This window comes from Pituophis catenifer, unplaced genomic scaffold (assembly GCF_029215685.1).
Source record: "Pituophis catenifer annectens isolate HBS135680 unplaced genomic scaffold, rPitCat1.0.hap2 SCAF_10, whole genome shotgun sequence".
NCBI lineage: Eukaryota > Metazoa > Chordata > Lepidosauria > Squamata > Colubridae > Pituophis > Pituophis catenifer.
The window spans coordinates 9,396,722-9,468,093 of record NW_027256890.1 but is presented as its reverse complement, the minus strand read 5'-3'; the positions used below and the strand labels follow the sequence as shown (position 1 = coordinate 9,468,093).

General features: G+C 44.8%; 2 protein-coding genes across 2 annotated transcripts; both read left to right on the top strand.

Moving 5' to 3' along the window:
* The first annotated feature begins 11,315 nt into the window (after nucleotides 1–11,315).
* Nucleotides 11,316–43,341, top strand: TOP3B (DNA topoisomerase III beta). The gene is made up of 18 exons (XM_070950934.1): nucleotides 11,316–11,415; nucleotides 14,913–15,032; nucleotides 17,056–17,187; nucleotides 17,557–17,663; nucleotides 18,420–18,494; nucleotides 20,164–20,360; nucleotides 21,547–21,703; nucleotides 22,623–22,736; nucleotides 24,065–24,155; nucleotides 25,925–26,079; nucleotides 28,531–28,636; nucleotides 29,286–29,432; nucleotides 30,166–30,339; nucleotides 30,845–30,973; nucleotides 32,456–32,605; nucleotides 38,004–38,104; nucleotides 39,474–39,675; nucleotides 42,822–43,341. The coding sequence occupies exons 2-18, from the start codon at nucleotides 14,963–14,965 to the stop codon at nucleotides 43,304–43,306; spliced, it is 2,592 nt and encodes an 863-aa protein (XP_070807035.1). The 5' UTR covers nucleotides 11,316–11,415; nucleotides 14,913–14,962; the 3' UTR covers nucleotides 43,307–43,341.
* Nucleotides 43,342–45,859: 2,518 nt separating this feature from the next.
* Nucleotides 45,860–69,594, top strand: PPM1F (protein phosphatase, Mg2+/Mn2+ dependent 1F). The gene is made up of 7 exons (XM_070951074.1): nucleotides 45,860–46,173; nucleotides 53,057–53,175; nucleotides 55,504–55,703; nucleotides 57,359–57,547; nucleotides 62,743–62,886; nucleotides 64,531–64,624; nucleotides 67,459–69,594. The coding sequence occupies exons 1-7, from the start codon at nucleotides 46,007–46,009 to the stop codon at nucleotides 67,824–67,826; spliced, it is 1,281 nt and encodes a 426-aa protein (XP_070807175.1). The 5' UTR covers nucleotides 45,860–46,006; the 3' UTR covers nucleotides 67,827–69,594.
* The last annotated feature ends 1,778 nt before the right edge of the window (nucleotides 69,595–71,372 follow it).

The window sequence follows — 71,372 nt, the reverse complement described above, 5'->3', positions numbered from 1 at the left end:
TAGATAATAGATAGATGAAGATAGATAGATAGATAGATAGATAGATAGATAGATAGATAGATAGATAATAGATAGATGAAGATAGATAGATAGATAGATAGATAGATAGATAGATAGATGATAGATAGATAGATAAATAGATAATAGATAGATGAAGATAGATAGATAGATAGATAGATAGATAGATAGATAGATAGATGATAGATAGATAGATAGATAAATAGATAATAGATAGATAATAGATAGATGAATATAGATAGATAGATAGATAGATAGATAAATAGATAATAGATAGATGAAGATAGATAGATAGATAGATAGATAGATAGATAGATGATAGATAGATAGATAGATAAATAGATAATAGATAGATAGATAGATAGATAGATAGATAGATAGGTGATAGATAGATAGATAGATAGATAGCTAGATAGATAGATAGATAGATAGATGATAGATAGCTAGATAGATAGATAGATAGATAGATGATAGATAGATAGATAGATAGATAGATAGATAGATAGATAGATGATAGATAGATAGATGATAGATAGATAGATAGATAGATAGATAGATAGATAGATAGGTGATAGATAGATAGATGATAGATAGATAGATAGATAGATAGATAGATAGATAGATAGATGAAGATAGATAGATAGATAGATAGATAGATAGATAGATAGATAGATAGATGAAGATAGATAGATAGATAGATAGATAGATAGATAGATAGATGATAGATAGATAGATAAATAGATAATAGATAGATGAAGATAGATAGATAGATAGATAGATAGATAGATAGATAGATAATAGATAGATGAAGATAGATAGATAGATAGATAGATAGATAGATAGATGATAGATAGATAGATAGATAGATAGATAGATAGATAGATGAAGATAGATAGATAGATAGATAGATAGATAGATAGATGATAGATAGATAGATAAATAGATAATAGATAGATGAAGATAGATAGATAGATAGATAGATAGATAGATAGATAGATAAATAGATAATAGATAGATGAAGATAGATAGATAGATAGATAGATAGATAGATAGATAGATAGATAGATGAATAGATAATAGATAGATAATAGATAGAGGAAGATAGATAGATAGATAGCTAGATAGATAGCTAGATAGATAGATAGATGATAGATAGATAGATAGATAGATAGATAGATAGATAGATGATAGATAGATAGATAGATAGATGATAGATAGATAGATAGATAGATAGATAGATAGATAGATGATAGATAGATAGATAGATAGATAGATAGATGATAGATAGATAGATAGATGATAGATAGATAGATAGATAGATAGATAGATAGATGATAGATAGATAGATAGATAGATAGATGATAGATAGATAGATAGATGATAGATAGATAGATAGATGATAGATAGATAGATAGATAGATGATAGATAGATAGATAGATAGATAGATAGATAGATAGATGATAGATAGATAGATAGATGATAGATAGATAGATAGATAGATAGATAGATAGATAGATGATAGATAGATAGATAGATAGATAGATAGATAGATAGATAGGTGATAGATAGATAGATGATAGATAGATAGATAGATAGATAGATAGATAGATAGATAGATGATAGATAGATAGATGATAGATAGATAGATAGATAGATAGATAGATAGATGATAGATAGATAGATAGATAGATGATAGATAGATAGATAGATAGATAGATGATAGATAGATAGATGATAGATAGATAGATAGATAGATAGGTGATAGATAGATAGATGATAGATAGATAGATAGATAGATAGATAGATAGATAGATAGATAGATGTGGTGAACAGAGGGTTGGACTAGAAGACCTCCAAGGTCCTTCCAACTCTGTTGTTCTGTTTTGCTCCCTCCGTGAACTCAACTTTTAAAAATGTGAGATCCTTCAGAGGATCATTAGAACTGCAGAAAAAACAATTGCTACCAACCTTCCACGGAGGACCTGTATACTGCATGAGTCAAAAAGAGGGCTGTGAAAATATTTACAGATCTCTCCCATCCTGGACATAAACTGTTTCAACTCCTACCCTCAAAACGACGCTATAGGGCACTGCACACCAAGACAACTAGGCACAAGGACAGTTTTTCCCCGAACGCCATCCCTCTGCTCAACAAATAATTCCCTCAACACTGTCAAACTATTTACTAAGTCTGCATTACTATTAATCTTCTCATCATTCCCACCACCCATCTCCTGCCACTTATGACTGTATGACTGTAATTTTGTTGCTTGTATCCTTACGATTTATATTGATATTGTTTCCTGATTGCTTATTTGTACCCTGTGACTATCATTAAGTGTTGTACCTTATGATTCTTGACGAACGTATCTTTTCTTTTATGTACACTGAAAGCATATGCACCAAGACAAATTCCTTGTGTGTCCAATCACACTTGGCCAATAAATAATGTGATTTTTTGGGGGCAAAACATTGATTGCTTTTTTCAGACTAGGGGTGTGCGAATGATTTTTCACAGGGCTTTGATTGGAAGTAACCCCCTCTCCTCCCCATGCAGCTGGGAAAGGTAAGCAAATAAATAAAGGGTAATCTCTCTTTCTCTCCTCCCCCCCCACCCCAATTTACTTGTGGGTGGGACTGCCCAAAAAAGAATCCATCAAACCATTGGGGGTGGGGGTGGGAGGGAATTCAGGGGGTGGGAGGGAAAGGAGCAGAGAGGCTGGCTTGTAAACAAACAGAGCTAAACTGAGCTGGCCTTGGTCAAAGGTGAGCTTTTGAAGATGGACTCCAGATGGATTCCAACAGATGTGCCCAGGAAAGGAATCTCAGAAGATAAGATCCCGAGGGTCGGGAACACCCAGCCTTTCGCCCCCCCAATTCAGGGGGTCGCAGAGGACAGGGAGCAAGCAATGCCTGTCAGTTCCAATTAGGGAATCGAAGCTACATTTCCTATTGACACGAAGGCAGCTGGGATGAATAGGGGGGAAAAGAGAGGAGGGGGAGAAAAAGAGAGAGAGAGAGAGATGCACAGAGAGAGAGAGAGAGACCCACCACCCTGCCTTCTTTTCCTTGGTGCAAAGGTTAGCCTGAAATGGCCAGCAGACCACACTGGTGTTAATCAGGGAAAACCCAAGGAGCTGCTGATCCAGTTCTACAGGGGAATTATTGAGTCTGTCATCTGCACCTCTATAACTGTCTGGTTTGGTTCTGCAACCCAACAAGAGAGACACAGACTTCAGAGGATCATTAGAATGGCAGAAAAAATCATGGCTACCAACCTGCCTTCCATTGAGGACCGATATACTGCCCGAGTCAAAAAGAGGGCTGTGAAAATATTTACAGACCCCTCGCATCCTGGACATAAACTTTCAACTCCTACTCTCAAAACGACACTATAGAGCACTGCACACCAGAACAACTAGACACAAGGACAGTTTTTCCCCGAATGCCATCACTCTGCTCAACAACTAATTCCCACAACACTGTCAAACTAGTTACTAAGTCTGCATTACTATTAATCTTCTTATCCTTCCTATCACCCATCTCCTTCCACTTATGACTGTACGACTGTAATCTTGTTGCTGGTATCCTTACGATTTATATTAGTTTCCTAATATGATTTGATTGCTTATTTGTTCCCTATGACTATCATTAAGTGTTGTACCTTATGATTTTTAAAGAAAGTATCTTGTCTTTTTATGTACACTGAGAGCATATGCACCAAAGACAAATTCCTTGTGTGTGTCCAATCACACTTGGCCAATAAAGAATTCTATTCTATTCTATTCTATTCTATTCTATTCTATTCTATTCTATTCTATTCTATTCTATTCTACTCTACTCTACTCTATTCTATTCTAGTATATTCTTTGTGTGGCCAAGTGTGATTGGACACACAAGGAATTTGTCTATATGCTCTCAGTGTACATAAGGAGGATAAAATACATTCATCAAGAATAAAAAGATACAACATTTAGTGATAGTCAAGGTTACTAATAAGCTATCAAATTGTACTAGGAAACAAATAAAACAATATAAATTGAAAGATACAAACAACCTGGTTATAGTAATAAGATAGATACTAGTAAGGAAGAGAAGAATAATAGTAATGCAGACAGTGAATAGTTTGACAGTGTTGAGGGAATTATTTGTTTAGCAGAGTGATGGCGTTCGGGGAAAAACTGTCCTTGTGTCTAGTTGTTCTGGTGTGCAGTGCTCTACAGCGTTGTTTTGAGGGTAGGAGTTGAAAGAGTTTATGTCCAGGATGCGAGGGGTCTGTAGATATTTTCACAGCCCTCTTTTTGACTCCTGCAGTATACAGGTCCTAAGTGGAAGGCAGGTTGGTAGCCATTGTTTTTTCTGCAGTTCTACTTATCCTCTGAAGTCTGGGTCTCTCTTGTTGGGTTGCAGAGCCAAACTCCATCAACGTTTGCAGCTAGTGCTCCATTGTGGGGACCCCCAGACCACACCTTTGATGGTTATGCTGCAGCTCACCAAAACAGATTTTGCAAAATATGCTTCTTTGCAAAAAGATCACCCAATTCTTTCCGATTTCAGATCCGCGATGTAATTTGAGAAGTCAGTAAGGCTGAAGTTATGTCAGACCTCCATGGAAATAATTGTACCAGGAAGGCATACATTTATCTTATGAATCCCTTGGCTAGCCTGGAGAATGTAATATTCTTCTTTGGAGAAAGGGGCAGAAAAAAATACAATAGAATAGAATAGAATAGAATTCTTTATCGGCCAAGTGTGATTGGACACACAAGGAATTTGTCTTTGGTGTATATGCTCTCAGTGTACATAAGGCAAATAAAATACATTCATCGAGAATAAAAAATACCACAGTGATAGTTTCTATTCTATTCTAAATCATACTAGGAAACAAATAAAAACAATATAAATTGAAAGATACAAGCAACATGGTTATAGTAATAGGTGGGAAGAGATAGATACTAGTAAGGAAGAGAAGAAGAATATAGAATAGAATAGAATAGAATAGAATAGAATAGAACAGAACAGAACAGAACAGAACAGAACAGAACAGAACAGAACAGAACAGAACAGAACAGAACAAGGAATAGGAATAGGAATAGGAATAGGAATAGGAATAGGAATAGGAATAGGAATAGGAGTGGAGTGGAGTGGAGTGGAGTGGAGTAGAATAGTAATAGGGTAGAATAGATTAGAATAGAATAGAATAGATTTTTATTGGCCAAGTGTGATTGGACACACAAGGAATTTGTCTTTCATGTATATGCTCAGTGTACATCAGGAGAATAAAATGCATTCATCGAGAATAAAAAGATACAACACTTAGTGATAGTCAAGGTTACTAATAAACTATCAAATCGTACTAGGAAACAAATAAAAATAATATAAATTGAAAGATACAAGCAACATGGTTATGGTAATAAGTGGGAAGAGAATAGATACTAGTAAGGAAGCGAAGAATAATAGTAATGCAGTCTTAGTAAATTATTTGACAGTGTTGTGGGAATTAGTTATTAAGCAGAGCGTAGACAATTTCTCTCCACCTTCCAAGTAATTTCTTTATCATCAAATTGTAGAATGCAAAATAAATAAAAGAGAAAACTTTCAGCACCGCTGGAAAGGCCAAATCGGTTTCTTAAAGGAGACGTTTTTCTACCCAGAAAGAATGTGGCTTAAAATAATTCCCTCTTGTTAACTTTACAACAATCCCCCCCACCCTGAATCAGCCCCCTCCCCGCAGGATTTTGAGGGGGGGGGAAATGTTGGCAAAGATAGAAGCAGCATCTGGGCTCCCAACGCCTGGGAGAAGGCTCTCCATCTGCAAAAAGAATTCCAACCCTTCTTGTGAACTCGGTCCCATCCGACAGGCCAACACCGCTCGGCTCGCACCCGTAAACTATTTGAGGCCATAAACCAGTTACAGCCAATTTTTTTTTTTTTTGGACCTAATTGGCATGTGGAGAATGTCGTTTGCGTGAGTGCAGCAGACGAAGCTTGGTGCATTCTCCACATGCCACGATCCGGAGCAGAGATTGCCTCCCCCCCCCCCCCGCCTTTCTCCCTACCCCCAGGCTTTGTCTTTTGGGATTTTACATAGCGGGAATTATTTTTAAGTTTCAGCAAAAGCTGACCGGCTTCCTTGGGAGAAAGGAGATTCAGGAAGCAAACGGTTTGCATTTAAATCGCCAGACTGAAGGAGAACTGGAATTCCTGTTCCATTGCCCTGGTTCAGAGGGGACAATAATCTACTCAATGGATGGAAGGACATTATAGGCCATTGACTGACTTGAAGGGTCCTTTTGGTGCTCTCTGAGCTTGGTTGTTTCCTTGTAGACATTTCATGACCCAATTAGGTAACATCATCAGTGCTAGAAGGGAGTGGGGTTTGTGGAGTGGAAGAGGAGGAGGACGACTGTGGGGTCCTTGGTGATTTCTGAGTTTGGTTATTTTCTTGCAGACGTTTCATGACTCAACTAGGGAGTATCATCAGTGCTAGAAGGGTTTGGAGGTAGAGAGATAGAAAGATAGATAAATAAATAGAGACAGACAAAGAGACAGAGAGAGAGAAAGAGAGAGATAGAGAGAAGGAGGACAACTGTGGGGTCCTTGGTGCTCTCTGAGCTTGGTTGTTTCTTTGCAGATATTTAATTACCCAACTAGGTACCATCATCAGTTCTTAAAGGGAGTGGGGGTTGTGCAGTGGAGGAGGAGGAGGGCAGTGGAGTTTTTGGTGCTCTCTGAACTGATTGTTTTCTCGCAGCCGTTTCATTACCCAACTAGGTAACATTATCAGAGTTAGAAACCTGCACCAAACCCTACTCCTTACCATCACTGATGATATATATATATATATATATATATTAAATTTTGATTTATATGCCGCCCTTCTCCGGAGACTCAGGGCGGCTTACAATGCGTTAAGCAATAGCCTTCATTCTTTTGTATATTTTATACAAAGTCAGCTTATTGCCCCCACAAACTGGGTCCTCATTTCACCTACCTTAGAAAGGATGGAAGGCTGAGTCAACCTTGAGCCTTGGAGAGATTCGAACCAGCAGTAAATTGCAGGCAGCTGTGTTAATAACAGGGTGCGTAGACCACTGTACTATCAAGGCTCTCTTACCTAATTTGGGGTCATGAATCATCTGCATCAATATAACCAATAATAATAATAATAACTTCTGGACTGGCCTCCAGAAGTTTTGGATATTCCAACACTGGAATTTTTTTTAAAGAAAAGAGATTGGACAACTGCTTGTCTGAAATGGTATAGGGTTTCCTGCAACGGGTTGGACTAAGAAGACCTCCAGGGTCCCTCCAACTCTGTTATTCTTCTTTTTATTAACGTTCATTTTTGTTAAAGCTTGTTTACTTGGGGAAGTTTTTAAGGTTCAGTATTTGGGAACAAGGGGGGAGGTTCATTGTCCCGATTTGCTGTTTTTCCAATAACTTTCCAATAAAAGGTTACAAGGAAATCTTCTGGGTTTAAACTAATTTCTTCTACATTCCAAAGCAACGGTACAATTACACAAGCATGGGTACATGTGGGTTAGGAAAGGGAAATTCCAGTACCTAACTTAATCGTGCCTAAAACTTCCCATATGTACGCTATTTTGCTGCCCTCTTGTGGACTACGAAAACAATGTGTAAATCCGTTTTTGTGTTTGACTACAAGTTATAAACCAGCGATGAACCTTTTGGATGGCAAGTGCCCAAAGCGTGTGTTAAGGAATTCGCAGAGTAACCCTTGAGTAGCAAGGATGTGCGCATGAAAGCGACTGAGAGTAGTTACGAATAAACACAGTCAACACACAGATACACTGAGTTGTGTTTACTTTCAGGAAATAATAAGGCACAGTCCAATAAACAGTCCGAGTCATACACATCTAATGCAGGAGATAGCCAAAACGACAGTCCAGGGATAATCCAATAACGAAGTCTTCTTACCAGTCGTCGTAGTCATTCACAATAAACAGTTCTTCTGGATTTGCAAACATTAGCTTATACAGATATCAGAGAGCAAGATCAGCAAAGAGAAACAAACTATGTTTCTAGCTCCCTCTTAAGGACATTGGCTACAGAGCTAACCAATCAGGACACAGTATGATGCAATACAGCAGTCTTAAAGCTACATTGATGGTTTATATATTGCCAACCCAATAAGTTAGGTAATAGTCATTTCCTAACAGCGTGCACCCCCAAAATGCAATGCGAGCGTCCCCCGTGCATGCGCCCCAGCCCCCGCACATTCACATGCATCCCCCACGCATGTGCCCTGGCCCCCTTGCCCATTCTTGGCTTCCAGGTTAGTGCAGGTGGCGTTCCAGACCCAAAATGGGGCGTGGGGAGGGCCACGCGCGGCACCCCCGTGCCCCATTTTGGCTTCTAGGTTGGTGCAGGAGGCCTTCCAGGCCCAAAATGGGGCACAGGAGGGCGCATGCATGCACGCACCCCCCAAAATGCAATGCGAGCACCCCCTGCAGTTGCACCCTGCCCCCACAGATGCACACGGGCATCCCCCACATGCGCCCCACCCAGGGGTAGGTTCTACTTATCTTTACTACTGGTTCACAATGGGAACGCGCGCACGCCCTTGCTTTGCTCGCGCACGCTTGTGCACGCTTGCTTCTGTGCATGCGCAGATCATCCATCATGATGTCTGGGCGGGTGGGCGGAGCCTCCTGCCGCTTTTACTACCGGTTCGTAAGAACCGGACAGAACCGGGAACAACCCACCACTGGCCCCGCCCCTTCCCACGCATGCGCAGCAGAGACCTGAAAACCAGCTGGCTGGCAGGAAGTAGGCGAGCATGTGTGGTGGAGCTGGCCTGGGGCGACGGCTGGCATGCCCCACATGTGCCATAGGTTCGCCATCACGGTTATAAACTCCTGGCGTGCGTGGCTAAAAATAACAGAACTTAATCCTTTTTCTTTTTTCTACTATTTTCCTTCATGACCAGGTTACAAAGAAAGGGACAAGCTTCTTAGCTAGTTGATGCATTAAAATGACTCTTAAATGCATGGTTGGTATCAAAAGATTTAAGTCCCAACAAATTTATTCAACTACCTCTGTGTGAGAGGGGGGGGTATAGTTCTGAAATAGCTTTTCAAAACAATAATTTCTGGATTTTGAAAAAAAAATATCTTAATTTGTCTGCTATATTATTGCGATTTCTCTAGCATCAGCACAAGTGTAAGGACTCCCTAAATTTATTCAGCAGAATGTCAGATTAAAAATAAGATCTTCACCTTCTCATTTTCTGTAATTTTTTTAAGTTATAAAAAGTTTAAAGCAGCAACCTGTATCAACCATCAGTTTCAGTTAATAATATTTGTGATACATTTTTAAATGTTCAGTTGATCGAGTTTCATGTTTAATGAATAAAGTATATAATAATAATTTATTTATTTATTTATTAGTTCAATTTATATGCCACCCTTCTCCGAAGACTCAGGGCGGCTTACAATGCACTTATAGCAATAGCCTTCATTCTTTTGTATATACCTGCTTATTAGGGCTTTTGGCCCCCCCATAAGCGGTGTTTCTACAAAGTCAGCTTATTGCCCCCACAATCCGGGTCCTCAATTTACCTATCTCAGAAGGACGGAAGGCTGAGTCAACCTTGAGCCTGGTGAGATTTGAACTCGCACTAATTGCAGGCAGCTGGCAGCTAAGTGCTACATAACAGCACTTAGTCCGCTGCACCACCAAGGCTCTTCTATGGAACTGTTTCTATTATTGGTTGGAAAAGAGATATAAAAGATAAAAGCTTTACGATTATATTTAAACGTTTGATAGGTGGAATTTTGTTTTAGTAAGGAGATATTAAAATGGTTTGTATAAAGATCAAGATAGAAGAAAGTTCCTTTTTTGGAAGAAGAAGAAGGACTGAAGATAACACCGAGATGTCACAAGGAGGGGGCGACAGATGTACTAAATGTTTGTTTGTTTGTTTGTTTGTTTGTTTGTTTGTTTGTTTATATATATATATATATATATATATATATATATATATATATATATATATATATAAATTTAAATTTATATACCGCCCTTCTCCCGAAGGACTCAGGGCAGTGAACAGCCAAAGGTAAAAAAACATAGAATACAAAAATTTAAAAGCAATTTAAAAGCCTTGATAGTACAGTGGTCTAAGCACCCTGTTATTAACACAGCTGCCTGCAATTAACTGCTGGTTCGAATCTCTCCAAGGCTCAAGGTTGACTCAGCCTTCCATCCTTTCTAAGGTAGGTGAAATGAGGACCCAGTTTGTGGGGGCAATAAGCTGACTTTGTATAAATATACAAAAGTATGAAGGCTATTGCTTAATGCATTGTAAGCCACCCTGAGTCTCCGGAGAAGGGCGGCATATAAATCAAATTAATATATATATTATATTATATATTGCTCCTGGAAGCACGAAGCCGAGAACACCAGCCTGAAGATGACGAATGAGACTTCGTCGAAACGTCGCCAAGACACTTCCAATTTTATGTGGGAGAAGACCCGAATAACCAAAGACCTACATACAAACGCCCAACAATTAAAATACCCCATTTAAAATTCAAATCAAAATTAAACAAGTGGAGAAATTAGGCCAATATAATGTTATAAAAAATAATAAAAAGTTATATACAAAAAAAAGTATAGAATAATAATAATAATAACAACAACAACAACAACATTTGTTTGTCGCCCATCTCACACATACAACCCTTTAATTGCATGCGCCCTTGCCAGGTGAGAAATAAAAGAAATAAAATAAAACAATTTGGCCCAACAATTAAAATACCCCATTTAAAATTCAAATCAAAATTAAACAATTGGAGAAGTTAGGCCAATATAATGTTATAAAAAATAATAAAAAGTTATATACAAAAAAAAAGTATAGAATAATAATAATAACAACAACAACAACAACATTTGTTTGCCGCCCATCTCACACACACACCCCTTTAATTGCACGCGCCCTTGCCAGGTGAGAAATAAAAGAAGCCAGAATCGGAGACCCGCCACTCGCCGGGCGAAAGGATGCTGCGTCTCCATGGCAACGCGCGCGGAGGACCAGCCGCCAGGAGGGATACAGGAGCCGGAGAGCATCACCGGCCGGCTCGTGGGGGAGATGGAGAAGAAGGCGGCGGACGGAGGCGGCGCTGGCTTCGGCTGACCCGGCAGTAGAAGCGGCGGGGAAGGCGGTGTCGGAGGCCACCTCCTCTTCCTTCTCCTCCTCCTCCTCCTCCTCCTAAACCCGCTTCTCAGCTCCGCCTCGCCGGCGTGCATTGAACCTGCGGGGCAAAGCAGGCGGGGATGCCCCTCGTGGGCTGGGGAGGGGGGCTCCGAATCCAGCGGGGAGCCGCCTTCCATTGCACGCACGCCCACCTGTCCTTGCACGTTGCAGGGAGGTGAGCGAGCAAGCCTTTTGCACCTTTTCCCACGACTGGTGGGTTGGTTTCCCACGAGAGACACGCGTCCCCGCGAGTGGGGCAAGTCAGGTTAGGGGGGGGTTAGGGTCGTGGGATGGAACTCCTAAGGGGGAGTGGTGGGCTATGCGCGCGCGCGAGAGAGAGCTGTTCTTGCAGGATTTAAATCTCTTCTCTCTGAATTGTTGTTCAGGTTTGATCTCTGGCTTCTATAAATCGATCAATAAAAACCTTATCGATTAGGATTTTGCAGTCTATTAAAATGTAAAAGATCAAGCGGGAGAAAAGGGCATTAGAGAAGAAGGAAGGATTAAAAAACTAAAAAGAAGAAGAAAATGTAGAAATGTCCCCCCCCCCCTTTTTGTTTTTTCCTATGGAATGATTGGCATCTTATTTTTTTTTCTCTCTTTTTAACCGGTTTTTTTTCTATATATTTTTTTCTATATCATATATATAGATATGTATATAGATATGTATATAGATATGATATAGCTGATGAGATATGTATATATCTCATCAGCTATATCATATATATATATATATGATATAGCTGTTGAGAGCTAAATAGCTTGAAATAGATCTATACTAGTCTCCCTTTATTTCTTTATCAGCGAAATATAAATTATATATATATATATATGTATATGTATATGTATATGTATATGTATATGTATATATATGCAAGTCTGGCATATTTGGGTCTTTTCCCGTGTAAGATTGATTATATATATTTCGGCTTCGTGCGAAAAAAAAAGACTGATGGCCGAAGACACCAGCCTAAAGATGACGAGTGGGACCTCGTCGAAACGTCGCCAAGATACTCTCAATCTTACACAGGAAAAGACCCGAATACACCAAAACTTACTTACATACATACATACATACATACATATGTATATGTATATGTATATGTATATGTATATATATGTTTTTCCTCTAGCCAGGTTTTTCCTACGTAACCAAGGTTTTTCTGCAGCCCTAGCTCAGTAGAATCACATCCACTCGATTCTGAGCTTTTTTCTTTCTGGCAGCCAGCAAGTTCTTGCTGCCAGGTGAGAGACTTATATAGATCTATTTCTGGCTCGTTAGCCATCATCAGTAAGCCACACCCACATCTCATGTATCCTCCCTGTAAAGGTACAATATCTATTTTCTTACTTCTTCGTAGGATTTATGTGTGTTTTTCCTCTAGCCAGGTTTTTCCTACGTAACCAAGGTTTTTCTTCAGCCCTAGCTCTGTAGAATCACATCCACTCGATATATATATATATATTTAATCATTTTATTCATAAACATTTTTGAATATAGTGTCTTGTCAGGGTATACCATTTACAAGAAAAAACAGGGGGGGGAAAGGCCAAATAGAAAATAGTAATCAATATTAACACAGGAACTAATAACAGTAATAATAATAATATAATAAAATAACACATGTACTGAGAATAATAGTAATAAAATAACCAAATAATTTTAACTAAGTTTCTTTTTATATTGGCTTACTTACATTTTTGTTAATTATGATGAAAAGTGTAGTTATAAACCTCCTGTATTTTTGACGCTGGTAAAATTGATCATAGGCTGTTCTTTTGCTCATTGGGCATTTTTATCAAAAATTTTATCAAAACAATTCTTAACAAATAACTAACATTTCTAACTAACTAACTAACATAAGAATTCAACAGACATTATTTGGGTAAGGGAAGATCCTAAAATAACTTTTGCCGTGGCTGTGTTTCTAATTGCAGCCTGAGGAATTCATGCTTTATTAATAGCAAAGCTATTAATTTTTTATCGTATGTGGTTATGCTTTGGGGTTGTTGTTTTTTTGTCTGAACTGGATCTATATAACCCAGTTAATCCTTATTCCAGTACAAAAATGGTCACAATACAGGGTAGTTTGTTCAAAATCTAGGTTAAACTAACTAATAAGCTGACTTTGTATAAAATATACAAAAGTATGAAGGCTATTGCTTAACGCACTGTAAGCCGCCCTGAGTCTCCGGAGAAGGGCGGCATATAAATCAAATTTAAAAAAACAACAACTGTGTGAGACTTGGTGTGTTTGTGAGAATGCAGATATAATGTGAATGCTTAGTAGCTTAATCCTAAAACAGAAGTAGCCATCCATCAATCATGGCAAGTCATTGAGAATTGGGCTGCATGCACATTTAATAATTAATATATTATTACGATGATGACGGTTGGTTGCACAGTCATCCAGATGTTCAGCCTGGATTGGCATTTTTATTCACCTATTGAGTTCTTTTCAAGGACCTGGATTAGACAGATGTTATTTGATGTTGTCCAAGGTCTCATCGCAGGTTGTAAGCTGTTCTTTCGTAATTGACCGTGGGGATTTTTATCAATGCTGGTTTTCAAAGGGTGTTCCAGATGTTTGAGATTACATCCAAGGCACCTTTATTATTATTGTGGTTGGTTGCAGAGTCTTTTTCGGAGGGGGGGGGATAGGTGGCAATTTTATCCCCCTATCAAGTCCTTCCCAAGGACCTGGAATTGGTATATGTGGATGTTTGATGGTGTTAAAGAAATCACAGGATGTAAACTGTTCGAAATCAAGCTGCCTTTTGCAATTGACTGATGGGGATTTTGTCAATGCCGATGGTGTTCAAGGGGTGCTCCAGATGTTTTCGGATTGCACCCAAGGCGCCTGTGACTATTAGTACTATCTTCGAACCGGTCATAAGCTATTTTATTGAATGCTTTTATAACTTTGAATGGTGGTTAAATGGTTGTAAGCCAAGGTCTTCCTTGAACAATATAGAATTATGTCTTGGAAAGTGTTTATACCTAATAAACATTTTCACACTAAATCTGGCAAATTATACTGGAAGAGAGTTTTCAAAAAGAGTACATTAGGCACCAGGTGGGCAGATGTTCTGGGCAAGCAAACAGAGAGGCAGTTTGGTCTAGTGGTGAAGGCACCAGGCTAGAAAATAGGGGACTGTGAGTTCTAGTGCTGCCTTAGCTAAGATAGCCAGCCAGGTGACTTTGGGCCAATCGCCAGGAGACAGTGAGTTCTAGTCCTGCCTTAGCCATGAAATTGAGCTGGGTGATTTTGGGCCAAACTTCAGGAGACTGTGAATTCTAGTGCTGCCTTAACCATGAAAGCCGGCTGGGTGATTTTGGGCCAACCACTAGGAGACTGTGAATTCTAGTGCTGTCTTAGCCATGAAAGCCGGCTGGGTGACTTTGGGCCAACCACCAGGAGACCGTGAATTCTAGTGCTGTCTTAGCCATGAAAGCTGGCTGGGTGACTTTGGGCCAATCCCTCTCTCTCAGCCCAACTCACCTCACAGGGGGTGGGGAAAATAGGAGGAGGAAGACATTGTATATCACTACCTTCTGTTTGTAAAAATAATAAAGATGGAATACAAATAAATAAACTGAGAAAAGAAACTGAATTTTTCAGCCCTCCTTTCAAAAGGATTCAATAATGTTTTTTTTTTCCCCTTGTTTAGGCTGAAATATTTTCTTTCAGTTTGAAGGTCTTCATCACCATTACCTGAAGATGAAGATAGTCCTTATGGTAGCTGAGAAGCCTTCTCTGGCTCAGTCCATCGCCAAAATCCTTTCAAGAGGTTTGGGGAAAAAAGGATATTCTGTTAATATTAGTTACAATTTTAAATGTCAATATTCCAAGCATTATTCACTCACTCACTCACTCATTCATTCATTCAAATTAAATATAATGTCTAAGTATATTGATAATGTATAAGGTCTATTTACCCATGTAGCATGGCTGTATTATCCTTCTCATCTTTTCTACTACCTTCTCTTGTTGGCATTATTATTATGATTACAGTATTATTATTCTGGAATAGAATAGAGTAGAGTAGAGTAGAGTAGAGTAGAGTAGAGTAGAGTAGAGTAGAGTAGAGTAGAGTAGAGTAGAGTAGAGTAGAGTAGAATAGAATTAAAATAGAATAGAGTAGAGTAGAGTAGAGTAGAGTAGAGTAGAATAGAATAGAATAGAATAGAATAGAATAGAATAGAATAGAATAGAATAGAATAGAATAGAATAGAATAGAATAGAATAGAATAGAATTCTTTATTGGCCAAGTGTGATTGGACACACAAGGAATTTGTCTTTGGCGCATACATAAAAAGACAAGATACATTCGTCAAGAATCATAAGATACAACACTTAATGATACATAAAGTACAAATAAGCAATCAAATCATACTAGGAAATAATCAATATAAATCATTAGGATACAGCAATTAGTTACAGTCATACAGTCATAAGTGGGAAGAGATGGGTGAGAGGAACGATGAGAAGACTAATAGTAATAGTAATGCAGAGAGAGGTTTTACACTGGAGACAAATTCCTTGTGTGTCTAATCACACCAAATAAAAGTATTCCGTTTTTATTTCTACAGCGGCCCATCTTGGTCAAGGACTCTGGGAAGCTTCCAATTTTAAAAATAGATGATTGTTAAAATACTAAAAACATTTTAAAATGGTAAAAGCCCAAATTAAATATCAATATATAAATATAATAAGGGCCGAGGTGGCTCAGTGGGTAGAGTGCAGCACTGCAGGCTACTTCAGCTGACTGCTAGCTGCAGTTCGGCAGTTCAAATCTCACCGGCTCAAGGTTGACTCAGCCTTTCCATCCTTCCGAAGTCAATAAAATGAGGACCCAGATTGTTGGGGGCAAGAGGTTGACTCTGTAAACCGCTTAGAGAGGGCTGTAAAGCACTGTGAAGCAGTATATAAATCCAAGTGTTACTGCAATTCCTTCCTTCCTTCCTTCCTTCCTTCCTTCCTTCCTTCCTTCCTTCCTTCCTTCCATCCATCCATCCATCCATCCATCCATCCATCCATGGTGCACAGTGGTTAGAATGCAGTATTGCAGGCTGATTCTGCCCACAGCCAGGAATTCGATCCTGACCGGCTCAAGGTTGACTCAGCCTTCCATCCTTCCGAGGTGGGTAAAATGAGGACCCGGATTGTTGGGGGCAATAGGCTGACTCTGTAAACCGCTTAGAGAGGGCTGTAAAAGCACTGTGAAGCGGTATATAAGTCTAAGTCCTATTGCTGTTGCTATAATTATTGGGCTTTTCTTCAAAATTAAATACGTTGAATGTACAAAAAAATAAAACATTAATAAAATGTTAACAGCAAGGCATTTATTTACCTTAAAATCAAAACCATTATCTATTTTGATTTTAAGGTAACTCGATGTATGCTTGATGTCTGTGGTGAAATCCAATTTTTTTTACTACCGGTTCTGTGGGCGTGGTGTGGCTTGGTGGGCGTGGCTTGGTGGGCGTGTCAGGAGAAGGATATTGCAAAATCTCCATTCCCACCCCACTCTGGGGGCCAGCCAGAGGTGATATTTGCTGGTTCTCCAAACTGCTCAAAATTTCCGCTACCTGTTCTCCAGAACCTGTCAGAACATGCTGGATTTCACCCCTGCTTGATGTACAACTTGATGTTTGCCCTTATCTCATTTTTTTAATTTTTTTTTAATTTTGGTTGTTTCCTAAAAAGATCTCTTTGAAGTTGTAAACTTGAAAGGATGTTTGTAATATCTGGCCTTTTTTTTTTTTTTTTTTGTGATGCAATATTGTTGGGGGGGTTTTCGCCCACTGTAGGAAACATGTCATCTCGCAAAGGGTTAAACGGAGTGTGTTCTGTCCATGAATTCACCGGTCCTTTCATTGGACAAACCGTCCATTTCAAGATGACGTCAGTATGTGGTCATGTGATGACGCTGGATTTTATAGGTAAAATAATCATTCTTGGCTATTTACTTCCACTTTGCTATAAGCTGTAAGCAAGAAGGATGCAATGCAGAGCAGTTTCAAGGGAATTCCAATCCCAACACTTTAGATTAGTACAGATAGTCCTCGACTTACGACCAAATTGAGCCCAAAATTTATGTTGCAAAGTGAAACATTTCTTAAGTAATTTTGCCCCCTTTTACGACTTTTCTTGCCACAGTTGTTGCTTCTTGTCCTGCCTTCAGGTGCTTTGGAGAAGAGCTTGACTCCCTCCTCTTTGTGCCAGCCTCTGAAATAAATATTATTCTAATTCTTTACAAAGATGTTGTTGTTGGTGATGATGATGATGATGATGTTATCTGCCCTTTTTAGGAAAATACAACAACTGGGATAAAGTTGATCCCGCTGAACTTTTTAGTAAAGCGCCAACCGAAAAGAAAGAAGCCAACCCAAAACTAAACATGGTGAAATTCTTACAGGTAATGAACTCTTTGGAATTTGCTTAGAAATTTAACTATTTATTGACCTGATTGTGAGAGCCAGGTTGATCTTTTAGGACCGGTCCACACGAACAAGCAAAGCCCCATCCATGGGATGCACACGAAGCTAGTTCCCCTCCGGTCTGTGGAAAAACCTTTCTCTACGGAACCGCTCCCTGGTTCCCAAACGGCCGGAGGCCACTGACTTAGGGTCAGGGGTGGGTTCCTGGGGGTTCGGGCGATCCTCTAGCCAAAGATCTCCGGTGTTTGGCGAACCCCCAAATGCTACCCCTGGCTGGCCACGCCCACACCCACCACGCCCCTCCCAGGAGTCCCCACATGGCCTGTTCATCATTCCAGGTAAGTGTACGGGCTGCGCAGAGGGACTGGGAGGGCAAAAAATGGGTCTACTGGAGGTTCCAGAAGTCCGGAAACGGGCCTGTTTCTAGCCTCCGGACCACAGGTGAAGCAGTTTTCGCCCTCCTAGAGGCTCAAGGAAAGCCCCTGGAGCCTGGGGAGGGCGAAAAATGTCCCTCGCCTGCCGTGATTCAGGCAGTCGACTAGGCCACATCCATCCAGCAACGGGGCAGCAAACCCGTTGCTAAAGATCTGAAGTCCACCTCTGCTTAGGGTCCATGCCATTCAGCCGTCCAAATTGGTGGAAATGCTCAAAAATGGGATCTCAAGAGTTTTGGCACGCAACCAAACCATTGAACAGTGAATTAAATGTATCTTTCCTTTGATTTTTTTTTTCAGGTGGAAGGGAGAGGTTGTGATTACGTTGTTCTGTGGCTGGATTGCGACAAGGAAGGTGAAAATATATGCTTTGAGGTACATGTCTCAGGACCAAACTGTAACATTTCCCTTCGTTTAACCAGGTTGCCCCAAAGTGCTTTTTTTCAGGACTTTCTTGTTTTTTCTTTTGAAGACGTTTCGCTTCTCATCCAAGAAGCTTCTTCAGCTCTGATGGGATGATGGGGAATGGAAGGATTGATATTCCTTGCAGACAGCTGGTCCTTTGCATCCTTTCAGAGGGTCTCTGAAGCCACTTGGAGGTTTTATCTGTGTCCTCAGGGTCACCTGAGTAGTGCAAAGGGTTCCTGTAGTCTGCCATTTTTTCCTCTGGAAATCCATTCCTACTCCCACACCATTCAAAGGGTGTCCATCCCAAATTGTACAGCTATGAGGACACAGATAAATCTCCAAGTCAGAGCTGTCAAACTCCCAGCCCGCGAGCCGGATGCATCACCACTGGCCATGTCCACGGTTTAATGAAGGGGGGAAAAGTCCCGATATGTCACGTCACTCTGCTGTGACGACGTGAGTTTGATACCCCTGTACCAAGTGCTTCAACGACCCGCTAAAAAAACTGCAAATGACCAGCTGTCTGCAAGGAATATACAGTAGTGGCCAAAATTGTGGAAACCTTTTGGGAAAAGTGCATTTTCTAAAACGAGCTAATAACACCCCTTTTTTTTTGGGAGTAGTACCATAAAATTATAAATCAATGGAAAGATAATTTAATCAAGAACGTAATGCAATAACTTTTATGAAGGATTTCCTATTAGATTTCCTATTTGGAGAACCGGCAAATCGGACCACCGTCTGGCCCTTTCCCCCGGCCATTTTTACGGCCATTTCTCCAGCCAAAATTGGCCTGAAAACAGCCCAAGTAATGGCCTGAAAACAGCCCCCCCAAACAGGCCATTTTTTCGGACTGTTTTCAGGCTGATTTTGGGCCTTTCTCAGTGATTTTTTGGGTGAAAAATGGCCCCGAAAAATGGCCTGAAAACAGCCCAACAAATGCCCACAGAACAGACTGTTTTTTGGGCCATTTTCCGGGCTGTTTTCAGGCCGTTTTCTGGCCAAAATCAGCTCAAAAAAATGACATGAAAACAGCCCAAAAAATGGTGTGAAAACAGCCCAAAAAGGCCTGAAAATGGCTCAAAAAACAGCCTGAAAACAACCCGAAAAATGCCCACAAAACAGGCTGTTTTACAGGCTGTGCAGAATCAGGCTGTTTTTCCCGCCAAAATCAGCACGAAAATCAGCCTGAAAACAGCCCAAAAAATACCCAAAAAACAGCTTACCCAGCTTCTCTTCCTCTTGCAGCCAACTTTCCCAGTCTAGCTTGACGCAGTTTCTCTCTCTCTCTCCTACACAAACACACACACACACACACACACACACGTATGCACACACACATACAAAAGGTTGGATCTTTCTTTCCTCCCGCCTCCCCACCGGAGACCCCTGGATTCCCTCCCCAACCATGCCTGCCCCATACAGGTACCACACACACAAGTAACATAGAGTTGGCCATGCCCACTCAGTCACATGACCGTCCCAGCCAAGCCCACCCAGCAGAGAACCAGTTGTTAAAAAATTTGGAACCCACCACTGAAGAAACACCTCACTTAGCAACAGAAATGTTAGGCTCGTTTGTGGTCGTAAGACGAGGACTCTCCGCACCCCACACATTTGGCTTCCTTGGTTCTAGGTGCTGGATGCGACCCTCCCCGTCATGAATAAACCCCGTGGAGGCGAGAAGACGATCTACAGAGCCAAATTCAGCTCCATCACTGACACGGATATCTGCAACGCCATGAACCAGTTGGGGGAACCCAACCACAATGAAGCTCTGTCGGTGGACGCCCGGCAAGAGTTAGACCTGCGGATTGGCTGTGCGTTTACAAGGTGTGTAAACCAGATTTCCTATCTTGGCTTCTTATTTTTCCTGGGCCTTTCATGGACCACTAGTTTTGGCCATTCCATGCACCTCATAAACAGAGGGATAGAATCAAGATCACCTGAAGTGTTAAGTACCACTTTATAAGGTCTTGGTAAGGCCACACTTGGAATGCTGCATCCAGTTTTGGTCGCCATGATATTAAAAAGTTTATTCGGCGGAACGACTTGCCTCCAGAAGTTGTGAATGCTCCAACACTAGAAGTTTTTAAGAAGAGATTGGACAACAATTTTGTCTGAAGTGGTGTAGGGTTTCCTGCCTAGGCAGGGGGTTGGACTAGAAGACCTCCAAGGTCCCTTCCAACTCTGTTATTCTATTCTATTCTATTCTATTCTATTCTATTCTATTCTATTCTATTCTATTCTATTCTATTCTATTCTATTCCATTCCATTTTCTATTCTATTCTATTCTATTCTATTCTATTCTATTCTATTCTATTCTATTCTTCCAAATCTGTTATACCGTTAGTACAGTTAAACCTCTACGTGTCCCTCCAACAAGAGAACTCAAATACCAAAAATGTCCTCAGCACAGCTGAAATGCAACATGCAGATCATGTTGAGGACAAGATTTTAGCCTCCAGAATAACAGAGTTGGAAGGGACCTTGGAGGTCTTCTAGTCCAACCCCCTGCTTAGGCAGGAAACCCTACCCCACTTCATACAAAGGGTTATCCAACATCTTAAACACTTCACTAGAGCCTTGGTGGCGCAGCAGACTAAAGTGCTATTAAGTAGCACCAGCTGCCTGCAATTACTGCAAGTTCAAATCTCACCAGGCTCAAGGTTGACTTCCATCCTTTCGAGGTAGGTAAAATGAGGACCCGGATTGTGGGGGCAATAAGCTGACTTTGTATAAAAAAGAACACCGCTTAGGGGGCCCCCCGAAAGCCCTACTAAGCAGGTATATACAAAAGTATGAAGGCTATTGCTTGACGCATTGTAAGCCGCCCTGAGTCTCCGGAGAAGGGCGGCATATAAATCGAACCAATAAATAAAATAAATAAATAAATAAACTTCATGTGATCTTGATTCTGTCCCTCTGTTAATGCAATTTAAAACTGCGTTGGCTTTTTTTGGCAGCTGTCGCACGCTGTTCCTTATTTCCTCTTATGTTCTCTATTCATTCCTACAGGTTTCAGACAAAATATTTCCAGGGAAAATATGGCAATTTAGACAGTTCGCTGATCTCCTTTGGGCCTTGCCAGACGCCCACCCTGGGGTTCTGCGTGGAGCGCCACGATAAAATCCAGTCGTTCAAACCCGAAACCTACTGGGTGTTGCAAGCCAAGGTAATCTGCTCCTGATTCTTCCGGCCTCCAGTTGTTTAGGAATCTTTAATTCCCACCTCAAAAATCATACAGTTAGTCCTTGATTTACAACAGTTTGTTTAGTGGCCATTCAAAGTTACGACGGCAATGAAAAAAAGTGACTTGGGACTTTTTTTCACACTTAACGACAATTGCAGCCTCCTCATGTTATCAAAATTCAGACTCTTGGCAACTGACTCATATTTATGTCCCGGGGTCCTGTGATTCCCTTTTGCGACCGTCAAGGCAATGGGGAAGCCAGGTTCATTTAACAACCATGTTATTAGCTTAACAAATGTGATGATTCACTTAACAACGTGCAAGCAAGGTCGTAAAATAGGGAAAAAAATTCACCTCACAAATGTTTCACTTAAGAACAGAAATGTTGGGCCGTTCAAAGTTACAACGGGCACTGAAAAAAATGACTTATGGCCGTTTTTCACACTTAACGACGATTGCCGCCTCCTCATGGGATCAAAATTCAAACGCTTAGCCACTGACTCATATTTACGACGGTTGCAGTGTCCCGGCCTCACGTGATCCTTTTTTTGCAACCTTCTGACAAGCAAAGTCAATGGGGAAGCCAGATTTCACTTAACAACCGTGTTACTAACTTAACAACTGCAGTGACTCACTTAACAACGGTGGCAAGAAAGTTGGTAAAATGGGGCGAAACTCACTTCCCAAATGTTTCACTTAAGACAAAAGAAATTTTGGGCTGAATTGTGGTCGTAAGTCGAGGACCATCTGTATTTAGCTCAAAACTTTCAGAATATATATAAATCTAATAAAACAAAACATAAAACAAAACAATGAGGTCTGAAAAGACCATCGTGGTAAATCCTGATGGAAGAACTTGAGAGGCGGCATTTTGTTTTTCTAAAAGTTTTCTTCTTATCAGGTTACTCCCGAAAAAGACAGTTGTTTGACTCTAGAGTGGGACAGAGTCAGGATCTTTGACCGAGAAATTGCTCAGATGTTTTTGAACCTAACGAAAATGGCGAAGGAAGCCAAGGTAAGACCAAGTTAGTGTCGTCTGCAAAAGTAGTCTGCAAAATTTAATCTACCTTGTGGTTTACATTGGATCAGTGGTGGGTTCCGCCCGGTTCGGCCCAGTTCGGCCGAGCCGGTAGCGGTGACGATATGACGTCACCGAACCGGTTCTCTTTGTTCAGAAGCTGGGCCCTCCCCCCCCGCGTTATTCTTACCTTTTATTTGGCCCCGCCCCCAATCTATTTGCTGCCTCCGAGTCCCAGCTGATTGGCTAGAAGGAAAAAAAACTGTTTAAACTCTTGCCCTGGGGCTTCAAAGGGCCGCCCTACAGCTGATCAGTGGTAAAAGAAAACAAATGAGTAGACTGGTGCCTGCAAAAATAAATAGGTAGACCAGTGCCTCCAAAAACGAATGAGTAGATCAGTGCCTCCAAAAACGAATGAGTAGACCGGTGCCTCCAAAAACAAATGAGTAGACCGGTGCCTCCAAAAACAAATGAGTAGACCGGTGCCTCCAAAAACAAATGAGTAGACCAGTGCCTCCAAAAACGAATGAGTAGACCAGTGCCTCCAAAAACGAATGAGTAGACCAGTGCCTCCAAAAACAAATGAGTAGACCAGTGCCTCCAAAAACAAATGGATAGACCGGTACAGCTCTGCAAGCAGTTAAAAGCCTGGTAGACCAGTACCTCTGCAAAATCCTAAAGAATTGTCACATGACCATCAAACCACGCCCACAAAATAAGCCACGCCCACAGAACCAGTAGTAAAAAAATTTAGAACCCACCCCTGCATTGGATGCTTTTAAAGAATTGCATCTAAATAGATCTGAGGAAGTCCTCGACTTACAACAGTTCATTTAGTGACCGTTCGAAGTTACGACGGCACTGGAAAAAAGTGGCTGATGACTGTTTTTCACACTTAACGACCGTTGCAGCAGCTCCATGGTCACGTGATCAAAATTTAGACGCTTGACGAATGATTCATATTTATGACGGTCGCACTGCCCCGGGGTTACGTCCGTGTTCCCCTTTTACGACCTTCTGACAAGCAACGTCAATGGGGAAGTCAGATTCACTTAACAACTTAACACCTCCAGGGATTCACTTAAGAACGGTAGGAGAAAAGGTCATAAAAAAGGGACAAAATTCACTTAACAACAGTCTAGCTTAGCCACAGAGGTTTTGGACTCTGTGGTCGTAAGTCCAGGACTCCCCGGATAGCGATGCGTAGTTTGCTATCCTTCCTCTTGCTCTTGTAAATTAGAGAGAATGAAATTTAAATGAGTTTTTCCTAGAAACCTTTGATTTATCCGGATAAAATGGTTAAGGAACATCCCGTTTTTTTGCAGGTCGAGTCTGTGAGTAAAAAGGAGAAAGTGAAACAACGACCTCTGGCTCTTAACACGGTGGAAATGTTGCGGGTTGCCAGCGCTGCGTTGGGTAAATACGGCAGGATTCCTTCCTTTTAAAAAATAATAGCAGTGGCGCTTACACTTATATACCGCTTCACAGCCCTCTCTAAGCGGTTTACAGAGCCAGCCTCTTGCCCCCAACAATCGGGGTCCTCATTTTATGGTACCGACCTTGGAAGGATGGAAGGCTGAGTCAACCTTGAGCCGGTCAGGATCGAACTCCTGGCAGTGAGCAGAATTAGCCTACAATACTGAATTCTAACCGCTGCACCAGGAAGGAAGGAAGGGGGAAGGAAAGGAAAGGAAAGGAAAGGAAAGGAAAGGAAAGGAAAGGAAAGGAAAGGAAAGGAAAGGAAAGGAAAGGAAAGGAAAGGAAAGGAAAGGAAGCAAAATAGAAGGGAATGGAAGGGAAGGGAAGGGAAGGGAAGGGAAGGGAAGGGAAGGAAACAAAAATAGGGAAGGAAAGGAAAGGAAAGGAAAGGAAAGGAAAGGAAAGGAAAGGAAAGGAAAGGAAGCAAAATAGGAGGGAAGGAAAGGAAAGGAAAGGAAAGGAAAGGAAAGGAAAGGAAAGGAAAGGAAAGGAAAGGAAAGGAAAGGAAAGGAAAGGAAAGGAAGCAAAATAGGAGGGAAGGGAAGGGAAGGGAAGGGAAGGGAAGGGAAGGGAAGGGAAGGGAAGGGAAAGGAAGGAAACAAAAATAGGGAAGGGAAGGAAAGGAAAGGAAAGGAAAGGAAAGGATAGGAAAGGAAAGGAAAGGAAGCAAAATAGGAGGGAAGGGAAGGAAAGGAAAGGAAAGGAAAGGAAAGGAAAGGAAAGGAAGCAAAATAGGAGGGAAGGAAAGGAAAGGAAAGGAAAGGAAAGGAAAGGAAAGGAAAGGAAAGGAAAGGAAAGGAAAGGAAAGGAAGCAAAATAGGAGGGAAGGGAAGGGAAGGGAAGGGAAGGGAAGGGAAGGGAAAGGAAGGAAACAAAAATAGGGAAGGGAAGGAAAGGAAAGGAAAGGAAAGGAAAGGATAGGAAAGGAAAGGAAAGGAAGCAAAATAGGAGGGAAGGGAAGGAAAGGAAAGGAAAGGAAAGGAAAGGAAAGGAAAGGAAGCAAAATAGGAGGGAAGGAAAGGAAAGGAAAGGAAAGGAAAGGAAAGGAAAGGAAAGGAAAGGAAAGGAAAGGAAGCAAAATAGGAGGGAAGGAAAGGAAAGGAAAGGAAAGGAAAGGAAAGGAAAGGAAAGGAAAGGAAAGGAAAGGAAAGGAAGCAAAATAGGGAAGGGAAGGAAAGGAAAAGAGGAAAGGGGAAAGAAAGGAAAGGAAAGGAAATTACAATAGCACTTAGATGTATATACAGTACCGCTTCACAGTGCTTTACAGCCCTCTCTAAGCGGTTTACAAAGTCAGCCTATTGCCCTTAACAATCTGGGTCCTCATTTTACTGACCTCGGAAGGATGGAAGGCTGAGTCAACCCTGAACCTGGTGAGATTTGAACTTGCAATAATTGCAGGCAGCTGGCAGCTAAGTGTTACTTTAACAGCACTTTAGTCCGCTGTGCCACCAAGGCTCCCCCCCCCCACTTCTTTGTTGTGGCAACCCCTCAAATATTGAAAAACTGCTATCATGTCATCCCCTACTCCTTCTTTTCTCCAGATTGGCCATACCCAATTCCTTCAACCGTGCTTGTATGTTTTAGTCCCTTAAGCATCTTAGTTGCTCTTCTCTGAACTCCTTCCAAAGTCTCAACATCTTTTGCGCGATGCGGTGACTATTCATTTTCAACCTATTTTTTTTTCCCCAAACTGTTTTTATCTGTAGGAATGGGACCGCAGCATACGATGCAGATAGCTGAACGTCTTTATACCCAGGGCTACATTAGCTACCCTCGAACAGAAACAACTCATTATCCTGAAAATTTCGATTTGAAAGGCCCTTTGCGACAACAAGCTAATAATGCTTTCTGGGCTGAAACCGTAAGTGACTGTCAATTCATCTCGTTGCCAAAAGACACTTCGAAATCAAGGCAGACCTAAATTTCACAGGGAATCCTTGACGTGCGACCGTTTGTTCAGTGTCCGTTTGCAATTCCGACAGACTTATCTAGGGCAGGGGTCAGCAACCTGCGGCTCTGGAGCCGCATGTGGCTCTTTCACCCCTCTGCTGCGGCTCCCTGTCGCTCAAAATATCACTCACAGCCGCCAATGTGCGACACTTGCCGGCACTTGAGCTTTTCAACCCCCGGTTTTACCCAACCATGGATAAATCCAGGAAAAGAAAAGTTTCAGAAGAAAACAGAATGTTTAATTCAAGTACATAGGCTAGTTTTGTGGCTGCTCAAGAAATAGTCAGGCACGGGAAGGGTTTTGTGACTCCCGGTGTTTTCTTTTCTGTGGGAAACGGGTCCAAATGGCTCTTTGAGTGTTTAAGATTGCAGACCCCTGAACTAGGGGGTACATGTGTTGTGGCCCGCCAGTAGCCAGCGGCAGTTATCAGCTGCCTCCAGAGCTAAACAGTAGTGAGGCAGAGAAACAGCTGGAGCCTGTTCCCAGTTGTGCACATGCTCAGAGCTGCCAGTAGAAAAGAACAGCTAAGAAATCGGGGTCGACGTGGGAGTAAAGCCACAGGTGGACGATGAATGGCCCCTTCCATAGGAAATAAAAGAGGAGCAAAAAGGGAGTGGGTGTTGTGGCTCCGACCCCCGAGGCCGACTTATCAGAGGAAGAAGGCTCCGAACATGAAGGAGAGGAGTTGGCCAGGCCTCCCTCTCCAGGACCCTCCTCTCTGGCAATGCCTCAGGTGTCTCCCGTAGGAGAAGAGATTGGCCAGGAGCCAGATATCTCCTCACAGTCGGACAGTGAAGGAGATAAGTCTTGGCTGGAGACACGCCAGCGTCGGAGAGACAAGCGCACGCAACAGAAAAGGAGGTGTGCCAGAGATTACTGGACCACACCCCACAGGGGATATAAGGGGGTGAGGTGGCCATTCAGACTCTGTGACGGACAAAACTAACTACTATCGAGTCACATTGCATCTTTGGAAACAACATTATCTGCCTTGGATTTAATTACGGACTGGACTTGACAATTCTTGAACTGTGTGTATCTTGTTTATGAGTAAAGTTCTTGGCAAGCAGCTACTGGGATGCTGCCAATCCTCTTATCGAAAGAATTGGTTGTCTGCCAGTTTATTTAACCCCCGGCTGTCTGTTTGTGTGCGTGTGTGAGACGGGGACAGAACAGTGGGCTTTTGCAGGAAACAATTTGTTCGTTCGTTCCTTTGGTTCAGGAGTGTAAAGATCTGTCTGTGACTCTCAGAGACTCTGTGCCAAGTCTTTCCTTGCACAGCACTGCCTTTGGAAAATATTTACATGGCAGCTTTCCAAGCCAGATAAGGTCTGTGGTCATAAATACACCTTTGAAAGACTGTTTGCCAGGCCTCTGCTGAAAGTGAATGAGAGGAATTCACATTCGTTTCATAAAAGGGGTTTTGTCTGAACCAGGATTCTGCTTTACACTTTTTGGGGGAAGCCTAAGTCAGAACTATATGTAATCCACATTCAAAGTTCTGATTTTTACCCCTCTGTGGTCACATGTTGGCTCAAATTTAAGCTGTCTGCAGTGTCCACATAGTCCTGGCAAAACCTTTTTTATTTTCACGGCTGTGAATTATTGTCATTCCCAGTCCAAAAGGCTTCACAAACAGTCTTTCAGGGGAATGTTTATAAACACCCACCTTATCTCCCTTGGAATGCTGCCAGAGAACTAATTGCCAAATGCAGGGCAAGGCCAAACTTAGCACAGAGTCAAATAGAACTTTTCAAAGCTTGAACTGACCAGATGAATTAATTGCTTCCTGCAAAAGCTCACGTCCCGGTCGCTCCTCTTTTATGTCTTATGGGAGGGGCCAATCATCTCCAAGTCTTACTCCCAAGTCGACCCTGTTTTCTTAATTGTTCTTGTCTTCTGGCAGCTCTGCACATGCGCACACTGGGAACAGGCTCATGCTGTTCTTCTGCCTCACTGATGTCAGACTCCGGAAGCTCCGGAGGCAGCACATAACTATCAGATGGCCTTGGCCCCCTCTCTGCCTCTGATGCAGAGCCCTCATCCAAGCTTTCCCCAGCCCCCAGGATTGGCCCAAGTTCCTCCCCAACCTCACTGTCCAACTCTGCTGCCAGCTCCACTGGCCCCTGGCGGGCCACAACACCGTGATTCTTTTCACAACCATGACAAGAAAGATGGTAAAACGGGGCAGAACTCACTTAACAACTGTCTTGTTTAACAACAGAAATTTTGGGCTCAGTTGTTGTTCGTAAGGCGTTGATTACCTGTAGCTAACTTTAGTCTGCTCCAATCAATCTTTGGTTCAGCCAGAGGTGGCCAGCCCTTGGCTCATGCATGCTCTGTCGGTGGTTTTCTCCCAAGGTCAAAACATTATTGGTGGAAGGCATCAACAGGCCACGGAAAGGCCACGATGCTGGAGATCACCCTCCCATCACCCCAATGAGAGCGGCCTCTGAAGCAGAATTAGGTGAGCGATTATTCATGTTTGCAAAACTTGTTCCGACCCAGCTTCCCAAACACGACAAGCCCTCTGACGTGAACTCAAAAGAGTCCTTTAATTAGAAATCCCCGGCAAAAAAATTTTCTCTCGCAAACTAACGAGTCTGTCCGGCAGCGAGATGAATAGTTGTCTGCCACATCTATTCATCTCCGCCCCCTGCCTTTTATCCCCAGAGCTAGGGTGGGACTTTGCTAGCAGCAGTGGTTCTTCCGTCCCGAGGACCAGCCCATAGATTTCCACTGTTCTCCTCTCCTCTGCCTTCTAAGTATCTGCGCATCAGGCACTGGACCCAGCTGTTCCTCCTCTTCCTTATCGGCCACCTCCAGACCTGGGGGCTGTTGACTCTCCATCTGAGAGCTGACGGATGGCCCAGGCTCTGTCTCTCTCTCTCTCTCTGCCAGCTCCATTCCCTCTTCCCCCTCGGAGCTCTCAGGTTGCCTTGATGCTGGCCTTGAGTCCCACGCCATCTCCTCCTCTGAGTTGGCTGCTGGAGGGGCCGTCAGCCGACAGGCCACAATAAAAACATTCCAGAAACATTACAAACTGTCTTGGACGGACAGGTCATCCATTTAGCAACTGGTCAAAGTTATAAAGCAGCATCCTTGTGTATTTCCAGGGGGTGATGGATGGAGGCTCTACGAATACATTACAAGACACTTTATCGCCACTATCAGTGCTGACTGCAAATACCTTCAAACTACTATTGCGTGCAGCGTTGCCTCGGAACGTTTCACCTGCATAGGAAAGACAGTTCTTTCGCCAGGTAGGAAAGAGGTTAAGACACGGTCTTGGGACAGATTTTTTTTTCTTGTTGTACTTTTGCTTCTCTTTCTTTCTTTCTTTCTTTCTTTCTTTCTTTCTTTCTTTCTTTCTTTCTTTCCTTTCCTTTCCTTTCCTTTCCTTTCCTTTCCTTTCCTTTCCTGTCAGTATGTCTCTTTCTTTCTTTCTCTCCCTCTCTTTTCCTTTCCTTTCCTTTCCTTTCCTTTCCTTTCCTTTCCTTTCCTTTCCTTTCCTTTCCTTTCCTTTCCTTTCCTTTCTTCCTTTCCTGTCTGTACGTCTCTTTCTTTCTCTCTCTCTTTCCTTTCCTTTCTTCCTTTCCTGTCTGTATGTCTTTCTTTCTCTCTCTCCTTTCCTTCCCTTCCCTTTCCTTTCCTCCTTTCCTTTCTTTTTCTCCTTCCCTTTTTATTTTTTTGTTTTTTTCTTTTCATTTCCTTCCTTCCTTTATAAACCTTGTAATACAAAAATTATGAAAAGCATTACTAAGCTCTTTTTAAAAAATAGCTAAGATTCGTTCAGAATCACCACTTGCTTTTTTAAAATAAATCTTCCTTCCTTCCAACCTTCCTTCCTTCCTCCCTCCCTCCCTTGTTCTTTATAAACCTTTGAATATAAAAATTATGAAAAATATTACTTAGCTCTTTTTAAAAAATTAGCTAAGATTAGTGCAGAATCACCACTTGCTTTTTTTTTTCTTTTTTTAAAAAAATCCCTTACAGGGTTTACTGAAGTTATGCCTTGGCAAAGCATCCCGTTGGAAGAGAGCCTCCCCAGCTGTGATCGAGGAGACCTCTTCCCTGTGAGCGAAGTGAAGCTCCTGGAGAAGCAGACCTGCCCGCCCGATTATTTGACGGAAGCTGAACTCATCACGTTGATGGAAAAACATGGGATAGGTAGGAAATGGTCCTTTTTGGTGGCATGCTTAGCATAAGTTGGTGGTGGAAAGGATCTTTCTTCAGACGATGGTCATCTCACGTTTCTTCCAAGGTTTAGGAAGTATGAGGAGGTGGCGATGGTAAGGTTGACCTCCTTAGTTCTACGTTGCTTCTCTTCTTGATTAGTTTCCATCTGTTGCTTCTTGTCCTGCCCTCAGGTGCTTTGGAGAATAGCTTGACTCCCTCTTCTTTGTGGCAGCCCCTGAGATATTTAAAGACTGCTATCATGTCTCCCCTAGTCCTTCTTTTCATCAAACTAGACATACCCAGTTCCTGCAACCGTCCTTCATATGTTTTAGCCTCCAGTCCCCTCTGTTGCTGTTCTCTGCACTCTTTCTAGAGTGTCCACATCTTTTTTAACATTGTGGCGACCAAAACTGGATGCAGTATTCCAATGTGGCCTTACCAAGGCATTATAAAGTGGTATCAATACTTCATGTAATTAATACTGTATTATTGTTAGGAACGGATGCCAGCATTCCAGTCCATATCAACAACATCTGCCAACGCAACTACGTCACTGTGGAAGGCGGCCGCAGACTGAAACCTACCAACCTGGGCATAGTTTTGGTACACGGCTACTACAAAATAGGTAATGTGGCATTTTGCGGTGGGGGAGGACAACGCTAGGGAAATTGAAGGAGTAAATTTGCATCTTGTAGCCAGGTTATTTGAAGGACCCCCTCTTAACTCACATGGAGAAGTTCCTCTATTTTTCTTGGCAATTGAAGAGAAGTGGTCAAGTCCCAGAATTCTCCAGCCAGGATGTTTTAAGACGGATGGACTTCAACTTCTAGAATTCCCTAGTCAGCATGCTTTGAGACTGGTAGACTTCAACTCCCAGAATTCTCTAGTCTTCATGTTTTAAGATTGGTGGACTTCAACTCCCAGAATTCCCTAGCCAGCATGCTTTGAGACGTGTGGATGTCAACTCCCAGAATTCCCCATTCCCGAGGCAAGTTAAAAAAAAAAAAAAAGCATAGCAATTGAAGTATTAAAGTGGGCAAGAGACGATGGGTAGATGATTTTTTTCCCCCTTTCTTTATTGTTATTTTGACTTGCTTTTCCTTCTACCCCTCTTTCTTTTAAAGTATAGCAATTAAAATATAAATAATTAAAATAATAATTAAAATATAAAGCAGGCAAGAGATGATGGATGGAAGATTCCTTTTCTCAGTTGCTGTTTTGAATTGTCTTTCCCTGTCTCTCCTTCTCTATTCTTTTTCTTTTTTTCTCTCTTTTTGTATGCAGGTGACTTGATTAGAAGTTAGACAGGAAAGAAAGAAAGATGCTTTTTCATATAGGGTGGTATGATTAAAAGCTAGAATAAGGGATAGAAATAAAGGGAATATTAACGTATTACAATTTTATTTGATAAAATGAAAGTAATAATGAGAAATAGATGGAATAACTGAATAATGATAGACTGTAATCTAATATACTAGATGTGTATTGTTATGGGAATTTCATAAGTTGATTGAATGTAATAATCATGTTTAATCTGATCAGATTTGTTTGTATTGGAATATATGGCACGCATTGAGTTGACATTTTTATAAAAAATAAAAAAATAAAAAAACTTTTTTAAAAAAAGAATTCCCCATTTCTCCCCGGTTGGGAAATTCTGGGGGTGCGCAGTCTACTCTTAAAATTGCTGAGTTTGCAAAACAGAGATCTAAAGAAAGAGCCTGGATAGCTCAACAGACAGAGCTCTGTAATTTAACACCAGCTGTCTGCAATTAAAGTAAGATCGAATCTCGCCAGGCTCAAGGTTGACTCAGCCTTCCATCCTTTCTAAGGTGGGAAAATTGAGGACCCAGTTGTGGGGGCAATAAGCTGACTTTGTATAAATATACAAAAGTATGAAGGCTATTGCTTAACGCACTGTAAGCCGCCCTAAGTCTCCGGAGAAGGATGGCATATAAATCAAATTAAAAATAATTAAAAAATAATAATAAGAGGATTCCATGCATTTTGAACAAATCCTGGCTGTTTCTCCCAGGCTGACTTTTCTTGGACATCCCGTAAACTTTTCATCGATCTCATTTTTTTTGGCCTCTTCCCACATGTTCAGATGCGGAGCTGGTGCTCCCGACCATCCGTAGCGCGGTGGAGAAGCAGCTCAACCTAATTTCTCAAGGGAAAGCCAACTTCCATCAGGTGCTGGAGCACACCTTGGATATCTTCAAAAGGAAGTTCCACTACTTTGTGGATTCCATCGCAGGTAGGCCTCTTCCCCCCCCCCCATCCTAGCTGGGCCATTATCAGGCCCTATGACTAACATGCTTGCCCTGCCAGTTATCTGCTTGATGGAGGTGGCTCCCACCTATTTCCCATCTATCCGCTTGCTTGTACTATCCATCTATACGCTACCTGTATAAATACTGTGGACAGCTTCTTTCTTCTGGAGACTTTGGACCTGGCTCTGTTTGTTATCTAGCACGCTGGCTGTATGAAAAAATGGCAGCTTACAGGAGGACGAACGGAGCCGGTTTCTATCATTGTTTCACTATCGATGGGATGTACCATCTTCCCCATGGCGAGTTGTCCAACCATCGTGAGAGGCTGGTTGGACGATTACCCTCGAATTGGTTGGAACATTGGACTCCTCCACTGCCGTGAGAGGACAGTGGAGACTCTTCCGCTTATGGTCAACCTGCCTTTTTCAGGACAATTTGGACTATCATGGAGCCCTGGGCCATACCTTATCACTACCTCAGAGCTTAGATGTACCGAAGGGCACAGCTTCTTGCATTGCGAGACTCCCCCCTCTCGCAAGCCTGGCCCTCTACGTTATCGAGGGCCTACCTCAATGACGGGTCTTGGGACCCAGAGAGGTGGCATGCGGCGAAGAGGGGGTTGAGGGGTTTTTTATGTAAATTTTTGGAAAAAATTTTAAGGGGTCCCAGGGGGGGGGGGAGGTAAAACTGGAACTAGGGTAGTGGGTTTGGGGGATAACCCACCAAGGGGAAGGTCAGGCCTGGCCACTATATGCGGCGGGGGGGGTGGGAGTTCCGGAGGAAATGGGGGGGGTCGAGCTTGTCCAGATTGTGTTTTTACCATCGGTACTGTGAGGGGGAGGGGTAGATATGGCGGGAGCAGGGGGCCATATCATGTTAAGGGAGCGCGCACCCGCTGTCTCCATGCGGTAGCGTGCTCCGGCCCCCAAGGCTCCACTCGTTCTCCAGGTTGCACAGACCCTCAGGGCCCGGGCCTTCGGCTGATGTTGTGCAATGCCAGGTCCGCAGTAAATAAAGCCCCCCTCATTTGTGATCTTGTTCTGGAGGGGGGAGTGGACCTGGCAGGGCTTACGGAGACCTGGTTGGGCCTGGAGGGAGGGGTCCCTCTGGTAGAAATGTGCCCACCAGGCTTCCACGCATTCCATCAACCGAGGTCTCAGGGGAGGGGCGGGGGAGTAGCGGTTATTATTAGAGAAGGTTTTAGGCCGAGGGAGGCCACTGTTCCTCAGACGGCCGGTTGTGAGACCCTCCTTGTGAAGTGGAGTCACGGGGTTCAGATGGGTTTGCTGATCACGTACCTGGCTCCCTGCCACGTGGCAGCAGCCCTGCCCGAGCTACTCAACGTTATCGCCGCGGTGGCGGTTGATACCCCCAGACTTATGGTCATGGGGGATTTCAACCTGCCGTCCGTGGGTGAGACGTCTGAGGTGGCTCGGGAGTTCATGGCTTCCATGACGGCTATGGATCTGACCCAGCTAATTCATGGCCCTACGCACATGGGGGGAAACACACTGGACTTGATTTTTGTCTCTGGACAGTGGCTGAGTGATCTCGAGATAGGGGACATAGCCATCGAGCCCTTGTCATGGTCGGATCACTCTCTCCTTCGCCTTGATCTTCGAACCGCTGCTCCCCGCCGCAGGGAGGCGGAACCGATAAGATGGTACCGCCCCAGGCGCCTGATGGAACCTGATAGGTTCCAGACGGAGCTTGGGCCAATGCCTGAGGTCCTGGCTCACGCCTCGACTGGAGACTTAGTGGCCGCCTGGGATAGGGCGGCCGCTGGAGCTCTGGATCGAGTCGTGCCTTTGCGGCCTCTGACCCGGCGCCGATCTCACCTGGCTCCTTGGTTTACCGAGGAGCTGAGGGAGATGAAGCGCCGGAAAAGACGCCTAGAGAGTAGTTGGAGGGCCAGTCGCACTGAATCTGACCGGACACTGGTAAGATCTCATATTAAGAATTACCTAGTGGCGATAAAAGCAGCAAAACGTACTCATCTTGCTGCTCTTATTGCGTCATCAGATAACCGCCCGGCCGCCCTGTTTAGGGTGACCCGCTCCCTGCTCCACCAGGAAGCGAGGGAGGACCCCTTGGAGGGAAGAGCCGAGGACTTTGTTCAGTATCTGTATGACAAAATCACTCAGATTCGGGAAGATCTGGACTCCGACTGGGTAGATCCAGTGGGGGTGACGGAGGCAGGTCCTGAGAATGTTATCTGGGATGAGTTTGACTCTGTGACCCCTGAGGACGTGGACAGGATTCTGGGTAGACTGAATGCGACCACATGTTTGTTGGACCCGTGCCCCTCCTGGTTAGTGCTGGCTTCCCGGGAGGTGACGCGAGGCTGGCTCCAGGGGATTATAAATGCTTCATTGAGTGAGGGTGTCTTTCCCGCCGCCTTGAAAGAGGCGGTGGTGAGACCTCTCCTCAAGAAGCCTTCCCTGGATCCGGCAATATTGGCTAATTATCGTCCAGTCTCCAACCTTCGCTTTGTTGCGAAGGTTGTCGAGAGTGTGGTGGCACGACAGTTTCCCCGGTACCTGGATGAAACGACGTATCTAGATCCGTTCCAGTCGGGCTTCAGGCCTGGGTACAGCACGGAAACGGCATTGGTCGCGTTGGTGGATGATCTCTGGAGGGCTCGGGACAGAGGTTGTTCCTCTGTCCTGGTCCTATTAGATCTCTCAGCGGCTTTTGATACCATCGACCATGGTATCATGCTGCACCGGTTGGAAGGGTTGGGGGTGGGAGGCACCGTACTGCGGTGGTTCTCCTCCTTTCTCTCTGACCGGTCGCAGTCTGTGTTGACAGGGGGGCAGAGGTCGACCCCGAGGCCCCTTATATGTGGGGTGCCACAAGGATCGGTCCTCTCGCCCCTTTTGTTCAACATTTATGTGAAGCCGCTGGGCGAGATCATCCGTGGTTTCGGGGTGGAGTACCATCAGTACGCTGACGACACCCAGCTGTACATCTCCACCCCAGACCACCCCAACGATGCCCTTGAAGTAATGTCCCGGTGCCTGGAGGCCGTACGGATCTGGATGGGGAGAAACAGGCTCAGACTCAACCCATCCAAGACCGAGTGGCTGTGGTTTCCGACGTCCCGATATAGTCAGCTGGTGCCATCGCTGACTATTGGGGGCGAAGCATTGGCCCCCACGGAGAGGGCTCGCAACTTGGGTGTCCTCCTGGATTCACGGCTGTCTTTAGAAGAGCATTTGACGGCCGTGACCGGGAGGATTTTTCATCAGGTTCGCCTGATCCGCCAGTTGCGTCCCTTTCTGGATCGGGACTCGTTACGCACGGTCACTCATGCCCTCGTCACCTCCCGTCTGGACTACTGTAACGCTCTCTACATGGGGCTCCCCTTGAGGAGCACTCGGAGGCTCCAACTGGCGCAGAGTGCAGCTGCGCGGGTGGTGATGGGAGCGACGTGGCGCTCCCATGTAACGCCCCTCCTGCGCGAGCTGCACTGGCTCCCGGTGGTCTTCCGAGTGCGCTTCAAGGTTTTGGTTATCACCTTTAGAGTGCTCCATGGCTTAGGACCTGGTTATCTACGGGACCGCCTGCTACCACCAATAGCCTCCCACCGACCAGTACGCTCCCATAGAGAGGGGCTCCTCCGGGTGCCGTCGGCCAAACAATGTCGACTGGCGGCCCCCAGGGGGAGAGCCTTCTCTGTGGGGGCACCTACTATCTGGAACGAGCTCCCCCCCGAGATACGGAGGATTCCGGATCTGCGTACCTTCCGTCGCACGCTTAAGACGTTCCTATTCCAGCAAGCCGGCCTGACCTAAACTTCTCCGCTTTTAAATGGGAATTTTAAATTTGGTTTTAAATTATTGGGGTTTTAAATATGGTTCAGCCAAATTTATTTAATTTGTTTTATCTCTATTTTAAATTTTGTATTTCCATGTTTTATTTTTATGGCTGTTCACCGCCCTGAGTCCTTCGGGAGTAGGGCGGTATATAAATTTAATAAATAATAATAAAAAATAATAATAACAACTCCTCCCCTGGCTGGCGTTTATTTAGAATGTGCAGTCGTTAAAATGTGCAGGGGAGACAGGATAGCAGTGTTCCAATATCTCAGGGGCTGCCCCAAAGAAGAGGGAGTCAAGCTATTCTCCAAAGCACCTGAGGGCAGGACAAGAAGCAATGGGTGGAAACTCATCAAGGAGAGAAGCAACTTAGAACTAAGGAGAAATTTCCTGACAGTTAGGACAATTAATCGATGGAACAACTTGCCTCCAGAAGTTGTGAATGCTCCAACACTGGAAGTTTTTAAGAAGATGTTGGATAACCATTTGTCTGAAGTGGTGTAGGGTTTCCTGCCTGGGCAGGGGGTTGGACTAGAAGACCTCCAAGGTCCCTTCCAACTCTGTAATTCCTAGTCTAGTCTAGTCTAAAAGAAAAATAACATGTATGAGTCAGGGGTTTATACTGCTGGATACCTAAGAATCTTATTCTTTCCTCCCCCCTTCTTTTCTTTGTTTTGCCTTTTTGGTTGGTTGCTTTTTATTTAATAAAAATAGAGATTTATTTATTTTTTTAAAGAAGAATTTACAGTCATGACATGGTAGTTTTGGGGAGAAATATTCCTCCATTGAATCGTAACTTTGCTTCTTAGGAATTGTCAAACTATTCAGTGGTTTATTTCTGGTTCTGAATACGAAAGAGTTATTATTACAGGGTTCTACAGATAGATCTAGAGTGGATAAAATATAAATGTATAACAGCTGTAGATCAGAACCCTCTTTCTTTCTGTCTGTCTGTCTTTCTTTCTTTCCCTTCTTCCTCTCTCTCTCTCTCTTTTCATTCTGTCTTTCTGTCTCTCTCTGTTTCTTTTTTCCTTCCTTCCTTCTTTCTTTTCCCGCCTTCCTTCCTTCCTTCCTTCCTCTCTTTCTCTTTCCTTTCTGTCTGTCTGTCTGTCCTTCTTCCATTTCTTTCATTTCCTTCCCTTCCTCTTGCTCTTCCCTTTCCCCTCCCAACCTCCGTCTTCCTTCCTTCCTTTTTTTTCCATTTCTTTTCTATTTATTTCTCACTTTTTCCTTAATCTTTCTTTCTTTCTTTCTTTCTTTCTCTTTCTTTCTTTCTTTCTTTCTTTCTTTCTTTCTTTCTTTCTTTCTTTCTTTCTTTCTTTCTCCCATTCCTTTCATTTCCTTCCCTTCCTCTTCCCCTTCCTTCCTTCCTTCCATTTCTTTTCTATTTATTTGTCACTTTTTCCTTACTTTTTCTCTAAATATGTATTGTTTTTACTTGGCAAAAAAACACCCTTCTTTAATACCCTTTTTTTTTTTTTTTAGAACAGACAGGGTGATAGAGGTCTGAGCTTTCAAAATTACTGACCTTTTTGTCCCACTTGCCCTCCCTTCCCTCCAGGTATGGATGAGTTAATGGAAGTGTCTTTTTCACCTCTGGCTGCCACAGGAAAGCCCCTCTCCCGATGCGGCAAATGTCATCGTTTTATGAAATACATCCAGGTAAAGAAAATCTGGAATTTAAGCCGACTTTAAAGGAAAAGAACTGTGATGTGATTTATTTATGGGCAGCTTTGTCAGTGTATAAGAATTCATGAATTGGAATAGACATGGCAACAGGCCAGCCAATGGGGACTGTTTGGTGCAGGGGTGAAATGCTACCGGTTCAGACCGGTTCTCCTGAACCGGTAGTAAAAAATGCTACAGGTTTGGGCGAACCGGTATTTCCAATGATCAGCTGGGTGATGAGCAGCCGTGACGTGTGATTTATATCAGCTAAAATCGTCGGATTTCCTGCTTTCTAGCTAATCTAAATTGCGTGGCACAGCGGTCCATCCCCCCCTCGCTGGTCTACTTACCGTTACAGACTCAGAAGGCTTCAAAATGTTCCTATTTTAGCGCTGCACGGATGCGCCTCAGGCACGCAGGCGCATGTGAAGCACGCACTCAGAAGCAGACGCACAAAACCAGTAGCAGAATTCAGAGGATTTCACCGCTGGTTTGGTGACTCGGCCATTTTGGCGCCTGGGCGTGGCTTAGCTTGACTGTTAGGTATGATAGAATTGGTATGTCCTTGCATTATTGCTTCGGTTGTTCTGTGCTTCTGTGATTTCTGGTTCTGGCTTCTGCTGCATGGGTATTGTATACATGCATCATGTTTTATATTACTGTATAGAAAGAAGCTTCTTTTATACATGACTCCTGCTGAATTCGTTACTTGTGTGCTGTTTGGATTGCTGCAAACTCTTAACAAGCTTCCTTTTATTTATTTTTTAAATGTAGTCCAAGTAGTCTTTTGATTTAGAAATGGGTAAAATGATTTAAATAAATTAAATTAAATCAAATCAAATCAAACCGGTCAGTCCTAGAGGAGATCAACCCTGACTGCTCTTTAGAAGGCCAGATCCTAAAGATGAAACTCAAATCCTTTGGCCACCTAATGAGAAGGAAGGACTCCCTGGAGAAGAGCCTAATGCTGGGAACGATGGAGGGCAAAAGAAGAAGGGGACGACAGAGAACGAGGTGGCTGGATGGAGTCACCGAAGCAGTCGGCGTGAGCTTCAATGGACTCCAGAGGATGGTAGAGGACAGGAAGGCCTGGAGGAACGTTGTCCATGGGGTCACGATGGGTTGGACACAACTTCTCAACTAACAACAACAACAACAAAAATGATTTGTTTGTTAAGGTGGAAACTACAATTGTTTTTTATAAAAGACTAAATATCCTTTATGGACTTTTTTTATTTTAACTAAAAATGGAATCAAAATGAAATGGCCATTTCAGGATCTGATGGGAACTGGCTTATCCAGAAACTTATTTTCTTAAAAGTTTTGAACTTTGTCTTTTTGTTTCTTGTTTTTTTTTTTTTAGGCCAAACCAAGCCGTCTCCACTGCTCGCACTGCGACGAGACCTACAGCCTTCCCCAGAACGGGACGATCAAACTGTACAAAGAGTTGCGATGCCCCCTGGATGATTTTGAGCTGGTGCTGTGGTCTTCCGGTTCCAGGGGGAAAAGTTACCCGCTGTGCCCTTATTGTTACAATAACCCTCCTTTTAGGGATATGAAGAAAGGTGAGATTTCGCAGAAGGAAATATAAACTGTATATATACAATACAATACAGTACAATACAATACAGCACAATACAATAATAATACAATACAATAATAATACAATACAATACAATACAATACAATACAATACAATACAATACAATACAATACAATACAATAATAGAGTTGGAAGGGACCTTGGAGGTCTTCTAGTCCAACCCCCTGCTTAGGCAGGAAGCCGTACACCACTTCAGACAAATGGTTATCCAACCTCTTCTTAAAAACTTCCAGTGTTGGGGCATTCACAACTTCTGGAGGCAAGTTGTTCCACTGATTAATTGTTCTAACTGTCTAACTATATATTCTAAATATATGGCCTTGCATTTCTCAACCTTGCCAACTGAAGACGGATGGACTTCCACTCCCAGAATTTTGGGAGTGGAAGTGCACGCACCTTAAAGCTTGGGGAATTCTGGGAGTGGAAGTTTATCCATCTTAAAACATGCGAATTCTGGGAGTTTAAATTACCCGTCTTAAAGTACGCTTGCTGAGGAATTCTGGGAATTGTATCTACCCATCTTAAAAGATAGTGGGGAATTCTGGGAGTTTTAAGTCACTCCTCTTAAAGTATGCTTGCTGGGGAATTCTGGGAATTGTATCTACCCATCTTAAAAGATAGTGGGGAATTCTGGGAGTTTTAAGTCACTCCTCTTAAAGTATGCTTGCTGGGGAATTCTGGGAATTGTGTCTACCCATCTTAAAAGATACTGGGGAATTCTGGGAGTTTTAAGTCACTCCTTAAAGCATGCTGGCTGGGGAATTCTGGGAGTTACGTCTACCATCTTAAAAAATATTTGGGAATTCTGGGAATTTAAGTCACTCCTCTTAAACCATGCTGCCTTGGGGATTCTGGGTGTTGAAGTGACCCGTCTTAAAGTACGCTGGCTGGGGAATTCTGGGAGTTGTGTCTACCCATCTTAAAAGATATTAGGGAATTCTGGGAGTTTAAGTCACCACTCTTAAAGCATGCTGGCTGGGGAATTCTGGGAGTTGAAGTCCACACAACTTAAAGCACGCTGGCTGAGGAATTCTAGGAGTTGAAGTCCATATCTCTTAAAGCATGCTAGGGAATTTTGGGAGTTGAAGCTTACCCGTCTTAAAGCATGCTGGCTGGGGAATTCTGGGAGTTGAAGTCCACCTACCTTCAAGTAGCCAAGGTTAAGAAATAACATTATGCTGGTTGGTACCGATTTCTCTCTGCTTTATTCTAAGCATGCTATGACTGCAGTGCAGCTGATTCTTTCAGCTGGAATCCGTGTAACTATTTTGGGACTCTGAAGATTGCCAGGGATCCGATGTTGACTTGGAATTGGATCTGTCCTTGTTCAAGGCCTAAGTTGGCTCCTGCAGATTTTGGTGCAGCAATGACCAGCAATTCCTGCAATGAATGTTAGGTTCTCTCCCAATTTCCCATCATTGCTGGAAGATATTCAAGGGAAGGAATTTGGCTGATAAGACTTTTACCCTGCAAGCTAAGTAGGCATGATCCATCCCTGAAGATACCATGTTTCCCCCAAAATAAGGCCTTTCTTATATTTTTTTGAACCCTGAAATAAGCGCTTGGCCTTGTTGCCCTGCGCTCAAAAGCCCGATTGGGCTTATTATCAGGGGATGTACCTGTAATAGATAGATAGATAGATAGATAGATAGATAGATAGATAGATAGATAGATAGATAGATAGATAGATGTAAATAGAGATAGATAGATAGATAGATAGATAGATGGATAGATTAGATAGATAGATAGATAGATAGATAGATAGATAGATAGATAGATAGATAGATAGATAGATGTAAATAGAGATAGATAGATAGATGGATGGATGGATGGATGGATGGATGGATGGATGGATGGATGGATGGATAGATAGATAGATAGATGTAAGTAGAGATAGATAGATAGATAGATAGATAGATAGATAGATAGATAGATAGATAGATAGATAGATGTAAATAGAGATAGATGGATGGATGGATGGATGGATGGATGGATAGATAGATAGATAGATAGATAGATAGATAGATAGATAGATAGATAGATAGATGTAAATAGAGATAGATAGATAGATAGATGGATGGATGGATGGATGGATAGATAGATAGATAGATAGATAGATAGATAGATAGATAGATAGATAGATAATCGTGTTTTCCCGAAAATAAGGCCTTTCTTATATTTTTTTGAACCCTGAAATAAGTGCTTGGCCTTGTTGCCCTGCGCTCAAAAGCCCGATTGGGCTTATTATCAGGGGATGACTTATTTTGGGGGAAACAGGGTAGTATTTTCACTTGGGGTAAAAAAGGATCCCGTTATGCCCAAATTTGATTGGCCTGAATCTCCTAGAAAAAAGGAGTAATGCATGACAAACTATAGAAAACGACTGTATAAGTCCTTGACTTATAACCGCTTGTTTAGTGACCGCTCGAAGTTACAGCAGCACTCAAAAAGGTGACTTAGGACAGGTTTTTTTACGCGCGCATTTTTTGTCACATTGGCAAGGAAAGTCAACGGGGGAAGCCAGATTCGCTGAACGACCAAATCGTTCACTTACACCTGCAGTGATTCGCTTTACAACGGTGGCAAGAAAGGTCAATCCGTGGGGCGAAGCTTTACTTAACCACTTAGCAACAGAAAAGTTGGGCTGAACGGTGGCCGTAACTCGAGGACTACCTGTACAGCGAGTCCTCTGCCCAACCTTGCTGTTTGCTAAGTGAGACATCCGTTAAGTGAAGTTTTGCCCCATCGTACGACATTTCTCGCCAACGTTGTTAAGGGGATCGCTGACGTTGTTAACTTAGTAACCCAGTTGTTAAGTGAATCGGGCTTCCCCATTGACTTCGCTCATCAGAAGGCCGCAAAAGGGGATCGATTACATGACCCCAGAATATTACAACTGTCAGAAGTCCATGCCAGTTGCCAAGCATCTGAAGTTTGATCACATGACCATGGGAATGCTGGAAAGGTGGTATCTGTGAAAACCGGTCCTAAGTCACTTCGTTCAGAGCCATTGCAACTTTGAACAGTCACTCCGTGAACTGTCGTAAGTGGAGGACTACCTGTATTTTAAAATCCAGCTTCTTCTCCTTGCTTTCCCCACCAATTCAGGAATGGGTTGCAACGAATGCACCCACCCCAACTGCCAACATTCGCTGAACCTGTTGGGCATCGGCCAGTGCGTCGAGTGTGAAAGTGGGGTGCTGGTGTTGGACCCCATCTCCGGGCCTAAGTGGAAAATGGCCTGCAACAAATGCAACGTGGTGGTGCATTTCTTCGAAAACGCGCACAAGGTGCGGGTGTCGGCCGAGACGTGCGACACCTGCGACGCCGCCCTGGTGGACGTGGATTTTAACAAGGCCAAGTCACCTCTGCCCGGCGGCGAGACCCAGCACACCGGCTGCGTCTTCTGCGACCCCGTCTTCCAAGACCTGGTGGAATTGAAGCACGCGGCCATGAAACACCCCATGCACCGGGGCGGGCAGGGGAAACGGCAAGGGCGAGGAAGAGGCGGCAAGGGCCGGCGGCTCGGGGGAAGGCAGCCCCCTAAGAAGCCGAAAGACAAGATGGCGGCCCTCGCAGCTTATTTTGTATGATCCGCCGTTGCGCAGAAAGCCTTTCGTAATAAAATCCCCCCCCCCCGAAGAAAGCTTCTTTTGGTTGGTTTTATTGTGTGGGAAACCCCCTCCCCAGAAGAATGAAATATTTTGAGAATTTTTTTTTTTTAAAAAAAGAGGCAGAATATATTTCCCTAATGGAGAAACATTTTTTTAGAGGCAGAAAGCAACCCCCACCCACCCCCAAATTTTTCTTAATAGCCCACAGCGGATGCCAGCACTTAAGGAGATAAAAGAGCTTATTGAAAGCAGAAGACAACTATCTAGATGGCTCTATTCATAAGCAAAGCAAATACTGCAGGCAGAAATCCAGTCAAGACGGGATGTTTCAAAACTCCTTGCAGTCAAGTTTGACAGCTGTTCTGACCTAGGCTTCTCCAGCAGCACCAAGCCAAGTCCTCATCCCGATAAACCCCTTTTATTTAATTGTCAGTGAATTCCTCTCCAGCAAAGTCTTTCCTCTCCTACAGTCTTTCAAGATAGTTCACAATTACCGACCCTTATCAGGCTTGGAGAGGGGCCAGGCCGATATCTTTCAGACTCCTGCAATACTTAGCAAGAATGCAGGAAGTGATCTTCACCCAAATGAACTAATTGTCTCCTGCAAACTCCCCTCCCCTTCGCTCCTGTTTATTCCCTATGGGAGGGACCATTCACCGTCCACCTGTGGCTTTACTCCTGAGTTGACCCTTGTTCCTTAGCTGTTCCCTTCTGGCAGCTCTGCGCATGCACACATCGGGAACAGGCTCCAGCTGTTCTTCTACCCGACTCCGAAGGCAGCTGATAACTGTTGGACGGCCCTGGCCCCATCTCTGCCTCCGACGCAGAGCCCTCATCAGAGCCTTCCCCAGACTCCAGGACTGGCCCATGTTCCTCCCCAACCTCCACACTGTCCGAATCTGCTGCCAGATCCACTGGCCACTGGCGGGCCACAACAACAGCTAACAAAAAGCAGAAGGGTAGGATTAGCACAGCAGCCCCTCACCCAAGATCCAGCACAGGACGAAAGCCATTAGCCATCATAGGATCAACCCACTACCATTTAGTGGAAGACACAGAGCTCACTACATTGCACAATCTCCTAAGGGGCATTTCGGACATTGCACAACACCCCCCCCCCAAAAAAACTTATAAAACTCCATATACTCATCAAAACAGCTGGTCAGCTGCCCCAGAATCACAAACCCTCATCAATCCATGTTGTTTTCAGCGTCTATTTTTATGTTTTGCATTAAAGGACACCTCTAGTGTGTGTGTGTTAGAGAAATGTGTTTTATGTTTATTATTATGTTTATTCTCCCGAAGGACTCAGGGCGGTGTACAGCCACATTAAAACACATACAAATTTACAAAATTTAAAACAATTTAAAATTGAATATATAAAAATTTGGCCCATAGATTAAAACAAACATACACCCATTCTAAAATTCGTATTAGGCCAGGGCGGCTTGTTGGAACAAGAGGGTCTTCAAGGCGAGGTCGGGGATGAGACAAATCTCAAGAGACAGCTCATTCCAGAGGGCTGGTGCCCCCAGTGTATCTTTGTCCCCCCTATCTATCTATCTATCTATCTATCATCATTGTCTGTCTTCTGTCTATGTATCATTGTCATCTATCTATCATTGTCTATCAGTTTGTCTATCATTGTCTGTCCGTCCGTCTCTCTCTCTCTCTCTCTCTCTCTCTCATTGTCTGTCTGAGTTTGTCTGTCTATCATTGTCTGTCTGTCTTCTATCATTGTCTGTCTATCTATCATTGTCATTATCTATCATTGTCTATCAGTTTGTCTATCATTGTCTGTCTGTCTCTCTCTCTCTCTCATTGTCTGTCTGTCTGAGTTTGTCTATCATTGACTGTCTGTCTTCTATCATTGTCTGTCTGTCTATCTATCATTGTCAGTCAGTCAGTCTGCCTGCCTGCCTGCCTGCCTGCCTCTCTACCTACCTACCTACCTACCTATCACCTTAAAGGACAGCCCCAAGAAATCCACTGGTCTCTCCTCTCGCCCCAAAACAGGTTTGCATGCGATGAGTAAAAAATCGTCCTTTCCTTTCCTTTCCTTTCCTTTCCTTTCCTTTCCTTTCCTTTCCTTCCTTCCTTCCTTCCTTCCTTTCTTTCTTTCTTTCTTTCTTTCTTCCTCTCTCTCTCTCTCTCTCTCTTCTTTCTTCTTTCTTTTTTTGCATTAAAGGATACCGCCCCATACAGCCCCCACCCCAGGAACCCCGATCGCTGTCGACCCCCCCATCCTACCCCACTAATAAAAAACCCCCTAAAACTTCGGCTTGGGCTTGCTTGCGCTGCTTTTCCTTCCCCTTGAACGACCCGCCCAGGAAGCCGGCTGGTTTCCCCCTCTCCCCTCCCCCCTCCCCCCCTCCCCCCCTCCAAGTCCAAACAGGAAAAGTTTTGCATGGGGGGTGGGGGGGGGAGAAGGAAAAAAAAAAAGGCTGGCTTTTCTTTGCACAAGGAAGCTGCCCGCTGGGTGGGGGGGGGGCTGCCCTCCCCTTCCCCTTTTTCCCCCTTTCCACCCCCCTCCCCATTGAAGGGAAGGAGGGGGGGGGTGCAGGAAGGAAGCCAGCCGGGCTCTCTCCTCTCCAGGCAGCCCCGGGAAGGCGGCCGTTTTTGCACCCGCAGGGCACCGCCTCCAGCCGGCCTCTCTCTCGCTCTCTCTTTTTTTCGGCCATGGCTCGGCCGGAGCTGGCTTGGCTGGCCGGCTTCCTGCGCGATTTCCCCGGCCTTTTGGGCCCCGCCGAGCCGCCGCCCTGGACCGCTTCCACCACCGCTTTGCTCCGGCCGGACGAAGCGGCGGGCGAATTGAGCGAACGGGCTCGCGGATTCCTGGGCAGAAGGTGAGAGCCGGACACGCGTGGGGAAAAGGGGGCCCGGATTTTTTTTTTGCAAAGAAGCGCGTGGAAGGGATGCATTTGCACGCCTTTCCCTCCTCCACGCGGGCGTTGCAAGGCCCACGGGGGCGGGTGCAATTTTGTTTCGTTTTTTTTTTTTTGCATGGACACGCGTGGGGGTGGAGGGTGGCAGGTTCGGCCTTCTGAGCCCCCGCGTGGGCCCTTCTTTTTGCAAAACGGGCCCCGGGATCGTTTTCTTGCGGGTGGCTTTGGCTAAGAGGGGGGGAGTGAGACGCTTGGCGTGGGGACACGCGTGGGGAAAAAGGACTTCCCCCCCCTTCCCGCTGGCCCGGATTTCTTTGCAAGGAAGCGCGTGAAAGGCGATGCATTGCACGCCTTTCCCTCCTCCACGCGGGCGTTGCAAGGCCCACGGGGGCGGGTGCAATTTTGTTTCGTTTTTTTTTTTGCATGGACACGCGTGGGGGTGGAGGGTGGCAGGTTCGGCCCTCCGAGCCCCCGCGTGGGCCCTTCTTTTTGCAAAACGTGCCCCGGGATCGTTTTCTTGCGGGTGGCTTTGGCTAAGAGGGGGGGAGTGAGAGAGGCTTGGCGTGGGGACACGCGTGGGAAAAAAAGGGCTTTTCCCCCACCCTTCCCGCTGGCCCGGATTTCTTTGCAAGGAAGCGCGTGAAAGGCGGTGCATTGCACCCCTTTCCCTCCTCCACGCGGGCGTTGCAAGGCCACAGGGCCACAGGGCGGGGATGTGTGTGTGGCAGGTTCGGCTCTCCGATCCCAAGCGTGGGCCCTTTTTGCAAAACGGGCCTGGGGACCGTTTTCTTGCGGGTGGCTTTGGCTAAGTGGGGATGGGGGGAAGTGAGGGAGGCTTGACGTGGGGACACGCGTGGGGAAAAGCACCCCCACCCCTCTGCTGGCCCGAAGCGCGTGGAAGGCAATGCAAGATTGTTTGCTTCCAGACCTTTCAAGACCCAACTATGGAACATCATCAGTGTGAAAAGGGACTGGGGTGTCCAGAGTCCAAGGGGGAGGAGGAGGAGGAGAATTATGGGGTCCTGAGTGCTCTCTCAGCTTGGTTGTTTCCTTGCAGACATTTCATTACCCAACTAGGTAACATCATCAGTGTTAGAAGGGAGTGGAGGAAGAGAGGATTGTTAGGTCCTTGGTGCTCTCTGAACTTGTTTTTTTTTTTTTTTGCAGACATTTCATTACCCAACTAGATAACATCATCAGTGTTAGCTTTGCATTGAATGCCTGACCTGGTTCCTCAGTTCAAACCTTTCCAGAATCTTTGGTGTCAACTCATGCAATAACCTAGGAGGGAAAAGTTACCTAACCCAGATTAATTCCAGCCAGATTGATCATTTTGACATACAGTTAGTCAGTTGTTAAGTGAGTCACACCTCATTTTATGACCTTTTGGGGTTGTTGTGATCTACCTTCCTTTCCAGCCTCTCTGTGGTTCGTTTTCCGTTGATCAAAATTATGGATGGTTGTTATGGATGGTTGTAACATTTTGGGCATTTGTTTACAAGACTTCCTAACCCCTTGAAGATACAATGGCCAGGAGGCACCTGGAAGATTTTGTAATTTTGCTTTATGCAATCTTCTTCTTTTTTTTGAACTGGCCTGCCCTCAAACCGTCCTTTCATCTAAGGAAGTGTGCAAGTAAACAGAACAATGGTTAGATAAATACTTCTAAGCCAGAGCTTTGAGGTCTGTTAAATAGCTTTTTAGTTTTATCTCAGAAATTCTCCAAAGGGCTAATCTGGAGGTTGATAAATCCAGAGTCATTGCTGACTTTAATTCAACTGGTGGACGTTTAGTGAAAAGTGCTCTGGGTTATTTAAATGTTGCAAGTTGGGTGCTGATCTTATGGTACAGATAATAACAAACAACAGAGTTGGAAGGGATCTTGTAGGTCATTTAGTCCAACCCCCTGCTCAAGCAGGAGACCCTAACACCGCTAACATTTTTGTTGTTGCGTGCCAAAAGCGTCCGCGTGCGTGTGCAACAACATGCCCGTGTGCCAGCACCCATAATGCAATCTGCGCGCCCGCCCCATATGCCCCACCCCCTGTGCATGCGTGCACGACCCAACTTGGGCCCCAACCGCCACGCATGTGCACACAAACCCCCCCCCCCCGTGCCCCGTTTTGGGCCTAGTAGGCCTCACTTCAGCCTCCTAGACGCAAAAACGGGCCATGGGCACGCCACGAACCCCCTGGGCCCCATTTTGGGCCTAGTAGGCCTCACTTCAGCCTCCTAGATGCAAAAATGGGCCATGAGCACGCCACGAACCCCCCATGCCCCATTTTGGGCCTAGTAGGCCTCACTTCAGCCTCCTAGGCGCAAAGACGGGCCATGGGGGGGGGCACGCCACAAACATCCAAAATATTTCATCCAATATTTTTTTAGCTTTTGGGCATGTCCACCACATATGGTAGTATGAACCAGAGGGTTGATTACACTCCCAGCATTTAGCAGATCTATCTTTATACATTTTTGCCGATCTTGCCGGTGCAAAATGCCATCTATAAAACATTTTATACACATTTTTTTTACATGCAGTCGACACAGTCAATTTAATATTTCTCTCCCGCAGTTTCTGCCGTTTCGTGTTTCCCCGAAAATAAGACCCTGTCTTATATATTTTTTTGAACCCTGAAATAAGCGCTTGGCCTTATTGCCATGCGCTCAAAAGCCTGATTGGGCTTATTATCAGGGGATGTCTTATTTTGGGGGAAACAGGGTATTGCATATCCAAAGTTTTTAGCCCAGGCAATCATTGTCTCCTTTACCTGCTCACTTTCGACGGTGGCATAATTCTGATCTCACTTAACTGTAATTTTGGCAAGGTTTATCCTTGAAATGTGAAACATTTTGAGCAAGTCAAAACACGCCTGGAATTTTCTTGTCCTGTTTGAATGGAGAAATAACCCTTTTTCAACACAGCCAGGGGCTATGTCATATTTCTGCAGTCTGGGGAGATTAAATTTTAAAATGCAGTCCTTGATTTACAACCGTTTGCTTTAGTGACCGTTCAAAGTTACAACGGCAATGAAAAAAAGTGATTTATTACCTTCCTTCCCCCCCCCAACCCCCCATTTATGACCGTTGCAGCATCCCCGGTGGCTCTATGATCAAAATTTGGATGTTTGGCAAACTGGCATGTACAGAGAGTCCTCGACTTCCGACAGCTCGTTTAGTGACTATTTGAAGTTACAACATCACTGAAAAAGAAGTGATTTAGGACCGTTTTTCACACTTATGACTGTTAGCAGCATCCCCAGGATCGTGGGATTTACATTCGGAGGCTTGGCAGCTGACGGTTGCAGTGTCCCCTTCTAACAAGCAAAGTCAATGGGGGGGGGAGCCAGTTTCTCTTAGCAACCGTGTTACGAACTTAATAACAGCAGTGACTCACTTAACAATGGTGGCAAGAAAGGTCATGAAACGGTGCAGAATTCACTTGACAAATATCTCCCTTAGCAACAGAGATTTGGGGCTCCATTGTGGTCATAAGTTGAGGACTGCCTGTATTTACGACGGTTGGAGTGTCCCAGGGTCACGTGATCCCTTTTTGTGACCTTCTGACCAAGCCAAGTCAACGAGGAAGCCAGATTCACTTAACAACCGTGTTACTAATTGAACAATGGCAATGATTCGTTTTACAACGGTGGCAAGAAAGGTCGTAAAACACGGCCAAAACTCGCTTCAAAAACTGTCCTGCCTCTTTTAAGGCTCCATTGCGGTTGTAACTCAAGAACGACCTGTATAGGGTTTTAGCATTTTAATATTTTTTTAAATTATTTTTCCATTTTTTGTACGATCTATATACGCTGCCCGGAGTTGCGGCATAAAAATTAAACAGACAAGACTGAATTCTTTCTTGGTTTCCACGGTGAACAAATCAGATTCCTTTAGTGCAATCGACCAGCACTGAATAGCACGCCTGACGGGGGTGCAAAATGTTGCTTATCATGGATTTTTGATTTTATTTTATCACGAGCCAGATTCTCATGATTGGCAAAGGAGTTATATACTGTATACTGCACGAGTCAAAAAGAGGGCTGTGAAAATATTTACAGACCTCTCTCATCCTGGACATAAACTGTTTCAACTCCTACCTGCAAAATGATGCTATAGGGCACTGCACACCAGAACAACTAGACACAAGGACAGTTTTTTCCCAAATGCCATCACTCTGCTAAACAACTAATTCCCTCAACACTGTCAAACTATTCACTAAGACTGTATTGCTATTAATCTTCTCATCGTTCTTCCATCTCCTTCCACTTATGACTGTATGACTAACCTTGTTGCTGGTATCATTAAGATTTATATTGGCTGTTTCCCTATGACTATCATTAAGTGTTGTACCTTACGATTCTTGACGAATGTATCTTTTATGTACTCCGAGAGCGTATGCACTGAAGACAAATTCCTTGTGTGTCCAATCACACTTGGCCAATAAAGAATTCTTTTCTTTTCTTTTCTTTTCTTTTCTTTTCTTTTCTTTTCTTTTCTTTTCTTTTCTTTTCTTTTCTTTTCTTTTCTTTTCTTTTCTTTTCTTTATTCTATTCTATTCTATTCTATTCTATTCTATTCTATTCTATTCTATTCTATTCTATTCTATTCTATTCTATTCTACTCAACTTCTACCCTCAAAACGACACTATAGAGCAATGCACGCCAAAACAACTAGACACAAGAAATTTTTTTTCCCAAACGCCATCACTCTGCTAAACAAATAATTCTCTCAACACTGTCAAACTATTCACTAAGGCTGCATTACTATTACTATTAGTCTTCTCGTCGTTCCTATCGTCCATCTCCTCCCACTTATGACTGCATGACTGTAACTTGTTGCTGTATCCTTATGATTTATATTGATTGTCTCCTAGTATGATTTGATTGCTTATTTGTACCCTATGACTATCATTAAGTGTGATTCTTATGATTCTTGATGAACGTGTCTTGTCTTTTTATGTACACTGAGCGCATATGCACCAAAGGCAAATTCCTTGTGTGTCCAATCACACTTGGCCAATAAAGAATTCTAAATCCTAAAGTTATTACATATTCCCCAGGACAAAAGATGCAGAGTGCATTCTTGCACAGGCCTGACATCCGGTAGGAAATTTTGAAAGGAAAAAGGAAGTGAGTGTTTCAGTTACAGAGCAGAATAGGAATTCATATTATTATTTTTTTTTATTTTTTTTTTAGAAAGGGAGAAGAATAACAGGAAATTCCAAGAATTAGCTCGGTGCTGAAAATAACCCCCTTGCACTGCAGAGGAAAGGGGTAAACCGTTCGAAGCTGGGATTTGTAAGAAAGTTAGAAACAGAATGGATTGTTTGAAGCTCTCTAGAAGAGTAGAATAGAATAGAACAGAGTTGGGAGGGACCTTGGAGGTCTTCTAGTCCAACCCCCTGCTTAGGCAGGAAACCCTACACCACTTCAGACAAATGATTATCCAACCTCTTCTTAAAAACTTCCAGTGTTGGAGCATTCACAACTTCTGGAGGCAAGTTGTTCCAATGATTAATTGTTCTCACTGTCAGGAAATTCCTCCTTAGTTCTAAGTTGCTTCTCTCCTTGATGAGTTTCCATCCATTGCTTCTTGTCCTGCCCTCAGGTGCTTTGGAGAAGAGCTTGACTCCGTCTTCTTTGTGGAAGCCCCTGAGATATTAAAACACTCTATCATGTCTCCCCTAGTCCTTCTTTTCATTAAAATAGACACACCCAGTTCCTGCAACCGTTTTTCATACGTTATTTTGTTTTGTTGTGATTTGCAATTGACAAGACCTGTGGAGTTCATGTGGAGTTTGTAGGAACTTAAAAGGTCTCCCATAAATAGGAGCCACAACCTTTGTGTTTGCTCTCAGTTTATATAAACACCCACTCCTTACCAGCACTGATGATGTAACCTAGTTTGGCAACGAAATGTCTGTAAGAAAGCAACCAAGCTCAGGGAGCACCAAGGACGACTACTCTTCCTCGCTTGATGATATTCCTTAGTTGGGTCATGAAATGTCTGCAAGCAAACAGCCAAACAGGCCTCCTCCTACTCCTACCCTTCCTCCTCTGCACAATCCCCACTTCCCTCTAGCACTGATGATGGGTAATAAAACTTCTGCAAGAAAACAACCAAGTTCAGAGACCATCCAGGACCCCACAGTCCCCAACCTCTCTCTCTTTCTTTGTCTGTCTGTCTGTCTGTCTCTATCTCTCTATCTCTGTCTCCAAACGCACTCCCTTCTAACTGATGATACTCCCTAGTTGAGTCATGAAACGTCTGCAAGAAAATAACCAAGTGCAGAAATCACCAAGGACCGCACAGTCCTCCTCCTCCTCCTCCTCTCTGCAAACCCTTCTCCCTTCTAGCACTGATAATGTTACCTAGTTGGGTAATGAAATGTCTGCAAGAAACAAGCTCAGAGACACCAGGGGCCTCATAATCTTCCTCCTCCTTCTCTTCCTCCTCCTCCCTGCAAACCTCCCTCCCCTCTAGTCTTGATGATGTTACCTAGTTTGGTAATAAAATGTCTGTAAGAAAACCACCAAGCTCAGAGAGCATCAAGGACCCCACAGTCGTCCTCCTTCCCCCTCCTCCATCCCTCCTTCTCTTCTCCACATCACTTCCTCCTCCTCCTCCTCCCTGCAAACCTCCCTCCCCTCTAGCACTGATGATATTACCTAGTTGGGTAATAAAACTTCTTCAAGAAAACAACTAACCGCAGAGAGCACCAAGCACCCCTCGTTCCAACCTCGAGAGACAAATATTCTCCTTTACTGGAAACTCTTTTGTTTTGCCTGTTTTCTCTGCATGGCTTTTTCATTCACCCCATCTTTTTTTTTCTTTTTTCCTTAGGGGTGCCCCTCCTCTTCTTGCAGCCTCCTTAATTCACGCCGCGGTCAGCGGGATTCTGCAGAGTGACCTCAGCGATTTTAAAAAACAGAATCAGGATGAGGCTGGTGAGAGCGAAACCCGTAAGCATTTGCCCTCCTTTGGTTCACAATCTCTTCTTACAAAAAGCTCCTTATTTTGGCTCCCAGGTGGTTTATCTCTAATTAATTGGAAAAAAATCATTTAAAATTGGTTCATCGTCGTTTGCACAGGTTGCCCTCGGTTTACAACAGTTGGTAGTTTACAGAGACACCGAAAAAGGGACTTACGATGCTTTTTCACACTTAAGACCGTTGCAGCATCTCCCATGCTCCCATGATTTACATGTTGTGGCCCCGCCCTCTGAGCCTATCTCATCGGAGGAAGAAAGCTCCGAAAATGAGGGAGAGGAGTCAGCCAGGCCTCCCTCTCCAGGCCCCTCCCCTCTGGCACTGTCTCAGGTGCCGGCCGAGGGAGAGAAGATTAGCCAGGAGCCAGGTGTCTCGGATGAGAGCGAAGAAGGAGAGCTGTCATTCCTGGATGCACGCCAACGAAGGCGTGATAAATGGTTGCAGCAGTTAAGGAGGCGTGCTAGGGATTAGAACTGAGTCACTGGACCACACCCCAGAGACTATATAAGAGAGGGTGGTGGCTGGTAAAACTCTGTGACGAACAAAAACGAACTTTGGCTAGTCACTTGAACAACGTCTGAAGCTGCCAAAAGGGATATTGTTTTTTTTTTTTTTTTAATTTGATTTATATGCCGCCCTTCTCCGGAGACTCAGGGCGGCTTACAATGTGTTAAGCAATAGCCTTCATTCTTTTGTATATTTTTTTTTATACAAAGTCAGCTTATTGCCCCCACAAACTGGGTCCTCATTTCACCTACCTTAGAAAGGATGGAAGGCTGAGTCAACCTTGAGCCTTGGAGAGATTCGAACCAGCAGAAATTGCAGGCAGCTGTGTTAATAACAGGGTGCATTAACCACTGTACCATCAAGGCTCTTTTTTGCTGGACTATTTGCAATGCGTATGTAATTTTATGTTATCTGTTGCAGTAAAAGCTCTTGGCAGATGGTGCTTATATTGCTGCCAAGTTTGAGATAACGACCTGTGTGCGTGCCAAGTGCTTTCTTAACCCTCGGCTGGCTGTGTTTGTGTGTGTGTGTAGACGAGGACAGATCACATCACATCACATTCGGAGGCTTGGCAACTGATTCACATTTATGACGGTTGCAGTATCCCAGATCCCCTTTTGTGCTCTTCAGTGGGGAAGCCAGATTCACTCATCCGCCATGTTACTAACTTAACAACGTTGTAAAATGGGGCAAAATTCACTTCTTAAGAAATGTCTCGCTTAGCAACAGAAATGTTCGACTTCGTCGTGGTTGTAAGCCAAGGGTTACCTGTAAAGTTCAGGTTGAAGATAACTGTCAGGGTTCCGACAAGCCAAGCTTCAAAAGAAACCCATGTTCTGTCCCCGTATCACGCACACATCCAACCAGCCAGCCGAGGGTTAAATAAACTCTTCAAACACTCAACGTCAGTGATAAGGAACTTGGCAGCAACTCCGTGGCTGCCTGCCAAGAACTTTTACTCCGATAACACAGACAAAAATACACACAGTTTGAATAGTCCAGTTTGTAATTAAATCCACAGCAAATAGGCGTTGTGTCCAAAGGTGCAAAGTGACTCGCCAGAGATTAGCTTTGTCTATCACAGAGTCTGAATGGCCACCACACTCCCTTTTATAGCCTGTGGGGTGTGGTCCAGTGACTCAGCTTAATCTCTGGCACACCTCCTTTTCTGCTGCGCACGCTTGTCTCTCCAACGCTGGCGTGGGTCCAACCACAATGTTTCTTCGTCACTATCCGACGGCTCGGAAACACCTGGCTCCTGGCCAATCTCTTCTCCTTCGGGAGACACCTGAGGCATTGCCAGAGAGGAGGGTCCTGGAGAGGGAGGCCTGGCCGTCTCCTCTCCTTCATGTTCGGAGCCTTCTTCCTCCGATAAAATAGGCTCGGAGGACGGAGCCACAACAACCCAGTTATTTATTAGGAGCTTCATGTCAGCACGTTCCAGGTGAAGCCAACTCTGACCCCACATAATTTACGTCCCAATCGTGACCCTGTTCCCCCCCTTTCTCCAGGGTGTGTCATCAGTCACATTCGCCAACGGGGCAATTTTGTGGGTTGTAGAGATCACTCCCCTCTGGCCACTGTAGGTAACCCTGGGAGACAGCCTTGAGAGAGCTATGTCTGGAATGTGCTTCTGTTTTTGGCTGCCGTGCTGCTTCGTCGGTTTCCCACCCCCCTTGCCTATGGCAACTCGAGAACAGGCCAGGGATGCTTTGGGAGTTGACAATAACCAGGTGAGGCCGTGAAAGTTTCCAAATACTTATTTCAGCGAATTCTTTTTTAATTCACCCACAGTGTTGGTAGCCGCTCCTTTGCACCGCCATTTCTTTAACAAACTCTTGGAGATCTGCGGCGAATGGCAGAAAGAGCTTCCCGCCTTGAAGCCGTCCAAGCGCTACCTTCAGATTTCGATCCACGCAACTCGTAATACTCGACGGAAGATGGAAGATAGACATGTTTCCCTGCCGGAATTTAACCAACTCTTTGGCCTGGAGGTGAGTTTCTAGAAGAAGCTAAGAGAGGACACACTGATAGAAAAATTGCCCTCCGTGATCATGCTAACCTATTTTGGAATTGCAGCTTCTGATTGTTCAGTTTCCTCGATGTTCTCTTGAGCTTGGTTGTTTTCTTGCAGAAACTAGGTAACATCATCAGTACATTGATGGTAGCTTGGTAATGAAATCTCTACAAGAAAAGCTCAGAGAGCACCAAGGACCCTACAGTCCTTCCTTCCTTCCTTCCTTCCTTCCTTCCTTCCTTCCTTCCTTCCTTCCTTCCTTCCTTCCTTCCTCCTTCCTTTCTCATCTTCCTTCCCTTCCTCCCTTCCTCCTTCCTTCCTTCCTTCCTTCCTCCCTTCCTTCCTTCCTCCTTCCTTTCTCATCTCCTTCCTTCCTTCCTTTCTTTCTTCCTTCCTTCCTTCCTTTCACCCTTCCACAAACTTCACTCCCTTCTAATATTGATGATGTTATCTAGTTGAGTAATGAAACATGTACAAGAAAACAACCAAGCTCAGAGAGCACCAGGGACCACACAATCCTCCTTCTCCTCCTCCTCTTCTCCTCTGCAGGCCCCACTGTCTTCTACCACTGATAATGTTACCTAGTTGGGTAATGAAACATCTGTTGTGGCTCCGTTACCGGAGCCTGTGTCATCGTCAGGAGAGGACTCCCGAGAGTGAAGGGGAGGAGTTGGCAAGGCCTCCCTCTCCAGGACCCTCCTCTCTGGCAATGCCTTCGGTGTCCGCTGAAGGGCAAGAGATAGGGCCACGGCCAAGCACGTCCACACAGCCACAGATGGTCAGTGATGAGGGTAATGAGTCTTGGCTGGACCCACGCCAGCGTCGCAGAGATAAGCGTGCGCAACAGAAGAAAGGGCGTGCCCAAGATTAGGCGGAGTCACTGGACCACACCCTACAGGATATAAAAGGGAGCGTGGTGGCCAGTCAAACCTTGTGACGAAAAAAGCTGAAAGCTTCCACGCCATTCTGCATTGCCGGACTTTTGCTTTAAGACTTTGCTGGAGTATCTCTGGACTTGATTAATTCCGTAATTATTGAGCTGCTTTCCTTTGATGTATCAGAAGTGGGGAGATGTTATCTCTCCTCTTTGTAAATAATAAACTCTTGGCAGGCAGCCACTAGGTTGTTGCCAAGTTCCGTTATAAGGAAAAGGATTTTGCCGGCTGGTTTGGTCTTTAACTCCTGAACGTCTGTTGGTGTGTGTGCATGGGGTTGGCAACAGAACAACATCTGCAAGAAAACAAAAAGCTCAGAGAGCACCAGGGACCCCACAATCCTCCTCCTCCTCTCCTCCGCAAGTCCCACTCTCTTCTACCATTGATAATGTTATCTAGTTGGGTAATGAAACATCTGCAAGGAAGCAACCAAGCTTGGAGAGCACCAGGACCTCACAGTTCATCTGAATTACAGATATTCTCTTCTCTCGCCACTTCTGTCCTTCTTTGTCCCAGTTAACCATCTCTGATGGGCTTTGCTGTTGGAAAACATCTCTCTGTGTGTGTGTGTGTGTGAGAGAGAGAGAGAGAGAGAGAGAGACACACACACATTTCAATTCTCTATTTCTTGTAAGCTTGGGTCAACATACCTGTTTTATATTTTTCTTCTGTCTTTACTCACCCTGGCCACCGAAAGGATGACGTAGATCGAGCCTACTTTGCCGTCTACGATGGTCATGGAGGGATCGAGGCCGCTAATTATGCCGCGGCCCATTTGCACGTCAACTTGGCGCATCACAAGAAGCTTCTAGAAAGCCCAGCGGAAGCTCTGAGAGATTCCTTTCAGAAGACGGATGACATGTTTCTCTCAAGAGCCAGGAGAGAGGTGAGCGGGGTAGAAGGGTTGAAGGCAGGGATGGGATTCAGCCGGTTCGTACCGGTTTGGGTGAATTTTAATCTGGTTCGCTGAACCAGACTGGTTGACCCTGCCCCTCCCAGGAGTCTCTACGCGGCCCATTTTGGATGCCAGGTAAGTGCAGGGTGCACACGGAGGCTCTGGAGGGGCGAAAAATGGGCCTACCGGAAGTCCAGAAACACACCTGTTTCCAGCTTCCGGAGGGCCTCGGATGCCCAGGGGAGGCCGTTTTTGCCCTCCTGGAGGCTCAAGGAAAGCCTCCGGAGCCTGGGGAGGGTGAAAATGCCTCCCTCCCACCGTGGTGCAGGCTGAGTAGGCCATGCCCCCATGGCCACGCCCACCCAGCAACTGGGCAGCGAACTGGTTGCTGAAATTTTTCAATTCCCCCCCACCCACCCCCGCCGTTTGAAGGGACCAAATGCTGTTAGATCGTTGACGAAAGAGGACATAAAAATTAGGGGGCGAGTTTGGAGAAAGATATTCTCTTAACAAGCGACCTTTCTTTACAGGTAGTCCTTGATTTACAACGGTTCGCTTAGCGACCAAAGTTAGAACAGCAGTGGGGAAAAAAGTGACTTATGACCCTTTTTTCACAGTTATGACCGTTAATAGCATCCCGATGGTCCTATGATTTGCATCCAGATGTCTGACAACCGACTCATACTTATAAGGGTTGCAATGTCCCAGGGTCACTTGATCCCCTCTTGCAACCTTCTGATGAGCAAAGTCAATGGGGAAGGCCAGATTCACTTAACAAAGTTCACTTAACAAAGGTCTCGCTTAGTTGGAGTTGAAATTTTGGGCTCGGTTGTGGTCGTAAGTCGAGGACTTTCCTGTGCCTGCTTTAAATTGGTTGAGATGCCACCAACCCAAAACGGACGTCGGTTTGCCGAGTGGATTTTAGATGGAGAACGTGTGGGAGTTCTAGTGCCACCTTAGGCATGAAACCCAGCTGGATGACTTTGGGCCAGTTCCTCTCTCTCTCTCAGCCCAACCCACCTCACAGGGTTGTTTGTTGTGGGGAAAATAGGAGGAGGACGGTGCGTTCACAGCTTTGAGTTACTTGTAAAAATAATCGTGTCTTGCTTAACCGCAGAAATCCTAGTCTCAATTTTCGTAAATTGAGGACTAACCCTAGAGGATTAGAATACAGTTGGCCGTGGTTAGCCTCAATGTTGTGCCTCACGTTGCGAAAAAAAGATCAGACTTCAGGATCCGCTGCAAAAGTTTTTGTTCATTAATGGATTTGCAGCGTGCTTTGTAAAGTATTTTATATACCAACATAAAGGTTTTGTGTGTGCAGAGAATACGGGGTTTTTTTTGGTACAGTTTCGATATTAGCGATCACTGATCTGTGGTTGGTTATTCAGCTGGAAACAGAACTCGGCGCAACTAACAAAGATCTCTTTGTTTTCTTGTTTTCTTTCTTTTTAAAAAAAAAACCCCACACACTTGGTTTTTGTTCCAGTTCCACGTGGTTTGCACAGTTTTAAAACCGGAAGCTCAGAAGGGAAATTGTCATACATAATAATAATAATAATAATAATAATAATAATAATAATAATAATTTTATTTCTATACCGCCCTTCTCCCGAAGGACTCAGGGCGGTGTACAGCCTATTTAAAAACACAAACAAAACAATGATATAAAATTTAAAATAATTAAATAAATGGCTCAAATTTAAAACCCCAATAAATTTAAATACCCCAATTTAAAACTATTGTATTGATAGTCCGGCCTGGCGGAACAACAGGGTCTTCAATGCGCAGCGAAACACCCGGAGGTCAGATATCTTACGAATTTCCGGGGGCAGTTCATTCCACAGGGCTGGGGCTCCCACAGAGAAGGCCCTCCCCCTGGGCGCCGCCAGCCGACATAACTTGGCTGACGGCACCCTGAGGAGACCCTCTCTGTGGGAACGAACTGGTCGGTGGGAGGCTATTGGTGGCAGAAGACGGTCTCGGAGGTACCCGGGTCCTATGCCATGGAGCGCTTTAAAGGTGGTAACCAACACCTTGAATCGCACCCGGAAGACCACCGGGAGCCAGTGCAGCTCGCGCAGGAGGGGTGTCACATGGGCATAACGGGTTGCGCCCATAACCACCCGCGCGGCCGCATTCTGGACCAGCTGGAGCTTCCGAGTGCTCTTCAAGGGGAGCCCCATGTAGAGAGCATTACAATAGTCCAACCGGGAAGTAACAAGGGCATGAGTGACCGTGCGCAGGGCGTCCCGATCCAGAAAGGGCTGCAACTGGCGAATCAGGCGAACCTGATAAAAGGCCCCCCTGGCCACGGCCGTCATATGCTCTTCTAAAGACAGCCGTGCATCCAGGAGGACACCCAGATTGCGAGCCCTCTCCGTGGGGGGCAAAGATTCACCCCCAATAGTCAGCGATGGCACCTGCTGACTATATCGGGGCGCCGGGAGCCACAGCCACTCGGTCTTGGAGGGGTTGAGTCTGAGCCTGTTCCTCCCCATCCAGGCCCGCACGGCCTCCAGGCAGCGGGACATCACATCAAGGGCATCGTTGGGGTGGTCTGGGGTGGAGATGTACAGCTGGGTATCGTCAGCGTACAGATGACACTTCACTCCAAAACCACGGATGATCTCACCCAGCGGCTTCACATAAATGTTGAACAGGAGGGGCGAGAGGACCGACCCTTGCGGCACTCCCCATGCGAGACGCCTCGAGGTCGACCTCTGCCCCCCTGCCAACACGAACTGCGAGCGGTCGGAGAGGAAGGAGGAGAACCACCGCAAAACGGTGCCCCCTATTCCTAACCCCCTCAACCGCTGCAGCATGATACCATGGTCGATGGTATCAAAAGCCGCTGAGAGATCTAATAGGACTAGGACAGAGGAACAACCCCTGTCCCGAGCCCTCCAGAGATCATCCACCAACGCGACCAATGCCGTTTCTGTGCTGTACCCCTGCCTGAAGCCCGACTGGTACGGGTCTAGATAGATAGCTTCATCCAGGTGCCGGGGAAGTTGTCGTGCCACCACGCTCTCAACAACCTTCGCCACAAAACGAAGGTTGGAGACTGGACGATAGTTGGCTAATTCAGCCGGGTCCAGGGAAGGCTTCTTGAGGAGGGGCCTCACTACCGCCTCTTTCAAGGCAGCAGGAAAGGCACCCTCACCCAAAGAAGCACCTATAATCCCCTGGAGCCAGCCTCGTGTAACCTCCCGGGAGGCCAGTACCAACCAGGAGGGACACGGGTCCAATAAACACGTGGCGGCACTAATCTTACCCAGAACCCTGTCCACATCCTCGGGAGTCACAGGATCAAACTCCTCCCAGATAACATTCTCAAGGCCTGCCCCGGTCTCCTCCCGTGGACTCATCCAATCGGAGTCCAAGCCATCCCGAATCCGAGCGACTTTATCGTGCAGGAATTGCACAAAATCCTCAGCACGACCCTGCAAGGGATCTTCCCGCACTCCCCCCCGAAGAAGGGAGTGGGTCACCCTAAACAGGGCGGCTGGGCGGTTCTCTGCAGATGCGATAAGAGCGGAAAAATGGTTAGATTTTGCCGCTTTTATCGCCACTAGGTAGGTCTTGATATAGGACCTCACCTGTGTCCGGTCGGAATCGGATTGACTAGTCCTCCAAATGCTCTCTAGGCGTCTTTTCCGACGCTTCATCTCTCTCAGCTCCTCAGAGAACCAAGGAGCTAATTGAGATCGGCATCGGGTCAGAGGCCGCAAAGGCACGACGCGATCCAAAGCTCCGGCGGCCGCCCTTTCCCAGGCGGCCACCAGCTCTTCAGTCGAGTCGTGTGTTAGAGTCTCAGGAAACGGCCCAAGCTCCGTCAGGAACCTTTCGGGGTCCATCAGGCGCCTGGGACGGAACCATCTGGTCGGTTCCGTCTCCCTGCGGTGGGGGCAGGCGGTAGGAAAGTCTAGTTGAAGGAGTGAATGATCTGTCCATGACAAGGGTTTAATATCTAGTTCCCCTCTACCAAGATCATTCAACCACTGACCAGAGATAAAAATCAGGTCCAGAGTGTGTCCCCCTATGTGAGTGGGGCCTTGAACTAACTGGGTCAGGTCCAAGGCCGTCATGGAAGCCATGAACTCCCGAGCCACCTCTGACGCCTCACCTGCGGATGGGAGGTTGAAATCCCCCATGGGATCCCCCACATAATAATGGGCCTTGTGCAAAGGCTGAAATGAAATCTCCAGGGGAAAAAAAAAATGCGGTTTTCCTCACAATTATGCATGTCCGTTATAAAAATTGAAGAAAGAGGGAGGAAAGAAGTACGTGCGTTCATTTCTGAGTGGCAGTTATTATTTAATAATCACTGAGGAGAAGACATTGTGGGTGGTGCACAACCTATGGTGTCAATTCAGTGTCATCTCATATCTTTTAAGAGAATATATAGGTCAGTGATGGCTAACCTTTTTGCCATTGTGTGCCAAAAGCGTGGGGAATGTGGAGAGTCGCATGTTTGTGTGCCCAGGCCCATAATTCTATGCGCTCCGCCCCATTGCGCATGCGTGCTCGACTCCGTGCTTCCCCCGCTTTTGGCATGCAATGGCAGTTTCAACCAAACTTGGTACACAGATGACTTTCTCTCTGGAAAAAAACACTGGGGCGGTAAGACACCCCTAATAGCCCTCGGGGTCTGTGTTCTGTTAAGATACAGCCTGTTGTGCCTTAAAACGGCTTCTACTGGACTGCCTTAAAATGGCTTCTACTGTACAGCACAGTGGAGTTGCCATGGTAATGGTTTCACAGTACTCCACAAGGGGGCTCCCTCTGATAAAGGGGAAAATCCAACATTAGACGTTGGATTTTCCCCCATCCAATGTTTGGTCCCGACATTTTCAACAAGGCTTTGATGATCAATAAAACATTACTGCCTGCAGGGAAAATATTTTTAACTAATTTAATTCTCGCCGAAATCAGGGCTCAGGGTGAAGTTGCTCTTCCTGTCTAATACAGGATTGGGATGGATAAATAAATACCCGGACAACGCAGGGTTATCAGCTAGTTTGTTATAAATTGAGGATTACCTGTATCCTTTAGCAGAATATTCATACAAGATCTCTTTTTGCCCTGTGGTTAATCAACAGGTGTGACTTTTTCTCATGTGTTATATTTCAGTCTTGGGGGGGCAAACTAACTTTTTCTGCTTTTTTGAAACCTGTCTGCAGAAGCTTCGGAGTGGCACGACAGGGGTGTCTTGTCTCCTGGTTGACGACAAACTACACATAGCGTGGCTGGGGGACTCACAAGTGATCCTGGTCCAGCAAGGAAAAGTTATAACTCTGATGGAACCTCACAAACCAGAACGAGAGGTAAATGTAGTTCTTTGCAATTTGTCCTCTATGTTTATTTTGGCTCACCTTGGTATAAAAAACAGTAATTGACCTACTTGGAAGATTCCCCCCCCCAATTGTCCGAAAACCGAATTTCTTTATGTATCCTTGATGTTCTGTCCCCCTTCCCCACACAGGCAAACACACAACCAGGCACGCCTGCCAAGATTTTATTAAGTAATCAGACTAGAAACCCTTGCAGATAAGAGTTTTGGCAGTAAACTGCGAAATGCCTGCCAAGTCAGTTTTCACTCACAGTCAGCAAAAGAGAGTTTCTCCTCAGTCCGGTTCAGTAGCAAAAAGTAATCCACGAAGCAAGAATTGGCCAGGGTCCAATCCAAATATGCACAAGCCAGATTTCAGGTAAGGCGATGTGACTCTCAGGTTTTTAACTTTGACCGTCACAAAGCCTGAAGAGCAATCACACCCACTTTTATTCCTTGTGGGGTGTGGCTCAGTGACTCAGCTCAATCTCTGGCCCTCCCAAGCCTCTTTCGTTGCTGCGCACGCTTCTCCCTCCGACGCTGCCTGGGATCAAGCCAGGATTCATCATCCTCGCTCCCTATCTGTTGTTGTTCCGATATGCTTTCCTCCTGGCATATCCCAGGCTGTTCCTCTTGGCCTTCGGATGGAACCTGAGGCATTGCCAGAGAGGAGGGTCCTGGAGAGGGAGGCCTTATCAGTTCCTCCCCATCACCTCCTCTGTTAGGACATGCTCGGGAGTCGAGGTCACAACACTTGATTTATTTTTTAATTGAAGAATAACACAGTTGGAAGGGACCTTGGAGGTCTTCTAGCGCAACCCCCTGCTCAAGCAGGAGACCTTATATCCGTGATGGCGAACCTATGGCACGCGGAGCCATATCGGTGGGCATGCGAGTGTTGCCCTAGTTCAGCTCCAGCATGCATGTGCGCGCTGGCCAGCTGATTTTTGGACCTTCCGGGCCCACTGGAAGTCGGGAAACAGGCTGTTTTCGGCCTCCAGATGGCCTCTGGGGGAAGGCCCGTTTTTCACTCTTCCCAGGCTCCAGAAGCTTTCTAGGAGGCTTTCTAAACCTCCAGGGGTGGGTGGGGAAGGCCATTTTCGCCCTCCCCAGGTTCCTAGAAAGGCTCTGGAGCCTGGGGAGGGCGAAAAATGGGCCTTCCTGTCCCATCGTGTGCCAAAAACGGGGGGAGTGCGGGGAGGGTGTCGGGACACATTGAGGCTGTTTTCGCCCTCCCGGAGGCTCGAGGAAAGCCTCCAGAGCTTGGGGAGAGTGAAACATCCCTCCCCCGCCATGGTGCAGGAAGCTGAGTAGGCCACGCCCCCATGGCCACGCCCACCCATCAACCAGGCAGAGAACCAGTTGCTAACATTTTTCAATCCCACCCTTGGTTAAAATGAACCGCAATCTGCGTGTGAGTCAGCAGTAATTTCCGTAAGAAAAAGTGAAATAGATATTTCGAAAAAGGTTTTAAAGGAGATCTTGTTTTCCCTGAACTGAATGAGAAGGTTTCAGGAGCCTGAATGAAAACGAAAAGGGATGCCATTTTTCTTCATCGCGTTTCCCAAATCTCTCCTTTCTTTGTTGCGTTGTTGCACAACGAAGGCTTAGGGGTGTGTGTGTTTCCTTGCCTTTATAGGATGAACGACAGCGCATAGAAGATTTGGGAGGCTGCATAACATACATGGACTGTTGGCGTGTAAACGGCACCCTGGCTGTTTCCAGAGCAATTGGTAAGCGTGTTTTCTAAAGCCAGTTGGAGAACATTGTACAGGTGGTCCTCAACTTAACGACCACAGTTGAATCCAAACTTGTCAGTCAAGGACTGAAAATTGCTGAAAATTAGCCCAATGAAAATTGCTGAAAATTAGCCCAAATGATACAGCCAGCTGATCAGGGCACTGGGAGATTGGTGGCAACTTTCCTTATTCAATCGAGCAGGATTGCTTCAGATTGTTAGCCTCCACAAATAGAAACTACCAAAACAAAACAAAACAAAAAAATTCTATGAGAAAAACTGTGACAGCAAAGTGAAGTGTTTTTGGGCAAGAAACTGATAAAAGAATGAGATTGTTACCAAATAGAAGAGCCAGACATATTCTAATTTCTAAATCCTAAATTCTTTGTGTGTCCAATCACATTGGACCAAATAAAGCCATCCTATCATATCCTAACTTATTATTATTTCTGTCATTCTTCTCTCCCCTCCCCTCCCCTATTTCCTATTCCTGTTCTGTTCTGTTCTATTTTGTTCTTTTTTATTCCATTCCACGCCACGCCACGCCACTCCATTCCACCACTCTACTCTACTCTACTCTGTCTGATACTTATTATCTCTGTCATTATTCTATTCTATTCTATAGTCTGTTCTGTTCTGTTCTGTTCTACTCCACTCCACTCCATTCCACTCCACTCCACCACTCTCCTCTCCTCTCCTCTCCTCTCCTCTCCTCTCCTCTCCTCTCCTCTCCTCTCCTCTCCTCTCCTCTCCTCTCCCCTCCCCTCCCCTCCCCTCCCCTCCCCTCCCCTTATTATCTGTCATTATTCTATTCTATTCTATAGTCTGTTCTGTTTTGTTCTGTTCTGTTTTGTTTTGTTCTGTTCTGTTCCACTCCACTCCATTCCACTCCACTCCACCACTCTCCTCTCCTCTCCTTTCCTTTCCTCTCCTCTCCTCTCCTCTCCTCTCCTCTCCTCTCCTCTCCTCTCCTCTCCTCTCCTCTCCTCTCCTCTCCTCTCCTCTCCCCTTATTATCTGTCATTATTCTATTCTATTCTATAGTCTATTCTATTCTGTTCTTTTCTGTTCCACCCCAGCCCACCCCAGCCCCAAGGCTGCCTGTTTTTAATATTCACGGAAACAACTGGCATCTCAGAAAACCTTGGCATGTTGGCTGCCATTGAGGCGCTCACGTTAAAAACTGCTCCGTACAGCGCATTGCCATAGTAACTCAAACCTGACACAGTGCAGATTGAGGAATGACGTTCGTGCTGTTCGCTCCCAAAGCATCTGCAGTGATATTTTTAATATTTTCAATAGGCTCCCAGAAGCCCACGTTAATATTCAAGGCTAACGCTCAGATTATTAGGTAATGTTCCTGTTCGCTCAGATCCTTAGGTAATGCAAATGCAGGTAGTCCTCAGTATACCACTATTCATTTAATGACCGAGTGAAAAAAGTGACTTATCACCGGTCCTCACACTTACAACCTCAGCAACCACAAGGTCATGTGATCAGAATTCGGGAGTTTGGCAACCGGAGTATATTTACGTATTTGTGACAGTTGCGTGATTCCCATTTGCGACCTATACCAGCTGGCTCTGACAAGCAGAGTCCTTGGGGGAAGCTAGAATTACTTAGCAGCCATGTTGATTCCCTAAACGGCAGAGGTTTGCATAACAGCCGTGGCCAAAATGGCGTAAAATGGGGCACAACTCTCTCTTAACAATCACCTTGCTTTGTAATCAATCGATACAGAAATGGACTTCAATCTTCAACTTCAGTCGACAGTTGTGGTGATCTGAACGAATGTATCTTTTCTTTTTATGTACACTGAGAGCATATGCACCAAAGACAAATTCCTTGAAATCTTATCTGTGGTTTGTGAGACCATTCACTTTTTGCATTCTTTCTTTTGCTGCTTCTCTTTCCTTGACATCAATAGAATTAGAATTAGAATTAGAATTAGAATTAGAATTAGAATTAGAATTAGAATTAGAATAGAATAGAATAGAATAGAATAGAATAGAATAGAATAGAATAGAATAGAATAGAACAACAGAACAGAACAGAACAGAACAGAACAGAACAACACAACATAGAATTCTTTATTGGCCAAGTATGATTGGACACACAAGGAATTTGTCTTTGGTGCATACGCTCTCGGAGTACATAAAAGATACATTTGACAAGAATCATAAGAGTCATAATCATGACTTAATGATAGTCATAGGATACTAATAAGCAATCAAATCATTCTAGGAAACAATAAAAACAATATGAGTTGTAAAGATACAAGCAACATGGATATAGCCATAAGTGGGAAGAGATAGATACTAGTAAGGATGAGAAGAAGAATAGTAATACAGTCTTAGTAGTTATTAAGTTATTAAGGAGAAAGAGAAACGATGTTCAGTGTATAACAGGGGAAATGACAATTTACCTCAAGTTGCAGTCAAATCTGAATTTGTTCTGTTGGCTGTGGACCGAAGGAAGTGGAACCTGTCCTCCTTTTATGAATAAAAGTAGTCCTCAACTTACAACCATAATTGAGCCCAACATTTCTGTTGTTAAACTGGACAACTGATCAGTGAGCTTTGCCCCATGTTACGATTTTTCTTGCCACAGTTGTAAAGGGAATCACTGCAGCCCTTGTAACACGGTTGTTAAGTGAATCTGGCTTCGCCATTGACTTTGCTCGTCAGAGGTCGCAAAAGGGGATCACGTGACTCCGGGACACTGCGACCCGTCATAAGTCTGAGTCCGTTGCCAAGCGTCTGAATTTTGATCGAGAACTGCCTGTATTTTATCTCCTGTTTCTCGTCCTCTTTTTTAAAATCATTTACAGGGGATCTCCTGCAAAAACCTTACATCTCCGGCTGCGCGGATGGCGCATCGTTTGAGCTGACGGGGACGGAAGATTACGTCCTCCTTGCCTGCGACGGGTTCTTCGATGCCATCCAGCCGGTCGAGGTGGTGGACCACGTCTTGGAGCACTTGACGCAAAACCACGGAGACGGCCTTCGGACCGCGGAGAAGCTGGTGGCCGCAGCGAAGGAGAGCGGTTCTACCGACAACATCACCGTCCTGGTGCTCTTTCTACGCCAGCCCAAGGACATTGTGGCCGACTGTCTCAGAGACCCCAAAACCAGCCTTACGGATGAGGGCACACCGGCTTCCTTCTTCAGCTTCTTCAGCTCTGGAGCAAACAACTGAAAGATCGTTCACCTTAAAAGCAACATCTGCAACTCTGCCGAAGGCCCATCGTCAACAAGATGTCAACAAGTTTTTTTTAAGATCGGCTCTTCTACGCCGGAAAACTAAAATATGGCGCTTGGAATGGATTTGACATTGGGGAGAAAAAAAATCCATCCAGCTGTTCCTTAGCCCAGGGCCACGCATGGGGTGGTATAACATCAGACTCTACAGCTGGAGAAAGGGTAGGACGCAAGCTCCAAGCTTCTCTTGAAGACCTCATCGGGAGGTGAAAGGGCAAGGCTTAAATTTCTTGCCAACTTTGGTTTTCCACGGGGAAAGGATGGGATTTGAGCAGAGAAGGTGTCGGTCAGGCTGAAGCCATAATATAGCTCAAGCATATCGTAAAAAAAAAGGGGGGGTTGGTATGGGCTGGTGGTTGAAGGCCTTGCTTCTTGAGAAGTTCCCATGTGTCTTTGCATCTTCTGCTTGGTTTCCCACCTGAGCAAGGGAGGGTTGGACTAGAAGACCTCCAAGGTCCCTTCCAGCTCTTCGTTATTCTGTAGTCTCGGATCAGAGCCAAAAGTGATGTTTTCATCGAGGAGGTGTCGTTGGAAACGGCGTAAATCGCCTTGGGCTGAAAAGGGGGCTGTGTTGGGGGTGGGTGGGGTCTTTTGGAAATGAACCACTGAATAAGCTATGGCTTATTTTTCGCAGAGAAATTCAGTATTAAGTTCAGGATTGGGGCGCCCAAGCGTCTTGTTCTGCGTGTTGTGTTTGTGCTTTTGTATACCAAAGAAAATATTAGCCAAGAATGTCAGCTACGAGATCGGACGTGATCATAATCTACTGCCCCCCTCTTCCCTTTCCCCAATTATTTAATATGTCAAACCTGCATCAAACTCATATATGGTCATACAGTATCCATAAGCTAAGCTGAGATAACCTAAATTGCAGTTAAATTGCCAAATATGGGGTGTTCTGTGTGTAATTGTCATCTCTGTCATTTTTTTCTTTAAAAATTAACTGTTTTATTACTTCTCTGCTCAATTGTATGTTCAGCCTTTTTTTTTAAAAAAAAAAAATCTCCCAGTGGGTTTATTTTAATTAGATTTTTAGATATGTGCACGTTTACTGTTATTTTATCACTGGTATTTTGAAATGGGCTGCTGTCAGATGTCATTCACCTGCTGACGACGAAATAGAATACAGGTAGCTCTCGACTTAACGACCACAATTGAGCCCCAAATTCCTGTTGCTAAACGAGACGTTTGGGAAATGAGTTCTGCCCCGTTTTACGAACCTTTCTTACCGCAGTCGTTAAGCGAACCACTGCAGTTGTTAAGATAGGAACCTGGTTGTTAAGTGAATCTGGCTTCCCCACTGACTTCGCTTATCAGAAAATCGCAAAAGGGGATTGCGCGAACCTATGCGACGGTCATAAATATGAGTCAGTTGCCAAGCTTCTGAATTTTTGATCAAACGATCTTGGGGATGCTGCCACAGGCATAAGTGTGAAAATGGTCGTAAGTCACTTTTTTCAGTGCCGTCGTAACTTTGGACCGTCACTAAGTGATCTTGTAAGTGGAGGACTACCTGTGTTCTGTTTTATCTTTGTGGGAGTTTATTTCAAGACGTTTAAAAAGCTGCTCAAACCCTCGAGGCCTTTTTAGAAAGGTATGCCGAGATCTCTAGAATTCAGGAATGCTTTTTCCCCCTGTTAAAACGGTGACTGGAAATGACTGGAAATTTTCCAAAACACAAGAGGCTTTGAATTAAACAATCCGGTGTTTTCTTTTAATCGCCAGCGCTGTTACAAGAATGCACTTTTTTTTTTTGAGGCTTAAAGTTGAAATGGTGTCGGATAGGTTTAAACTTGAATCTGACGATAAAGGGGAAAAAAAAAACTTGGCAATGAAGAGCAATGGGAAAAGCAACTAGGATAGAATCTTTCAAAATCTGTTGTCATTCTCTGCTTTATAATTTCCTTTTTCCTTATTACTGTGCTGGGAAGTGGCAGGGAAAAACTAGCTAGAATTGGGGTTTTTTTCCCTACAGCATCCAGCTCATAGGTGATCTGAACCAGGGTTAAACCTCAGCTCGTCTCTTAATCAAGTGGGCTGCTGGGGGTTCGGGAGAACCTCTAGCTAAGATTCTGTGCAGTTCGGAGAACCCCTGTAATCCCACTCCTGGCTGGCCCCACCTACCCACCCCTCCCCTCACAAGAGTCCCCACGTGGTCTGTTTTGGATGCACGTAAGTGCAGGGCGCATGAGGAGGCTCAGGGAGGCCGAAAAACGGGCCTACTGGAAGTTCAGGAACACTTGAAATAGACCCGTTTCTGGCCTCCAGAGGGCCTCTGGAGCCTGGGGAGGACGTTTTCGCCCTCCCGGAGGCTCGAGAAAAGCCTCTGGAGCTTGGGGAGGGCAAAAACGCCTCCCCCCGCCATGGTGCAGGAGGCCGACTAGGCCATGCCCACCATGGCCACGCCCACCCAGTAACCAGGCAGAGAACCCCTTGCTAAAAATTTTGAAGCCCACCCCTGCTCTTAATCCACGTAAATTGCGATTCCAGGTTCATTTGCTAATGCAGGTAAAGCCCTACTTAACGACCGCAAAGGGAGTCCGAAATTTCCACTGCTAAACAAGGCTGTCGTTCAGTGAGTTTTGCCCCTTTTTGCGACCTGCCTCGATAACCATTGTTATGTGAATCTCTGCAGATGTTAAATTAGGAACACGGTGGTTCTGCGAATTGGGCTCGCCCATCCATTTTGCTTGTCAGAAGGTCGCAAAAGGGGTTTGCGTGACACCCCCCCCACCCCCCTGGGACACAGCAACCGTCATAAATACGAGTCAGTTTGCCAAGTGTCCGAATTTTGATCCCATGACCCCCGGGTGAATGTTGCAGCCATCATAAATATGAGTCAGTTTGCCAAGTGTCTGAAGTTTGATCACGTTGACCCCCCCCTCCCCGTCCCCCTGGGAGTTGCAACGGTCCTTAAGTGAGCAAACTGGTCATCGGCCTTTTTCTGCAGTAGCCTTGTCATTTTGGTCACTAAACGAACAATGGCTGTAGGTTGAGAACTATCTTTAGAGCAAATCGCTCAGCAGTGGCGTGAAATGGTCTCTTTTAAGACTGGGATGACAAGCTAACAGTCTGTACGTCTGAACGGTTGGCTTTTTTGAGATTTTTCTCCTTACCTTTTTCCCCTATTATTTCTCGAACCTTCAAGAAACTACAGAACGGGCCAGAAATCTCGAAAACGAGAAAGGTTGCAGAGCGGTTTTTCCCCTGCTTGATAATCAGGTTGACACACGCTGCATTATGCAGAAAGCGCCATTTTTAGAAACAATGGGAGGAGGTGGTAATTTTAAGTAAATCCACCCTCTGACAGTGGTAATGGAGGGTGAGGGAGTAATGAGAAAGCGTTTAGGAATTATTAACGCCTGGAGGAAGGGAAAGCTACAGATGCCTGCTACTTTTTTAAAAAGAGGCATAGTTCTGGATAATGGCTAGCAAATAACACAGAGAGAGAGAGAGAGATTAACAGAGTTGGAAGGGACCTTGT

Bases quoted from the DNA above. Each gene is read 5' to 3' on its own strand.
- TOP3B (XM_070950934.1), top strand. From the start codon at position 14,963: ATGAAGATAGTCCTTATGGTAGCTGAGAAGCCTTCTCTGGCTCAGTCC. The intron at 24,156-25,924 runs GTAAATACGGCA...TTTTATCTGTAG, and splicing joins GGTTGCCAGCGCTGCGTTGG to GAATGGGACCGCAGCATACG. The intron at 29,433-30,165 runs GTAGGAAAGAGG...AATCCCTTACAG, and splicing joins AAAGACAGTTCTTTCGCCAG to GGTTTACTGAAGTTATGCCT.
- PPM1F (XM_070951074.1), top strand. From the start codon at position 46,007: ATGGCTCGGCCGGAGCTGGCTTGGCTGGCCGGCTTCCTGCGCGATTTC. The intron at 46,174-53,056 runs GTGAGAGCCGGA...TTTTTTCCTTAG, and splicing joins CGCGGATTCCTGGGCAGAAG to GGGTGCCCCTCCTCTTCTTG. The intron at 64,625-67,458 runs GTAAGCGTGTTT...AATCATTTACAG, and splicing joins GGCTGTTTCCAGAGCAATTG to GGGATCTCCTGCAAAAACCT.